Source organism: Prinia subflava, chromosome 3 (assembly GCF_021018805.1).
Source record: "Prinia subflava isolate CZ2003 ecotype Zambia chromosome 3, Cam_Psub_1.2, whole genome shotgun sequence".
Taxonomy (NCBI): domain Eukaryota; kingdom Metazoa; phylum Chordata; class Aves; order Passeriformes; family Cisticolidae; genus Prinia; species Prinia subflava.
The window spans coordinates 44,491,150-44,552,097 of NC_086249.1; the positions used below are offsets into that span (position 1 = coordinate 44,491,150).

The 60,948-nt window shown below is 44.0% G+C and overlaps 3 protein-coding genes across 15 annotated transcripts; 1 reads left to right on the plus strand and 2 right to left on the minus strand.

Moving 5' to 3' along the window:
* Nucleotides 1–760: 760 nt before the first annotated feature.
* ARL11 (ADP ribosylation factor like GTPase 11) lies at nucleotides 761–3,689 on the minus strand. The gene has a single exon (XM_063393526.1). It carries the CDS (start codon nucleotides 3,330–3,332, stop codon nucleotides 2,802–2,804), a length of 531 nt encoding a protein of 176 aa, XP_063249596.1. The 5' UTR covers nucleotides 3,333–3,689; the 3' UTR covers nucleotides 761–2,801.
* Nucleotides 3,690–11,924: 8,235 nt separating this feature from the next.
* RCBTB1 (RCC1 and BTB domain containing protein 1) lies at nucleotides 11,925–36,614 on the plus strand. 2 transcript variants are annotated; one of them, XM_063392067.1, is made up of 13 exons: nucleotides 11,925–12,083; nucleotides 18,190–18,360; nucleotides 19,213–19,363; nucleotides 19,818–19,984; nucleotides 22,579–22,737; nucleotides 23,853–23,960; nucleotides 24,895–25,037; nucleotides 28,132–28,322; nucleotides 31,296–31,422; nucleotides 31,865–32,016; nucleotides 32,660–32,790; nucleotides 35,669–35,821; nucleotides 35,907–36,614. In XM_063392067.1, exons 2-12 carry the CDS (start codon nucleotides 18,217–18,219, stop codon nucleotides 35,807–35,809), a joined length of 1,614 nt encoding a protein of 537 aa, XP_063248137.1. In that variant the 5' UTR covers nucleotides 11,925–12,083; nucleotides 18,190–18,216; the 3' UTR covers nucleotides 35,810–35,821; nucleotides 35,907–36,614. The 2 variants fall into 2 exon arrangements, with proteins under 2 accessions (XP_063248137.1, XP_063248136.1); XM_063392066.1 differs by having other exon boundaries at nucleotides 35,669–36,614.
* Nucleotides 36,615–37,436: 822 nt separating this feature from the next.
* Nucleotides 37,437–60,699, minus strand: PHF11 (PHD finger protein 11). 12 transcript variants are annotated; one of them, XM_063392077.1, is made up of 12 exons: nucleotides 60,588–60,606; nucleotides 60,044–60,179; nucleotides 58,638–58,806; nucleotides 54,530–54,665; nucleotides 52,781–52,888; nucleotides 51,910–52,043; nucleotides 48,991–49,037; nucleotides 45,736–45,794; nucleotides 45,273–45,339; nucleotides 43,330–43,455; nucleotides 42,032–42,103; nucleotides 37,446–38,285 (listed from the first exon to the last, which is right to left on the minus strand). In XM_063392077.1, exons 4-12 carry the CDS (start codon nucleotides 54,635–54,637, stop codon nucleotides 38,146–38,148), a joined length of 861 nt encoding a protein of 286 aa, XP_063248147.1. In that variant the 5' UTR covers nucleotides 54,638–54,665; nucleotides 58,638–58,806; nucleotides 60,044–60,179; nucleotides 60,588–60,606; the 3' UTR covers nucleotides 37,446–38,145. The 12 variants fall into 12 exon arrangements, with proteins under 12 accessions (XP_063248141.1, XP_063248140.1, XP_063248144.1 ...); XM_063392078.1 differs by lacking the exon at nucleotides 60,044–60,179 and having other exon boundaries at nucleotides 60,588–60,698; XM_063392079.1 differs by lacking the exon at nucleotides 60,588–60,606 and having other exon boundaries at nucleotides 58,655–58,806; nucleotides 60,044–60,451.
* Between the last annotated feature and the right edge of the window lie 249 nt (nucleotides 60,700–60,948).

Below are 60,948 nucleotides of genomic sequence, written 5' to 3' on the forward strand. Positions count from 1 at the left end.
AAGCTGTGTTATTTTAGAAATCAGAGCCGAGACTGTGACATCTATCACGTGTCCAGGAAGATGGAAACTAAGTTGGAGGGTGCTCTCCTGGCTGAAATCCATGAGGAGAGATGTTTCAGGGATTAATATCACTCCCTGTGGCAGGGGCTCTCCTGCAGAATTGCCAGGAAAGAGGTAACAAATTTCCCTCCCCCGAGCTGGCTGCTTCCTGCCGTGCTGCTCCCTTTGAACCAGGCAGGAGTTTTGACACTGAAACATTTAAGTGCTGTTGGGTTGAGTGTCCTGCAAGCCTTTGATTAGAGCAGTGCAGTGTTCATTAGACTGACTTGTTTTAGCAGCTGTCCAACACAGGAGAAGAGAAAAATCATTAGAAGAAATCTCTGTGTTGCTATTTCAAATGTTATGACCCATCATTGTTTTGACAGTCTCTGAACAATGGCATAAATGGGCTGAGTAATGGGACTGAGTGTCCAGAACAGCCTTATTCCAGAAAACAAGGATGGTAAATCACATGATGCCCCATGAGATGGGGTGTTTTGCCAAATTACTGCTTCAGGGGAAGTGAGAACAATTTCAGTAACTGGAATGTTGCTTCATCAGCTTCAGACACTCAGGATTCCCATTGCCCTTTCTTCTCCACCTCCCACCTTGCTGTTTTCAGTTTTAATGGGTGATGTCCACCAGAGGCTGGTGGTTATCTCTATTTGCTGCCAGAGGAGCCCATTTTTTATCTTTTTAAAGAGCTTAAAAACCACTCAGAGACAAATGGGAAGGCTTCAGTGTCTCTTTTAACTACCAGCAGTCAATCCTGTAGAGCCAAATGCAGGCATCAAGGGACACTTAGGAGTAAGACATCACCGCAACAGCCTTTCAGTCTCTGTTGTATTTACCTTAATGCACAATTCTCTGATTTGTGCCATGTGAGACACAAGACCAAAACACCAGCAAACTCACCAAGGACAATTTTTTTTGGCATGGCAATGCAGCACAGAGCCTTCTGTGTTGTGCCTCTAGAACTTGTGTCCAAAATGGCCAACAGGTCATTTGGAGCCTTGTGTGCTAGAGGCAAAAAATGACCACCTGCAACAAGCTGAAGGTAGATCAACCAGCTTATGTCACCTGCAAAGATCTGAGGACGTGATTTTGTCCTCCTCACCATGCACACAGGTCATATAATTGATTACATGATTCAGTGCTGTTTAAATATACTCATAACTGTGATTGCTTAGGCCACATCGACGCTGCAGCACTGTTTTATAGCACGTAGTAATTTTACATTAATGCAGCTAAGACAGTTGGGAAGGATTCTTTTATTGAGACTTTCCTACAAATGGCTGATTCTGTTTCTTCGTGACTGTTTGAGCTCTCTATTCCTGCTGCTGCCTTCTATGAAGTGTGGCTAATAACAGCACCAGTAACAGCTGGACAATTAATTCAACAACTGTAAAATGCTTTGATATGAACAGAAGAGGATTTTACCATGTATTTCTCCTTGGTGTTTCTAGGCTGAGTATGCTGTTCCTTGAAAGCAGCTGATTTCTGAATAGAAACAAAAATGAAAAATAGAAATAAAAATGTTGTATCCCATCTCTCCCCTTCCTCCATCCACTTAATAATGAAGTAGGGACTACTATGAAGTATTTTAATTTTAACTCTGGAAAACAGAATCTTGGATACAGGGAGCCCCAGGCACACATTTTATAGATCTTTCCAATGGTAGGTTGAGCAGGATTGGACAAAGACCATCACTGCCACATGGGACCTGATCCTCTTGTGAGCTGCCAGGGGTGTTTTCATTTGCCCTGGACACAGCTGAGTGTGGAGAGACCTTTGGTCACCAACCTGCCTGTGCCCATAAGTGCCCATGGTTACCAACAAATGCATGAATGCATGTGGAGTGGTCCCATGCAGTTTCAAAAATCTGAGAGACAGGGTTTTGTCTTGGCTGTTTGGGCCACCATGGGGATATCTAGAAGTTGACTGGCCATGGAGAAGTATTTCCAAGCATCTTTAAGTCAGGTCTGACTTCTTTATATTTAAACATAATCCAAGGAAAATGAGAGACCATTTTCATTAAATAATTCTGTGATAAAAATGATGAATGGAGAAAGAAAGAACCATCAGAAGAAATGCACAAACTAATATACACACATCTTCGAACTGCATTACACCATCAAAGCCTGGCTTGCTTCCATAGATTGAAGATTATTATACCCGTAGATGCCACACTAAAACCAAATAGCTGCTCGGCCATTTAAACTCCTGAGCTTACTCTGCTCCCTTTCAGCCATTCCTTTCAGTGCCTTTCTGCGTTCCCACCCAAGGAACATGTGATTCGTGCTGAGAGAAGCAGCATGGGGCACATGCAAGCTCCCCTCGTGGATAGATGCATCTGGACTGGCAGCTGCAGAATAGAAGAAATCTGAAGAAAACTTCTGTCCCTTGCACACATCTCTGTTACAATTCATAAGTGTTAAACAGCATCCTTGCTGACCCTCTGGACACACAAGTGCGGTGGATGAATGGAACGTGGTGACAGTGGGACAGGCTGCAGCCAGAGATGAGAATCCAGGAGATGGAACTGCTCCACGACGGGAGTCCTGCTCAGAGATGCTCCTGGCGGGTTGTGGTGGTGAGGAGCTGGGTGATCCCCAGCGTGTGCCAGCTGCAGCTCTGCTCCTTGCAGGGGCCGGAATCCTCCGTGACAGACCTGCTGGCAGCCGTGAGTGGGAAGGGCCCACGTGAGGCTCAGGTTTGCTCTGGAGCTTGCCTCCCGTCTGCCTGCTCCTGGGAGCCCTGCCCTAGCCCCGCAGCAGTATTCCCAGGATGGCCAGCACCTCCTGCAGGCCCTGCCCGCTGTGGGCGCTGCAGCCCCGCAGCATCCAGCGGTGTCCGGCCAGCGGCCCCGGCCGCAGCCCCTCCGCCAGCTCGGCGGGGGCCAGCGCTCCCGGCACGTCCTGCTTGTTGGCCAGCAGGAGCACAGGCACGCCAGCCATGCCGGGGTGGCCCAGCGCCTCCTCCAGCGCTGCCTTCGCTTCTGCCAGCCGCGCCGTGTCCGTGCTGTCAAGCACGAAGATGAGGGTGCTGATGTCCTCCAGGTAGTGAGGCCAGCTGGCCCGCAGGCTGTCCTGTCCGCCCACGTCCCACAGGGTGAAGGACACGCCGCAGGGCGTCTGCAGAGCCTCCACGTTGAACCCCACCGTGGGGCAGGTCTCCACAGCCTGGCCGCTCTTCAGTTTGTACAGAAGGGTGGATTTGCCAGCGAAGTCGAGCCCCAGCATGATAACTCGGGCATCGCTTTTCCGCCAGCCTTTGGAGATCAGCTTCCCCATCAGGATACTGCCCCGGCTGTGGCGGGGGCCGGGGGAATGTAGCCAAAAAAGCCAAGCAGGAGTATTTCCCTGATGATGTCAGTCATTAACAGAGGGCTCAGTCCTGCCTCTCCGAGAGAGCACCTTAGGATTGCTGGAGAAAGCCGCGGGCAGCCGGCTTTCGCTTCTCTCTGCAGCTCAGAGGAGGTGAGAGCGATTATTCACTCATGAGGTGTGCAGCGGAGCCAGCGAGCGATGTTCAGAGCAGCAGCCTCTACAGCCCAGCCCCGCTGCCTCTCGCTTCTTCTCATTCAGGACCCGAAGGGACTGGTGCAAAAGAGAGCTCACATTTTGCAGGAAGAGGTGGGGAGACTGTGGAGCAAGTTTCCTCCTCACCACATGCATAAGTAAATGAGCTTCTGTTCATTGGCTTGTCTAGGAGAAATCCACCCCCGGCAGGACAGGACAAGGAGGAACCCGGGTTTCAGACCAGGGTTACTCTGGGAATTTGCTGAATCACAGCTCAAGGGTGTGGATTTAAAGCCTCTTGGGCAAGAAGACAGCTATTTTTCTCCCAGTCTTACGTTAAAAAGTACAAAACAAATCACGGTATCATCAGCTTTTATTACCTTTTGTGCAAATGGTAACAACAGCAATTTTTAAAAATGCACACAAGCATGTTTTTTAAATGTCTCACTGAAATACAGTGAGTCAAAATGCTATTCCTAGGGCAAAAATCCATAAAATTCTTTACATCAAAGTATTTGCTACATTTTAAGGTTTTTTAAGTGAAGCAAAGTCAGTCCTCTGTGTCTGAGGGGGTACAAAAATCCTCTAAAAGAACAGAAAACTGTTTAACAAGACAGCATCCCTTCCACTTCACATGCCAGAGGCAAAAATGTGCTGCTGCAACAACTCCCAGAGTCGTTTGTGCAAGAGCTGCTGAGGACAGCCAGCAGAGTCCCAGCAAAGCCAGTGTTGATTTCCCTTCTCTATTGGGTGGGTTTTGCTCCTGAGAGGCTGCTCAGAGGTGTGCAGACCTCACCTCACAGCAGGGCAGAGCTGCTCTCTAGCCACCTTCATTTGAGAAAGAAATGGGATTCACCTCTGCTTCCCTGGGACCACAGGGGAATTTTTGAGGCATCTGTGGGAGATGCAGTTTCCTCAGCAATAATCTCCACATGACAGCTCCATGTCCACAGGCATCGCTGGGGATAAAGTTCAGCTCAGAGCATGGAAGGGACTGTCTGGTCAGCTGATCACTGAGAGTTGTATTTCTTCCTCTGGGGACAAAATACTTCAGTTTTCCATCTTTTACAGAAAGGAAGATGCAGGAGAATAAAAAGAACACAGTGAGTCCAGCCCACTTAGGCTGCATGGGATAGCAAGGGGTGCAAAACAGACCGACGACATTTTGCAAGATACCTCTGTGATAAATGTCTCTCCCATTGTTAACCCACATTGCTGGCTGGCACCAAGAGCCTCCACAAGGTTTATGCAGCTTGTGGATGTGTAAGACGGGTTTTAACAATCATGGAATACCAGGTTGGAAGGACCATGAGGATCATCTGGTCCAACCAACCTTTCAAGGCAAAAGGAGGGTCCAAAAGAGGCTCAGCACCCTCTCCAGCCAAATCTTAAGTGTCCCCACATGCTGGGGAACACACCACTTCCCAGGGGAGATCATTCCAATGGCAGATTGTTCTTACTGTAAAAAGTTGTCCTCTTGTGCACAGTCAGAATCTCCCCAGGAGTAAATTGTACCCATTACTGCTCATTTTTTCCATAAACTCCTTGTAAAAAGGGATTCTTTATCTTCTTTGTAACCATCCTTTAAATATTGGAAGACAGTGATAAGGACTTCCTCAAGCCTTTTTTTCTCAAGATTCAACAATAAAATTGTACAGCGTATATTCACGTGTCATCTGTTCTAAAACCAGTCTGCAAGTGCAAAATAGGCAGGAAACTCTCTAGATGTGGATAAAAAAAGAGAACTGTAACGTGCTGTGGATTCTGGCCCTTCAGGACACTGCTTGCACACCCTGAAGTGTGTGTTGCTGCCTGAGGGTTTTCTTTTCGTCCATGTTCTTCACTTTTTAAAATAAATCCTTGATCTGCTTGCTCACCATTTTGGAATAACCTTACCTCCGACATTTCATTGTCCTTTAAGATCAGTATAGTTCGCATTTTTAGACATAACCGTGGGTCAAGTGAATTGTGTCTTGATCTTGTCATGTTTCTCCTGCCTTTGCTGCTGCTCAGCTTCTCTGAAACTTGGCAAGCAGCAGTGACACACATTTGTTTAATCTGACCAGACATTCATAGTACCATTATTTCTTTCAAGTAAATTAAAATATAGGTACAGGAAGCAGGGGTGGAGACTCTACCCTTCAGTGAATAATTGAACATTTGAAATATGATGTGATAGACTCTTTGCATCATTCCCTCACATGCTACAGAAGAAGGCTGCTTCTAAAAAAAAAGAGAAAGGGAAAGGGAAAGGGAAAGGGAAAGGGAAAAGGAAAAGGAAAAGGAAAAGGAAAAGGAAAAGGAAAAGGAAAAGGAAAAGGAAAAGGAAAAGGAAAAGGAAAAGGAAAAGGAAAAGGAAAAGGAAAAGGAAAAGGAAAAGGAAAAGGAAAAGGAAAAGGAAAAGGAAGAAATAAAGCCAGAAGAAAGGATGTAAGTAAGCATAGTTTTACTGGTGATTCCCTTCAGATTCTCTGGGGCACGGAATACAGTAATTCATGGGCAAATAGAGGAAACACAATGTTCTTTTTCTTTTTTTACACGCTTATATATTGAACCCCAACCTATTTTCTTTCTTCTTGACAATTATTCCAAATACAGAGCCTGTGCCTACAGAGCCTGTTCTACCCACAGCTATGTTACAAAAGCATAGTATTTCCAATAAATAATACATAGGAGCAATTACAAGTCTGTTTAAGATAGAATGAAAGAAAAGAAAGTAAAAGCAGACAAGATGAGCTCTGAGTGCATCTATTGCTGGAACAGAAAGGCCAGGTACTAAATAATTCAGACATTCTGTTCAGAGACAAGGACAGTCCCTATTCAAGCTGTGTCTTCTGTGGACAGAATAAATGTTCTTGTCTTGTGTTTCATGTCCCCAAATTCTCAGGAGCAATGCTAGTTCCATTTATAGTTTCATAGAATTTCAATTTATTTGTTTGCTGTTTTTTAGGCATACATTTCTCTGCTTCCTAGATATTAATCCCCCAAAAAGCAATAATCAGTACTTGTAATATAGGAGAGAATCCCCCCTCCTTCCCATGCCCCAAATACTCCAATTACAGGGATTTTGTCCTGATCACTATATTAACTCACATTTGTTCCAACCTCTGCCACCTCTTTGGAAGGCAGCTCCAGGAAAACAACTCTTCACAGAACCAGGAATAACAGGTCCTTACTGTGAGCGTTCATCCAAATGGCATCTGCTTGGAACAACAAGTACATCTCAGACCAGCAAAGGCAGAGGGTGCCTCCCCATCCAGATGTGCTTTTGTCCCTGTGTTTGGCCTGTAAGAGCTCCTTGTGGACCTGCTAGGATCACTGGATTTGACCTAGCCAGGGGCCCAGGCTAAAACCACAACAAAGCCAAATGTGATGGTTCAGGCTTAGAGAAGTTTGGCCTTTTTCTTTCCTGCATCCTGCTCCATTGCTCTTGCTCTGCCCCCGATTTGTGGCGTGCCCGCAGGAAACTCACTGCTGCTCACAGGCCATGCCAGTTCCCCTGGCACATGCCCAGGAAGCTCCCTGTTCCAGCAGGGTCAGAGGGTAGCTGTGAGAGCTGGCAGCTGAAGGCAAGCTGCTTCCTCCCGAGACAATTCCCAGAGGCTTGAAACATGGCTTAGCACAGTCTGAAAGTTACACAAGACAGCCACAGGCTACGACATGCCCTAGAAAAGCCTCCCTGCAGTGATGTCTCTTGACAAGATATGATCTTAAAGTTGTACCAACACCCTAAAGTTCAGAGTGACACGACTCACACAACAAAAGACACAGCAGCACTTGTCCTTCAGGTGTCCATCAAGTACTCTGAGAGGTGTTGGTACCTCCAGGGTATTCCTGGTGGGGTTGGAAATAGGACATTGTTCTCAGGGTCCAGCTCATCCTGTGGTCCTTGTTTTCCCCTCATTTCCTGGGATAAACATTTGGTGAAGGAAAATGTTTTTTGGTAGCATAACTGGCAGCAGATAGACTATCAGCTTTGTGCTTTCCGAAGTTAAATCTTTCCAGTAGGGAATGACTCTAGTTGGAAAGCACAAAAGCTCACCTGCTGCACCCTCGCTGATGCCAGGTCACAGTTCCCAAGAGAGGAAGCTTGGTCCTTGGCTCTTCTCAGTCCCCACCTGTCTGGCCTGCTGGGACCCATCCCTGTGCTGGAGGACGGCAGCCACTAGGACACAAACATGCCCAGGGGTGAGGGATCCTGCTCAGCACAGATGCCTGATGGCCAGAGCTGCTGGTGCCCCTGCATGTGCCCCAAGCCTGCCTGCTCCCTGGCCAGGGACAGTGGGACAGGTCCTGGGCATCCGACCCTGCCACAACTCCCTGCATTGCACCACGACAACAAGGTGAATGTGGAGAAATAGGGCACACTCATACACTCATCTATGCCATATACTGCACACAAGCCATTTTCACCTTAGAAACTAATTAAATTACAGTTCTGACTACCGTGAGAGGCCTTAACCTCAATCCTTCACTATTATTAATATTTCTAGTTGAAGAGGGGAAAAAAAGCACCAAAAATATGTGTATGCTTACAAAAACATCAGTGTTAAGTGTGCCAAAAAAAGGCTCCTGTATCCTAGTATTTGCTTCTCCATCTGTTGAATGTAAAAGCCATGAAGCAAGGAGTGGCTTTTGGGCGGTTTTGGGGGGCTTTTAAAATATTCTTTTGGTTTCTATTGAGAGGAAGCCCTAAAGAGACTATCTAATGATGCTGAACCCTACTCCCTACCAGCACTAAATATAATATAGGTAATATCTTCTATGTTACTTCTATGGGAAGTGAAAATTATACTTTGGAGGTATGCTGATGAAATTCACCTCTCCAGATTAGTCTGTAGGAAATTCTGCTTTGCAATATTCAAATCCAGCTCCCTTTAAGGTGGCCTTCCCTTGTTCCACTTCCAGAGGAAGAAAAACATATTAAAAAGACAGTGCAAGCATGGACCTGAAAATGTACTTTGTGCAACTTGACAGGCTCCAGAGCAACAGTGGAGTCTCACTCTCAGTGCTCCTCAGATTCAGGAAGTTTGGATGCAAAGTTTTGTTTTATAATTTGTTTTTAATATTTGTCTTAGCTTGCTTGTTTAGGATATTTTATACTAATTAAAAAAAAATTACTGAAAAGATACTGGAAATTATCAACAAGAATAAAAGCTACAAATTGTTCTTTACATTTCTGTTTTGTAAAATGGAAGTGACGAAAACCCGTGAAATTTCAGGAGTTGCATTTTATCTGTCTGACCACAGAGTGTCAATATTTTCCTACACATTTCTCAGTGGAGAGACTGCCTCCAGCGGAATCAGCTCCTGCCAAACAGCAGATGTCAGAGTTCCTGCTCTGATTTAGGGGGAGGCCCTCGACACCCTCTTGCAGCTGGATCACTTTGAAACAGGCTTTGCTGAACAGCAGCTGTAGGTTTGTTTTGTGTGCCACAGGAAGCTGATGGTGAGCACTGCAGAGCAGAACTGGAGTGAGATGTCACTTCCACGCACGTCACATTTACCTCCAGACTGTTTTCACATCAGATTTAGCTGGCATCATATCCTAACACTCCACAGTTTGAGTGAAAACAGTTAGCCTACTGATGGGAAAAAAAACCTGCTTAATGAGGAGAAAAACAAGAAACACTTCGAAAAACTTTCTTCCTTTAATATCATTTAACAGGTCACTGAGATTTGTCATCACAACTCTTCACTGCTTGCGTTCACTTACAGAGCTGCAGATACAGAATAAGCTTTTAAATCCGCAATTAACAAAATCATAAATTCCTGTAAACTTGGGTTTATCTATGACTATGCACACCTTTGTGATCTCTGGGCCTGACAGCATATCATTAGGAATGAAATTACAGAATAAGGTTTCATTAGGTTTCGGGATATAATTTCATGCCAAGCTATTCTCCATTTCAAATTTCTAGTGTTCCCACTTTGGTCACTTGAGGAAAGCCCTTCCCAGCCACCTGCTACTGATATCAAGAGATGTAAACTGAGGCTATTGGTGTGAGAGAGAAGGATCAGCACCTGAGCTGACCCACCAAGGCCAGCAACACACATTATCTGTGTGGTGTCTTGGGCAACAATTCCTTTTGTTCTACAAAACTTGTCTCTGAATAGCATTGCTTTGCCTGGTTGGCCTATTTAATGATTTCATAACATTTCCAGTCGGTCATAACTTTTCCAAATCGGATATAAGGTTTCATAATCCTTTTCCTCAGAGAAAAAGAAATGTTAGAAGAAGGTTGCTTTTTGTTATTGCCGGCTTTTACAAAAAGCCATCCTGAGAGAAAAAGGACTGAAACTAGTTATTTGCAAGATAATAAAATTATTTCTGCTCCACACAGAGCACTTTTGTAGCTGTTTCAGCTGCTTGTAAAGATCAGACACAATATAAACTGCCTGCAACTACTCTTTAAGGACTTATTGCATAATAAAATTAATGTGAAAACTAACTAGTGATAACTAATAAGAAGAAAAATAACCCCATGTGAATGAAAAAAAGCCCCCGACTTGGAGCTTGTGTTCTGGTGCTTGTTATAACAACTGGGTTTCTGCATATGGTAACTAAGCAGGGCTGTCCTGCAGAACTTAAATCACATTTTTGTTTATGCAGCTCCACCTTTGCACCATTTCCCAGCAGTGCCAGGAAAGGCAGCTGCTCTTGACAGACAACTCCTTTACGAAGCCACAAACACAAGCTGAAAACAAGTGTTGTGTATGTTCCCTTTCTGGCTCTTTTGGGCCTCCCATGGAGGCGCTGATGACACTTTTCCATGTATCTTATTTATGCCTTTTCTTTCTGTTGCTCCAGAATTCCCACAATGTATTCAGCAGAACTTTCCTGATGCTGGCAGCACAGTAAGCAGCAACTTGGCAGGAAAATTCTCTTTTTACTCTGGACCAACCACTGTGCTTTCCTAGCCTCATATTCCAGAGAATTTCTTCAGCATCATTGATTCCCTCTCAGAGCAACCCATCCACACTTGATCCCTGGGTTACTGAAATAGATTTTTCTCTTTTCTTTTCTTCTTTGAATTTAGCTTTTTCTTAAATTGACCTTCAAAAAGAGATTGATATCTCCAATGGCCTTGACCTTACTGCTCTGTGTTTCAGATCCACCAGCTCCCCACTCCCTGCAACCCCCAGCTGCCTTCTAACTCACTGTCTGGAAAAAAAGTACATTTTGGGAAAGGAGGAAACCATTTCCTGGTAACAACTTTGTGTCAACAAAAGACTTCTCTTGGGAAGGCCCGTTTCCAATCTTCCCTTTCCTGGATCCTCCCTACTTGATCTGCAGGTGTTGAAATGGAACAGTAAAGGGACAAGACTGCCAATGCTGAGGTCCAGCAAGGGTTTACAGGCTGCCTAAATACTTTTGAATGAAGAGAAGTCGCTGAGTGACTGTGTCAGAAGACCCTTAGCCCTGTCTCTGGGATCCATCTGGACCCAAGCCTCACTGGCAGCAGCCTGCAGCAGAGCCAGCGGGATCCTGCCGCAGCCGGGCTCCGCTCCCCCGCCCCAGGGCAGGGAGCCTGGGCTCGGCCACCCCGCCCTGCCCTCGGCTCCGCGCCGCGGAGGATGCGGGGGCAGACGGTGCCATCAGCTCAGGAAGGGCGCTGAGCTGCTGGAGGGGGTCCAGAGAAAGGCAGCGGAGCTGGGGAAGGGTTTGGAGCGAAGTCTTACGAAGAGCGTCTGAGGGAGTTCAGGGTTGAGGGGATTGTTCCGCCTGGAGAAAAGGGGGCTCGGGGAATCCTCATGGCTCTCTGCAGCTCCCTGAAAGGAGGGTGGAGCCAGGTGGGGGGTCGGCCTCTTCTCCCAGGTAATTCAGTGGCAGGACGGCAGGACAAAGCCTCAAGCTGTGCCAGGGAATTTCTTCACAGAAAGAGTGACCGAGCACTGGAAGGGGCTGCCCAGGGAGGTGACGGAGTCACCGTCCCTGGAGGTGCGTCAGGAAAGGCTGGACGTGGCACTCGGTGCCATGGTCTGGCTGACACGGCGGTGTTCGGCCAAGGGGCTGGGCTCTGGTTGCTGCCGGGGTCACCCTCAGCCCGCTGTCCGCTCTCCCCGCTCTCCGCCCCGCCGGGGTCACCCCCAGCCCGCTGTCCCCGCTCTCCGCCCCGCCGGGGTCACCCCCAGCCCCCTGTCCCCGCTCTCCGCCCCGCCGGGGTAGGGGGGGAATAGCGGCGCAGGGCCCGTGTCACGCGCCCGGCACTCCCGCGGCGCCCAATAGGGAGCGAGGAGCCGCCCACGTGACGGGGCGCGCGCGAACGGTCAAGAGGGAGGGGGGGCTCCCCCCGCCGCTCCTGCCTCTCTCTGGCGAGTCACGTGATGCGGCGCCACTCTGCCCCCCCCGCTCCCCTCCCTCCCTGGTCACGTGCGCGGGCGCCGGCGGCGCGCGCGGCCCCGACGGCCGTGAGGGGCAGCGCGAGCGGCGGCGCCGGGCGGGAGGCGCGGGGGCCGCGCCGGGCGGAGCGGGCGCGGGGAGCCCGCCGGGAGCCCGCTGGGACCTGCCGCGGGCACCGGGTGAGCAGCGCCCGCCCCTCGCCGCGAAGCTGCGGCGGGCACCGCGGCTGCCGGGGGCTGCGAGGGTGCGGAGCGGGAGAGCGGGGACAGGAGAGAGGGAGGGAAAGGGTCCTCGTCGCCACAGCAGGGCTGGGGTGGGGACCCTCGCCCGCGCTCTGTCTCGCCGCTAGCCAGTTTTCCCCATAGCCCTCTGGAAGGCTCCTACTGCATGTACTTGACGCTGCGTGTTCTTACTGATTTTTTTCTCCTTTATTTTCCTGGTTCGTGGTGTTTCTGTTTATCCTTGCCCTTTGTCGCCGGCTTCCTGAAGCCTGACTGAGGTACCCGGCTGGTCGAGGGAAAAAAAAAAAAAAAAAAAGAAGAAGAAGAAATAAAAGGGGCAGGAAAAACTCCACGCTTTTTGTTTTTGTTTTTCTGCGCCCGGCTTTCTATGAACATTTACAGCGTTTGTTCGGCTTTTTATGGCGCTTCTTCTAAGCCGAATGGGTATTTGTTTTGTTTTTAAAGGAACTTGCAGAGTTCCAGTTTAGAAAGCTCTTGTAAATTAACTGTAAGGGAATATTTACCTGTTTCATAAGGAACTTGCAAGGTTCTGATTTAGGAAGTTCAAGTGACCCGTTTGTGTTGTCCTCTACTGACGGAAGGTAAAATGGGCTTTAATCGTTCCGACAAGGGGTGGGATTAAGAGAAAAGGGTACAAGGGATCATAAATGGAAATGTGTTTGGAGCACAGAGATTTTTAGGAAAAACTTTAGAAGCTATTTGGAAGATGCATTCATTCTTTAGTGCCTTAATATGAATGTTTCCTTTTAAATGCTTATCTCTCTGTACACCCGATTGAAAGACGAGCATTGCTTTAGAAGAGGTCTTGTCCTCAGTGAATGGATTTGATAAGTTGCACTGATGGCTCGACGTAGGGGAAAAAAAAAAAGAAAAAAGTGTGGTAATTACGGTTTTGTAATTGGAGGTGTGTTGTGGTGGGTGGATGACTGTCATCCTCATAAGGGTGAGTTTCCCGTGGCTAAACCAGTCGAGTTCAGTAGCGTTCACGTGTATGATGCTGCTTTTTGCTTGCTTATCTCTCTCAGCTGGCAGCTCAAAGCAAACAGCAGGTCTGGTTGTCAGCCCTTGGATCAGCAATTCTTTCCTCCCCGTATGGCTCATTAAAGGCACCTGAAAATAAATTGTGTAGAGGTTTGGAAGACATGAGTTTGGCCATAGAAATTTTGCTTTCTGCAAGGTCCGAGGAAAGTAAGTTAAGGCACATGTTTTCAGGGAGTGCAGTCTCTTCATTGGCAGGAGAGTGCCTCAGTAACGTCACTTGGTTTATACATCTACTTAATATCAATTGTGTTGTTAATATAATTAACAGTATATTGTTTCCATATTCCTTCTCAATGCTGAACTAGGAAATCAAAAAAAGCAAACGTAGACTGGGGGAAGATCGGTGTGGTGTGAAAGACTTGATTCTTTCTTGGTTAAGGTGTATTTCACATTAAAAAGGGATTAAGTGTGCCCGTCACTCTGTGTTGTTCTAAAGCCAGATATCCCAGCTTTTGTGTTCTCACTGCTGTTCATAATTCCCAAAGACAATTAGGAGAAACGAAGGCCTGAGCCTGCAGTTTTTCTTGCAGGAGTAGGGCTGTCCAGCTGGAATAAGCTGCAACATTAGAGCCTGAGAAAAGACTGAAACAAACAAACATGCAATTGTGTTCCAGCAGCCTTTGCAAATAAGGGGATAATCTTTGAGGAGCTAACTGTAGGTTTTCTTGTTGCGAGGACAATTGGTACTGTTGTCCCGGTAGGATGTTGTGTTAGGCTATTGTTCTATCCAGCGTGGATTTATTTAGCTGAACTATAAACTCTGTAGAGCGGTATCTAAAATCATTTTAACAAAGCATTTTGTAAACGCTGCCTTTTTTTTTTTTTTTTTTTTTTTGAGGCAGGGATTCATGTTTGTCTTTCATGTGCCACTGTGAATTGGCTTGCAGGCTTTTTATTTAGTAAGTAAATTACTGAGGAGATGAATGTGTAGGTAGCAGATTAGCACAGAATTTTTGAGGGGTCTATGGCTCCGAAAGTATGTGGCTTTTTAAAATTGTGAGCAGATGCAGATGTTTTCCCCCTCATGTTGGTGCCTACCCCGAGGTTAGTTTCTTTTTCATCACAATATGTGGCCACTTCAGTTTCCTTTCTTCTACAAGTCGTCTTTTCTTGCTTATTTTTAGTCTAAGTTGTATTCAAGGAGTGATTGCTGTTTCTGTTCCTGTTTGGATACTGAGGTGGTTGGATCGTTTTGGAGATGTCAGAGCCGTGAGATGTAAACTCCCTCTGCTGGTTGATTTTGCAGCAGAAATAGCGCTTTGTGTTGTATAATTGTTTATCTCTGCATCATGCAGCAGAAATGAACAGCTGAGAGGTGGCATGCAGTGTTTCCAAAAGCAGCTGGAGCAACCAGTTTGAGCTCAGGGGTTTTATACTCATAGGGTTTTTGTATTGCAATGAACTTAAGAGCTGTGTGTTGATATATGGCATATCTCCTCAGAGCCACTGCTGCCTTGTTGCACACAGAATCAGACCAATAGCCTGAGAGCTAATATACTGAGAGAGATATTAGCATGCAGGTTAAAACACCTCGACTGCTTGGGGCTCCATCTGGTAACTTTGCTCTTACAAACTTCTCAGCTGAGGTGCAGCCCTTGCACAGTGTGTGATGTAGCAGGGTCCTGTCAGGAAGAGTAAACAACCTTAGGTCTGTGACTGACACTGCAGGAAGGGTGAGTGAAAGACGCTGGGTTTCTCCGTGCTGTTGCTTGCAGTGCTGTGTCTGGAGTCTCCTGGATCTTCTGCCTTTCATGGCAAGGATTTGCCCAGAAGAGGCTCTGGACACACCTGTCCCCCCAGATTCAGGCAGACGTTGTGCAGGGATGAAGCGCGAGCGTGGTTGGCGTGAGGTCAGTCACGGTATCACAGAGCGTCTGCTCTTCTGCAAAGTGTGCAGCATGTCTTACAGGATGCTAGAGTCAATTTGGTTTCAGTTTTGATAACGCTAATTTACTGTTAATTTACTGACGCCTCCATTTATAGTCCTACATTTAAAAATTGATTCCTCAAATACTTTTTTCCTCATTGTAGACTTTTTTTTTCCTTCCTGTGACTGCCAGAACTTTTATGGGAAAACTTAGAAATTGGCTGGGGTTGTTAAGGAATCTGTCTTTAGAGAGCAAAAAGGGAGCATTTGTTTTCTGTGGAAAATGAAGAATAAGTAGTAAAGTCAGCTTTCTGTGCACAATTACAGTTAAGAAGCAGTAGTCAGTGTATAAGGCCCAGAACTTTCAGGTTTGTGTGTAATTTCTCTCTTAGATAAAAGAATAAAGGAAAATAGCTGCTGTTGTTGCTGCCACAGAAGTGTTGAAAGCCAATGATGATGGATACTCCAGCAAATAGCAGAATCTAAGGACAGTAGTTAATATTTCAAGAGGAGGGAAAAGTGTGTCCTTGAGGAGAAACAGTACATATTACATAAAAGGCAAGAGAGGCTTTTTTGTTGTTTGTTTTGTTTAAGGATTTTTGTGAACCCTCATTGATTGCTAAACCTGGATAGGCTTTAGGATTGAGATTTATTAAAGAAACAAACTTGCCAGTGGCAGATCAGTTGTCCTTGAGAACCTTTTGAGGAAAACCCCTGAAATAACTCTAGAATTGTAGTAACAGTTGAAATGGCTGCAAATATACAGAGTTGTTTTGGATAAAGCAGTGTTATCACCTGTTGACAATTGTAAGGATCTTCACCTATGCATGGGGTTAATTGCTCATATCTCCAATTTGGGAAGTCTCTTGAAAACTTTTGTCTATCAGTACTGGTTTGTCTGACAAGATGTCAGGTTGAGCTGTGAGGTGTGGGAAGTGCAGCAGAACTTGCACAAGTTTTGGAGGTGCTTGAAAAGGTTTTGTCAAAGAGCAGTGATTAACTGAGTCATACGGAGCAGAAAAGTCAAATGGATGAGAAACCTAGCACACAGATCAGGATGGGAGAGAAAAGGCAGCACCTATTACACTTCTTACTTACAGAGAAGAATAGGTTCTCTGAGTGCTGTAAAACTTGTCAGTTTTCTAGGATGTTCTCTATTCTCTAGGAAAATAACATGTTGTCTTCATGTCTTAACATCACAGGTTGTGTTGAAAATCCCTTCAGTGAAGAAAATAGTTTTCTGAATAGCCAGGCTGACACGTTTGTGCTTTGGCAGTTGTAAATTATATGAGGCAAGTTAAATAGGTGAAGTCAGAAGGGACACTTCCCTGGTCTGCTCAAAAGAACAAGTAATTGCTGCCTTGTTTTAATTGATTGATAGTGTCATGCTTTAAAAGATTTGCCAAGGTGAGGTAACAGATCTTAGCAGCTAACTAGCCTGTGCTCGTAACTGGACTGGAAAATAAGAAGGCTTCAATGCATCCAAACCTGTTTAGCTGTAGAGAATGTGCTACGCCTTGCCATCAAGTAGGCTTGAAAAAAAAAAGCTTTTCTACAAATCAATCTAGTATGAATCTGCTGTCTGGAAATTTTAGGTGTTTTCAAGACCTGCTTGAAATGTGGAATGCAGAGTTAAGTCAGGCTCTTAGTAAGAGAGGTGCCTGTAGAGCAGAGCTGGGTTTGTTGGACCAAGGTTATGAAATCTGATAAGGAAGCAACCCTGCCTGGGTTTTGTTTGTGTTAGAGTTTTTTTTGTGGACATAATTCCACAGTGACCTCAGTGTTTCTCAAATTTCATTCTTTTGTTTTTATTATTACTACTTTTAAAAAACTGCCTTCTTCCAAGAAACATCTCACTGAATAACAGTTGACTGCTGCTGTTCAAAGGCTTTCTGAAGCCAAGTTGTGATTGTCAGCATAATTTTGAGAACCAAGCATCAGAAGGAGAGCAGAGAGGCTGTCTTGTGTTCTCACTGTTATCCATGTCTGGTACTCGGGTATCATCAGGAGGTAGCCTGAATTGAAAGCAACACAGCTTTCAACAAAGAGTAGAGGGATTGGGTTGCACTGAAGCAAACAAATGAAAAGGAAAGAACTAAGTGTTGATGAGAGGATGACATCTGGGTTGAGACTGTAATTCTTACCCATGGAATTTACCCTGCCTTTTTGGTTTTTACTGTTTTATGAAGATTTGTCTTGTCACTGGCATTCTGTGCAATTCTTCACCTAATGCTCTCCACATTTCACAAAACTTGCTGATAGCCCTGGGCAAGGATCATAGGGGTTCTAAGTGGCAGAGTCCCTTCAGGGTGTGAGCGATGTTCCGTGCAGGGTTGAATGCCTCGGTAAGCTCTGGATGTTTGTGCTGTCAGCTTTGCTCCTGAGCTGTTGTTCTGAGGACACTGGGAAGAGGGAGCACTGGAGAAGGATGAGTTGTATACATTTGTGTTCATTGACAAGCATTTCTATACCCTTCATGTTTCCAGCTGTTAATGCGATCCACCTTGTTTCTAAGTAACAGATTATGGCAATTTTATTTAATTGCTGTTCTCTGATATGTTTCACTGCCTAATTGCACAAGCTCCTGCTTTCTTGCCCTCACAAATACTTTTTGACCATAACAGCTTTTGATTACACAAGAGATGGCAGATTTGGGTCGTGTTCACAACAGCTCCAGCCTTATTTTTATTTGTGTGTTTCACATATGTATCAGCTGCTTGCTTACATGGCGTTTGTGACTTGTAAGACTACAAAAAAAATTCACAAGTGAACATTTTATAAATTGGAATTGCTGAAATCTCCTTTGAAAATTCCCTCAGAATTTCACTCTGCCACCAGTGGATATTTGCTACATCACAAATTTTTAATAAGTTTTCTTGTTAAAGAGCAGATGTTCAGCTGTATTGGATATAGTTTACTTAAATACCCTGTTAAGAAAAGAATCTGTTTTTCCAGTGACTAGCTTTTTGTTCACCTAAATGCATGGAAGTACAATTACATATTTCATACGGAAGAGAATATTTACTTTCAGAGCTCCATGTCTTTTTTCTCCATGTAAAAGAATTTACGTTATTGTCTGTTAATGAAAACACAAAATACTCTTTTTGATAAGCTTTTTTGTTGTTGTTGTTACAGCAATGTCCTCTTGCTTGTAGAAGCGTGATGACACACAGCAGCATCATGGTGGATGTGGGCAAGTGGCCAATATTTACCTTACTGTCCCCCCAAGAAATCGCCTCCATTCGGAAGGCGTGTGTGTTCGGCACGTCGGCCAATGAGGCCATTTACATCACGCACAACGACGAGGTGAGCCTGCCGCCGGGCTGGCAGCTGCCCCACACTTAGCTGTCTTCAGAACATTTGCAGATCGATGGCTTCTCGAAAGCATGATGTGAAATTTGTGTTTTCCAAAATGTAGTGGATATAACTTCTGATTTATTTTTAAGTTTTGTATGGGGGCAGGATAAATGGACTATTGAGAAAAATTTCACGTGGCAAATGCCGGAATGGAGTACATGCACGTTACAAGACAGGCAGAATTTAAAAGAAGGTGTGATAGCTTGAAGTTAAGTGCAGACAGGTATGAAGCTAGAAAATGAGGTTATGGCTTGCTAAGTAAAAAATACCGTGGAAGACTATCTGTAGATTTTAATGATTCAGAAACACATTATGAGTTAGCATAATGCTGCTGAAAGAAAACAAGCCAGGTGTTCTGGGATGTATTAATGGGAAAGTTTCTCATAGGACTGGGTAGAGAAGGATTTTTTCCCCCCCAAGTCCTATCAATAGTGCTTGTAGGATGAGCCTCCCACAGTATAGCTCTTTACATGCTTATGCTTTATTTGCTATTTGCAAACCACTTTTAAAAGAAGGTGGTGTCTTCCACTTTTCACAGTTTCAGACTTTTTACGATGCAGTTCCTGAAAATAAAAAGCCTAACTTCCAGGACTGTGTGAATCTGAACAATTCAGACTCATCAGTTAACACCCGAAGTGCCCTTGTGCTGACTCTTGAGATTGTTAATTTCCATGCGGGAATTCTATGGCCCCTGGGGATCCAAGGTGAAACTCTGTCCCCAGTTAATGAGGATCTGAGTATTACACATCTTGGCATACCTGGGTATAAAACATTTGAAGTGAGTGTTCTTTTGTTTTTCAGGTATTTGTTTTTGGACTGAATTGCAGTAATTGTTTGGGGACTGGAGATAATCAGAGCACAATAGTACCAAAGAAATTAGAAGCCTTATGTGGAAAGAAGATCTCCAGTCTCAGTTATGGAAGTGGACCCCATGTTGTTCTTTGTACTGAAGGTAGAAAATTAACATTTAGTATCGAAACATAAGTTGGAGATTTTAAGTTCCACTTGCATTTAACAGGAATGGATTATGATGTAATTGTATTTACTTGTTAACTGGCTAATGTACACTAAGAGGTTCTTGTTGGTCTTAAGTGGAAGTAAATGGATTTTGTAATTGGTAAAGTTTCCATTTCCATTATGTTGAGGTTGTAGCATTTTGCTCTGTCACTTACGACGTACTTTGTCGTACCTGTGCACTTCCATGTATTTCCACAATCTAGAGGATATGCTGCGGTATATGAATATGTAACAAGGCGTATCATTTTCTAGCATGTAGATGATTCTTATAATAGTTTCACTTTTTGTTAACATCCTTTCAATTTCATGTTGGTATTTTCTAATTTCCTAAAATTCTGTCTTAACCTGCCTGGAATTTTTAGTGTTTTTTGTCACAAATATTTTTGCAGATGGTGAAGTGTATGCTTGGGGACATAATGGTTACAGCCAACTTGGAAATGGCACAACCAATCAGGGCATTACTCCTGTTCAAGTTTGCACAAATCTGTTAATAAAGAAAGTGGTGGAAGTAGCTTGTGGCTCTCATCATTCCATGGCGCTCTCATTGGATGGAGATGTAAGTTGAAACCTGTTCAAATCTCTTAATCTCCTTGTTGAAGTGAATAATGGAGGTGACCTTGCAGTTTGAACTTCTCTCTGTTTCTGCAGTGCAATTACAAACATAACCCTTTCTCCTGCTGCCTCAAACTAGGATGTCCTTTTCTTCAGAGCAGACTTGAAAGCAACTAAAAAAAAAATCCCAAACCCCAAATTACTAACCCCCCTGCCAAAAAAAAAAAAAGGCAACCCCAAAACCAAGGGAAATACGACTTGGTAAACTTTCGTGTCTCTCACAGGGGTGAGACTAGAAAGATGTTGCCACTTAGAGGTGAAATGGTTTGTGAGGTGCAAAAATGTAATTTATTTGCTTGCAGTTCTGTTAGTTAGGGCGTGTGTTGAATTTGTATTTACTGGGTTAGAATTAAGTCTTTTTCTTGTAGAAATGTCTTGCATTTCCACACTGGTACTGTAAAAGAAGGTTGCTCTGCGCAGCTCTGGATCCCTTGGTGTGTAGCTGGTGAGAGAGCGCTTGGTTTATATCCAAGTCTGCTCCATGCTGTTTGTTTATGTGGCTTCAGGCTATGTGTTGTGGGAAACGCATACAATTAGTTTCCAGTTATGCAGATTTGACCAATGTATGCATGGTGGAAAATCTTGTTTCAGCTGTGCACTAGCGAAAGAAAAGCTCTAATTTTAAAACCTTTTAACAATAAAAAGGGAAACTACAGCTCTTCTCATCCTGGTGATCTGAGCATGTCTGTGTTGTGGTCCAGTATGGGATAATAGTGCAACAGTAAGCCCAGGTGTTTAAGGGTAGGAAAGAGAGATTGGGTTAAGTGGTCTGTATTTTATCTGAAGGAAGAATCTACACTTAGGAAAGATTTTGTGCTGTCGTGTTTGACTTGGTTAAACTATGAAACTTGGTGAGTGTGCAGGAAGGAGAGGGCATTCAGGCATTACTTACACTAGAGGTGCCAGCTGCTGTGTGGTAGCTGCCTGTGAGGCCCATGCTGTCTCTTGTCATAAACGTGACAGGCTTGAAATCTCAGTGGAAGCAGGGAAACTTCTTCATGTTGGCCATGGGGGTTGGTATCTGCAGCTGGCTCACCAGTGTGGCTCGTTAATGTACTTTAAATCCATCCCTGGTGTACCCTGCAGTAACTTTGCAGGTCTGTTTGTACTCCGAGCTTTTACCAGACCTGAGTGCACTGAGAGCAGCAAAATGTGTTAAGCAGCTTTACAAAAAGATTTGGCTGCCAGCCCCCTTGTGTCCTGATATACCTGAAGCCTCAGGGAGACATTGAAGTTGGAAGTATTTGTGGAAATACCTGGCATAATTGGTTGATGTGGTTCAGTGCAGTTTTAATGCAGTGCAAATTTAACCAGAAGTATTTTAATGATAGAATTAAATGAATGCAGATTTTCATGCTTCTCTGGCATGTCCTTTGGCATTTTGATCTACCTTCTGAGATTCTCTACCTAAATATTTGCTGTTATTGAAATTAAAGTATTTTATGAAGCATCTTGAAATATTCAGTAGGAGTCAAAGGTCCAGCAGTTAGAAGTAACAAAAAGCAAAGGACTGATTCTTTCTTTTATTCCTATTTTTCACTGTAAATGAGTTGTGTTGGTGGGGAGTCTTCTGTTCTTGTCTTTGGCGAGTTGGGGTTTTTTTTGGTGCTGATGGAGGTGTTAGTTTTAATGACTTTGAATGACTCTTGGTTTGGTGCTGCAGTAAACAGGCAGCTTCTGGCACCAGAGGATGTGTAGGCTTCTCATGAGGGTACCTGTCAGTGTGCTTGTACTGCCAAGCATGTCTGTGGGAGGTGTTTCCAAGAGGGCAAACTTTTAAACTGGGTGAAGCATCAGAAACAGTGTTATGCCAAGCTGTGAGCATGTATACATGTAATAAAAACTGGAGGCACTGGAAACACAGTGTTATATTTGTTTTTAAGCAAACTACCTCCTTGTCTTCCTGACTTTCAGATAAAAGGAACTCATATTTTTGTTTTAGTACTAGTTTACCACCAGAAACTTTAAACTGACAGTAATTGTGGGTTTTGATGTTAATGCTGCTGTGAGAGAATTTAGCTACAGTGAAACATGGGCTGAAAAAACCCTGTTCTTTCACAGCTCTTGAAAGATGTAGAAGATGTATGATGAGCATCCAGCAATAACCTGGTTTAGAGTTCTATGAAGAAAACTGCATAGCTCTAAACTGAGGAGTTAAAGCATGTCTGGGAAACAAATGATGTTCTGGCTTGCACTCCTTTTTCCAATATCATGAAATTATAGACACAGTCACTGTGCTCTTTGTCTTACAGTCTGACTTGTATTTAATATGGAAATATGTTCCTTTTGTTTTCTGTTTTAGTCAGATGCTCTCATTCTGTTGCAATAAGCTGAAAAAAGTGCTATATTCCATTTGCAAGATGAGTCCTAATGCTGGTTATAATTTTCATCTGTTGAAAATGAACTTTAAGCATTTTAGCTTGTTAAGTAGGATAGTTTACCCAATCTGGTGCTGACTATAGGAAGATTATCTATTGCTATCATTACTGTTGTTAAGATTTAAACTCTGTGGTTTTGTTTGTTTGTTTTTCTGGACAGCTGTATGCTTGGGGCTACAATAACTGTGGTCAGGTTGGATCTGGATCTACAGCCAACCAGCCAACTCCTCGCAGAGTTTCCAACTGCCTGCAGGGTAAAATTGTAGTTGGCATTGCTTGTGGCCAGACCTCCTCCATGGCTGTAGTAAACAATGGTGAGGTGAGTGCTGCTGCTGCATCCCCTCATTCTCTGTTACCTGACTCTGCCAGGCTGGTGTCTGAATATGGAGAAATGCTGACAGGGAGTGCTCAGGTTAGGGCTGTACTGACACAGTTATCCTGGCAACTCCTGTGGGACCAGCTGCAGGAAAACACTGCAAGGAGCTGGAGATGCAGTCTTTCAGTATTCCTTCTTATGGCAAAGACTGTATTGGAATACAATTCTTACTGAGCCTGCAACTGCAAGAATTTGAACAGTTGTATTAGCTATGTCTGTCTTCATGTTGCAATAGATTATTTAACATAAATTGCATCAAATTCTTTTAATTCATTAAATCAGTCTCAGTTTATTTCTTTAAAGCATTCACAACTAAACAGTTAATTTTTCTGCAAGGACACATTGGCCGATCCTGTTTTTTAAACACATTGCTTAATTACCAGCAACAAACCCCAAACATTCTTTTGAACATTGACTTCCCATTGTGCAGCTGTTTGTCTGACGTATCTTTATGGTGCTAAGTTTATGGTGCTGTCTTGCTTTTAGGTATGAACTGTAACCTCAATTTTACTTCATTTTCCCAAACAGGGGGTAGTATCTCCTTGTGAATGGAAGGACTGTAAAGTCCCTGGGGCTGAGATGGGCTTTCATTGTATTTACATATATGTCATGGTGTGTCCGCTGTTACAAAACTAAAGGAAGAATTTGAGATAAACTGGGGACTTCCATTTAAACTCATCAGTTCATCAGAATAACTAATTTAATGTTCTCCCTAAAAAGAAGAAAGGAAAAGTAATAAGGAAAGAGGATGGCATAAAGGTCAAAGCGTTGACACTATGGGAGAAATTTTGGTGTGGTGTAAGTTTATTGCAAAATTCCTAGTACTTCAAAGACGTGTTTTTTAGCTTCTTTAAAAGGTAAATGCAGGGTGGAGAAGTTGAGTGCAGTAAGGCATTGCAGTTTATTTAATATCTTTCAGCCTTCTCTGTATTGCTCTTCAAATAGCACACAGTTTTTTAGTAATGAGTACTTTTCTTGGCTTGTGCTTGGCACTAAGTGTTGAATGCTGTGTTCTCCTGGTGAAGAGTGGCTTAACTTTGTTCTCCCCGTGCTCCCAGGTCTATGGCTGGGGTTACAATGGCAATGGCCAGCTCGGCCTGGGGAACAACGGGAACCAGCTGACACCATGCAGAGTGGCAGCGCTGCACAGCGTCTGTGTGCTCCAGGTACGCCCAGCGTGGAGGGGAAAGGGCCTTCCTGCTGCTAGCTTCTGCTGGAACTCTCTCTTTGCAATATTATACCTGCTTCTACATTTCACTGGTTCCCAGGCTGAATTTTGTTTTAGCTGCAATGAATTATATTTTGCTGATACAAGGTGCAAGTAAGCTGTGAAATACTTGCTTTGGTAAATGCTTGGAAAGATTTAAAGTTGGCTACTATAACTGTTAGTAAATTATAAAGTGGATACAAATTGCATTTTTGTTACAAATATGAATGAAATGTGCTAGTCGAAGACAAGAAATGAAGACGAATCAGATGTTCATATTTAATCTAAGTATTCTAATGCTAATGCTCTAATTAGTTCTTTAGAAGCAAGGGGAGAGACATGAGGGTGGGTTGGATTGTTTGGTGATTGGGTTTAGTTTGGTTTGTTTGGATCTTGGTTGGGTCTTTTTTTCTAGCTAGAGAATCAAACTAAAACTTGGGATTTCCTGGGTATTGGGGAAGGTTCTGTAGAGTTGAATGTGGTACATTGGGTTGAAGGGTTGTTGGCTGTTGAACTGCAGCTCTCCTCATTACAGAGTACTCATGCTGTACATATTCAGAATAATCCAGCTCTGAAATACTTTCCGAGTACTGCAAGATGTGATGAAGTTCAGTGTTCCTCATCTGAAAAGAAAGCAGGTAGCATCTAGGGAGACTTTTCTGGTGTGCAGTAAATTCCTTGGGAGCAGCCTGTTCAGTTACTGAAGCTGGACTCGCAGTACCTGCAGCCAGCATACTTTGTGTTAGCTGCAGGTACTGGCAAGTACCACATTGAGGTGCTGAGTGAAGAGCGCCTGAGGTACTTAGGGTGAGCTGGGCGAGGGTAATGTGTGCGATATTTTGTTTCTCATCTGTGTTTGGTTCCAGAGTAACGCTTTATACATTTACTTACAGATTGCCTGTGGCTATGCACACACTCTAGCACTAACAGATGAGGGCTTGCTCTATGCCTGGGGAGCTAACACTTACGGGCAGCTGGGGACTGGCAATAAAAGTAACCAGCTCAGCCCTGTGCAGATCATGATGGAAAAAGAAAGGTAATATTGCTGAAGCTGTTTCTGGATTGATAAAGTTTGAGCATGTGTTATGCAGTCTCTAGCACTGGAAGCATGCATGTGTAGGGCTTGGTGGATTGTTTTTCTGTTGCTGATGTTAAAAACATGGGAAAGGATGGTAACTTACTGTTTACAACAAGCACTGAGTGCTTTTTGCTGTCTGTAGTGGTTATTGAACACAAACACACTTTGCCTTTACCTGGTACTGAAAGATAATGAATGAGTAAGTGTTATGCTATTCTGTATATGGTTCCTTTGCTTAAAACTGGAGCTATGAAATCAATAAGCCAAGCCAGGAATTGAGGCCTACGTTAGAAAAAAAAAAAAAGAAAAAGTGGGGAGAAAGGAAACACCACCTTTGCAAGAAGTGACATGTGAGGAAAAACAGTTTTTGAAAGGTTGAAAATGGTCCACCATGAAAACAGAGCTCAGTTTGCAAGGTTGCTTGAGCTAAGGATAGTTAGTATCCAATTTTATTACTTATCACTGTGGAGGCCCAACCAGGAACACCGACTGGGGACACAGATCTGGGTGCATCAGAGCAGCAGGGCAGAAGACCTGCCCTTAGTTTATTTTTCCATTTTATATCTGTGTCAAGGTGACTATGGATTAGAGAAGGGTATCGCCACCTCTCCTGTCACATTGGTCTAGGAGGCTGTCATTCAGCCTCCCCTTCTCTTGGAGAAAGTATTCATAACATTGCTAATATTTACAAAACATGGTCCTGTGTTTACAATTCACCAGCGTGAGAAACTGCACGTTTCTCCTTTAATATGAACGCTCAGCAAACTAGGAAAATTCATGGCAACAATTACTCCTACCAGTTTGTAGTTTTTTAGTTTCCTGGACTCATAAATGAATGAAATTAACTCTTGTCAATCCCCTTTCATCACCCTTTCATCATCCTCATAGTTGGGGGTAGCTCTTCTGCTGCTCACCTACAAATGTGGACTTCAGTCCCATTCTTTGAGCCCTTGTGTATACCTACAGGTTAATGTGCCTTGTCTTGGTCTGTAGATCTTCTATAGATCTATTAATTTGCAATCTCCTCTTAACTAGGAAACACTTCTGCTTGGTTTTTCTCCAGCAGCTGAGAAGTCATTCCTATTTTTTGTTGTTTCTCCCACTTAACACTAAATTAAAAGCTTCACAGTACTGAGAATGTTTAAGAGCTTAAAAAATGGGGGATGGGGAAAGAAGAAAGGAACTATCACAATAAAAACCACTGAAGTGAGGCTGGTGGTGTCTGTGAAGGGCCTGACACTAGCAAAAGAAAATGAAATATTCTTTAAAAAGCGATGGGAAAAAAGTGTACATTTGCAGATAGATGAACTTTGTTTTGTTAGTCATTTATTTAGTGAATGAACTAAGGGGAACTATTGCATATAGAACTGTATGTGAACTCAACTATAGGGTTACAGTAAAACTGGCATTTATTCAATGGATGAAGGAGGGGGAAAATACCATAGAACTTCTGCTTGGGATCTAAGAGAGAGATAAGTCACTTGAACTTATTCATCTTGCTTGACTTGGCTCCCTTGGAAACAGTGCTGAAAGTGGGTGAGCTGTCATTTCCCATGAAACACATTACTGCTGCTCCTGATCTTTTAGTTTATGTAATTCTTTTGTCATTTATATTTGATGCTGGCAGCAGTTACTTAGGAGGTTTCATTTCCTTACAGCTTGTAAGGAATGTTTAGACTTAAATTTTGTGTTAGCTTGGAGGAGCAGCTGTGAAGGTCAGCTACCTGAATTTTGGTGTTAAATGCATGCTTAACATGTTACCCTGTAAATGTACTGTAAATATGTGTACAAGTACCACACGTGTGTTATAGTACATGTTCTGCTGTACTGCTGAAAGGTAGTACAGTCTGTAAAAAGATGAACGTGTTCTGCTAAGAAAAGAAGTTTTGGAGAAGGAAGTAGTTCAGCTTGATAGCTGTGATAAAAAGTAAGTTGTCCCTAAAATAAATCCTCTATAATGTATCTTGTAGAGATGTTGCATAGACGCTCGTAAGTTGTTAGTAGTATAAAACAACTCTTCAGTTTTCTGCCAGAAATTGATACATATACTGAAAGTGATGTAGATTCTTTGAGTTTCATCTTGAAATAATTTTTGCACTTAAAATATGACCGTTGTGCTAAAACTATTTTTTCCCTAAAAATCTAACTCTTCATGGATATTGTTCTGTAAAGGAACACACATTTTTGTGTGTGTATTCTTAGATTGCTTGGAAAGATGTTTGTCCTGGTTGATGTGTTTCTGGCATAACAGCATGAAATCCTCTGTGTTTTTTACCACAGAGAAAAAACAGGAAGGCATAGCTTTTATTTTGAACATGGGAACCTCCCTGTTTTGCTTATCACATGCACAGAAACTCTGGCAATGTCTTTGTGGTGTTTTAATTGTAATTGTGTTTCTTCTCGGTTCTTGCAATGTTTCAGATAAGAATCTAGGGATTGCCTGAGCAACAGGAGAACAGGGGTAGATAAGGGAGCATCAGCAGCTTTAGTATTTTAAAAAACTGTGGGAGGTGGGTGAAACGACTATGTAGACTTTATTAAAAACAACCGTAGCTCTTAAAGGATTCATTCCCCTCAAATGAAGCACTGTGTTTCATGGTGAATTTCAGTATCGAGGAATAGCGAAATAGGAAGTCTGAAGTACAGGCAGTGGGTCAGATCTCTGTCAACTACAAAAATCAAATTAAAAGGAGGTAGAAGAAATTTCTTCTTGGGAATAGGTTTGATGTGTGTTGGTTTTAAGGGGGAAACCCAAAACTTGTTTCTTCATCCCCTTTTTCCATGGTTATGAAAAAACAGGAGGAAAGTTGATGAGAATGACGTAGTTAAAGCAATATCTGATTACAATAAAATCTACAAGCCATCTGAATTTTCATTGTGGGATTTTTTAGCACCTGTTCAAGCAGTATCACAGTCTGCAGGTCAAAAGCCCAAGTACCAGACTGTGCTGCACAGTTTGATTGGCTGTTATTTTGGCGAGGCCTTTGGAAAGAACCCTTATGGAAAGGGTTCCGTGCGTGCGGGTGCCTCAGCGAGTTTCTTGTGCCCGCAGGGTTGTGGAGATCGCCGCCTGCCACTCAGCGCACACGTCGGCGGCCAAGACGCAGAGCGGGCAGGTGTACATGTGGGGCCAGTGCCGGGGACAGTCCGTCACCTTCCCCCACCTCACCCACTTCGCCTGCACCGACGACGTGTTCGCCTGCTTCGCCACCCCGGCCGTCATGTGGCGCCTGCTCTCCGTGGGTGAGCTCTGGCTCCTGCCATCCCCGTGTCCCTTAGTCATTAGCACAGCACACTGCTTCCCTGGGAGGCTCCTCTGTCAAGGAGGGACACTTGGCAACTCAGCAGCTAGTTGTTTTTTCCTTCTGAAGAAAACGGTCTGTTTCAGCAGCTGGGGATCTAGGGTAGGGTTAACAACATTGTTTGCCAGTGTACATCCAAAGCAAACCCTGTTTTACCATTGCCTGATGAGTATTGTGTATTCCCTACGTTTGTGTTGCTTGAACTCTAGCTCAGGTCCAGGAAGGAATCCTGAGTCGTTTAACAAAACTTTGGGGGTTTTTTCCTCTTAAAACTATTCCTGCTTGGTGGACTACTCCTGAGGCTTGTTTTTTTGATACCTAAGAACTTTGGATTTTAAGTCTGTAGCTTTCCCCTCATTAGTATTTGCCCTTCTAGGAATGAATGTCTCCCCTATGTTTTCTTGTTTTGACAGTCTGAATTCCAAGTTTTTGTTTAATGAGATGGTTTGTCTCAAGTCTATTTAGTTTGACTTTCCTCAAAGATGGGCAGACTTGTAAATAATAGTCTCTGTGAAACAACTCTGATATAATTGCATTTTCTGTTGGAACTCTCTTCTTATGCTGCCGTGGATTACTCCATGGAATGCAGTCTCTGTGTCCAACAAAAAAGCTCAAACCTTTTTTCTTTATTTTCCTTGATCCACATGCTGCTAATCCTTTTGGACCCCAAATAGGATATAAAGGGCTTAGCTTGCACTTCCTGGAAAACATGAAGGTGTTTTTATGTTCAAAAAAAATGTTTCATCTCACATCTGCTGTGTCAGCTCTCAAGATCTCTTAGGACATCTAATCTATTTTTGTATTGACAACAGACCCTAATTTTGTTAGTCTCTGTATGGAATTGTTTTTGGGGAGCGGTGGATTACTCCCTAAGTAACCTCTCTCCAGTAAAGTCCCTCAGACTTCCCTGTTGCATTTGGCTTGTCCTAACCCAGCTTCTGTGTGTTAACTTCTCATTTAGCATGTTACCACATTTGTAGAAGTCCAGGTAACAGCATCTCACCTGTAGGGGACACCTAAGCAGAGTTACTAAAGAGACAGAAGATGAACTTTGAGCAGTCTGCTCCTGAGTAAATCTTAAGTCTGCTTTTATCCCATTTGTCACTTTCTCCATTCTTTAAGCCTCTGCAATATGTGCTGGTCTTGCTTTCTCTTGCCTCCACCACTTGTGGAGGTCTTGTGGTTGTGCAGTGTGCCTTTTGCTAATACTGAGAGCTGTTTAAATGACATCTCCCCTGGTTTCAAGTTCCTGGTTTTTATGAGGTATTCCCAGACTGAGTATAGCCAGGTGCCTGACCTCTATTACCTGCACTTTAATTCCTCTTAGTCTTTGGGGATTCTTCCCCACATATTCTGGCAGTCTTACTGAATATTTAAATCAAAAGGATCAATTCTGTGGGCATTTTTAAATCTCCATTCTCCATATGCATATTTTCCTTTCCCACTTGTTTTAATCACATAGGAATAAACCCTTCTTTTTTCTTATGGTTTGTTTGTTTGGATTTTTTTGTGTTGTTTTGTTTTTGTAGGGAGAGCTAATTCTGTGTAAAGGTTATTGTTCTACTTACAGTTGTGATGTCTCTGCCAAAAAAGGAATCGGCCAGTCAGGACTGGCTGTGGTGAAGTATAGATCTGCAGCCTTTTTGCAGGACTGAAAGTGTTTGGAATGAAAGTTGATCTGCATAGCTTAAGCTAAGCTCATGACCTAGCAAAAAAAGATCACGTGAGCAAATGGAGAGAGATGGGAGCATGGCTTAGTTAGGCCAGAGGAGATGCAGTTTCTGTGGGTAATTCCTGTAAGTCAGGAGTGCAAGGTCTTCAGTGGCACAGGCATGACTTGCCAGTTCTGAGTTGTTTGTTCCAGCAGTATTTCTTTTTAAATACAAAATAATTTAGTGTCCCAAAGGATGAAGAGTGGTGTGCAGATTGTATCTGGGTGGACACTATGCAGTCCTGTGGGACACAGGAGACAGACTGCATCCCATTTAGTAGAAATCCATTTGTTTTTCTTTTCCATGCTTCACTTTAGAAGCCACATGCTTTGAAACACACTTTTAAGATGCATCAAACTAATGGGTTTAATTAAGTTTTCTAAAACTTCAGAGGCCTTGCTTTACCAAAAGCCTTAGACTTGTGCTGCAACTCCTGTATGATTTCTAGAGACACAGAGTGGGACCCTTCTGCAGGACCAGTGCTGTAAGCCTCAGTAGAGAGAACTGTGGTATCTCTGCTTTAATCCACCTCCAAAGTTGCTGAGGTTCTGTGTGCTTGGTTGTACCTTCAGCAGCACTGCTGCTGGATTTTGTGTTGATAGAGCTGACTCATAAAGTGAGTAATTGGTGTCAGTGGTAGTTCATGTTACTGAGCCCTGGCAAAGACCTCGTCAGCCTGCAGGCTGTGTCCGATGTGCCAGCACAGAAAGGTGACCACGTGGTGACCTGTTTCTTTTTAGGCCCAGCCCACAGGTGTCAGTGTGGCCATGTCCCCAGTGAGTTCAGGGCTGTTGCAGACTCCCATTAGCTGCACTGTGCGGGTCAGGGGGCAGGGCTGAGCTGAGCCAGCACAGGCAATGAGCTGCCTGGAGGCCGGGAATCTCATGGGCAGTGCCCACATGGAGATGGAGCTCTCCAGGTACTTCCCTTGGGGCTGTGCTGCCCCTGTGCAGTGGGATGGAATGGGAACTGCTGACCACTGCTGCCTGTAGCTGTTGTGGAGCAGCCCTTCCCAATGGGAAATGCTGTTGGATTAATTAATCCTTCCCATTTTGCTGCTTAAGCCAATGGATCCCTGACACGAATCTGTTTTCCTTGATACACTTAGTTGAGTTGCTAGCTTTAGTTAGTGATGTGTGTGTTCCATTTAAGATGCTTTTAAAGTCTTGTTTTGTTTGTTTGTTTTGAAATTGTTTCTGTAGAGCATGAAGACTTTTTAACAGTAGCAGAGTCTCTGAAGAAAGAGTTTGACAGCCCAGAAACCTCAGACCTGAAGTTCCGTGTGGATGGAAAGTACATCCATGTCCACAAAGCTGTTCTGAAAATCAGGTACTGGTCATGTTTCACAGCTCTTATTTGTACAGAACAAACTCTTAGGATATCATCAAAGGGGCAAAAAAAAGTAAGAGGGAAGGAGGGACCCCTAAACCTGTAGTAGGTGGCATCCATATATCCATAATAGCTTTAAATGAAGTAATTGTAAAAGAGGTAGTCTACATTTATTTTTCAATGAGCCTGTTTTTCCTGGGATAATAAATTCTGTTAAGTTGGTCTGATTGCAATGTTTTTTTAGCATGTGCAAAATAAGGGTTTTATTTAAATGCATAACGAAGTCTACAGTGTTAGGAACCAAATGAGGACCTCTGATCCTGATGGGGCACGGTAAAATATCTGTGAGTATTGCAGAGTGCCCCAAGTACGCGTTTCAGGGAGACTGTAATGTAGCATTTGTGTGTGTATAAATGTTCCAGATGATGTCTCTGTCTTGTAGGTGTGAACACTTCAGGACCATGTTCCAGTCATACTGGACGGAGGATATGAAGGAGGTGATCGAAATAGACCAGTTTTCCTACCCTGTGTATCGTGCCTTCCTCGAGTACCTGTACACGGACAGTGTTGACCTCCCGCCTGAGGATGCAATAGGTACTGCAGATAGGGCACTTGTGTCAGAGAGCAGCATCCAGAAATACTGGGGCAGGGCATGCAGAATAAATCACTAAATACAATAAAGGCTTCTATTCTAGCCTTTAATGAGTTTTACTGGTGGTTAACTAAGTTGTCTTTAAAATACTGTTGTAGCAAACGTAACTATAGCAAAAATGGTGCGTATTTAGAAATAAACTATGAGCAGTTTGGTCGAGGCTGGGAGAGAAACTACTTCTCTGGGTGAGAACAGTTGCATATTTGACTAAATTGAGTCAATTGCTGTTTGGCATACTATCAAATAATCTCAATAGATTTAATGGGAAGGAAACTTGGACAGCAGAGCAATTACAGCAGGCTGTAATTCAAGCCCATATCTTGATAATAGTTTTTTACTCATGTTGTGGTGCCTGCCACTAGGTATGCAAGTCAGTAGGACAGCTTTCATATTTACAGAGATTGCCAGGAGTGCAGCATGAGGTAATCAAAAGCCTTTCTTTGCCTGTAATCTGCATTTTCTGAGTAGTAACCTACTTAGAAAAAGCACATCATAGAGATACAGAGCTTTGCAGGAGCAGAAACTGATGTTGAAAGAGCAGAGATCATTTTACAATTGACTGATATGATGGTGTTTTAATTGCAGGGCTTTTGGATTTGGCTACTTCATACTGTGAAAACAGACTGAAAAAACTGTGTCAGCACATTATCAAGAGAGGAATTACTGTGGAAAATGCATTTTCATTGCTCTCTGCTGCTGTCAGATATGATGCAGAGGTAAACTTCTAAAGTTCAATCTCTTAATGGGTGGCTGCTTCCTGACTTAAACTGCGGGGAAAAGCAGCTGGTTACATTTTCATATAAGCTCTCACATTCATTTAATACTATTTGCCATTTTCAGAATTTGAGAATGTTGGACTTACATCTCATGGCAAATAGAGTTTTTGTATCTCATTTTTTAATTTCTGTTTTTCCCCATAAAGCAGTACTGGGAAGGTGAACTAGTATGCAGATATTTCTGAGGATGTAAACACTAACTCTGAAATGAGGGGAGGGTTTAAATAGAAAGAAAAGGAAGTAACATAATCAAAAGCAGGCTTTTAAGCCTTAAGTTACTTATTTGTGAGGCTGTGTGTTGTGTGTGATGACATGGTGGTAGGTTGAGGATTGAGTGCGTTTGGGATCTTTCTTTTTTGGTTGGTGGGGTGGGGTTTTTTTTGCTTTTTTTGTTTTGTTAGGTACAAATACTCTTCCAGTTTTCAGAGTATGCTAAAGAAGTGTCAGGATAAGAATTACTTCATGGGCCTTATAAACATTGAAGACAGAGCAACAGTGTGTGAAAAGGGGAGTGAAACCTCCTCACTGTGGAATGTCTGACTTCACTACTAGATCCCTGACATGCTGCCTTAGGAACTAACCGGGAAGTATTCCTGGGCTTGCTTTGGCTCTTTGTGTTCAGTAGTATCAGCAGTTTTTTGGTACTCAGTAAATCAACTTACTGCTTGTGCTTAACTTCCACAGCTGCTGTGCAGGTTGCCCTTATTTCAGAGCCTTGCAGTGCTCTTGCAGTGCAGTTGCTTGTTTGATAGCTCTTACCCAAAGGCTGTGTTAGTGTCTGTAGTGGCTTCTGATCTACTGTGAATAATGATGTCTTTGATAGAAGTTCATCAAAAATACGAAAATTCCCATATTTTAGCCTCCAGAGATGGTTTGCAGGATGGGTCTTCAGTGTGTGATTGATTCTGCTTGCAAGGGCTGTAAGAAATCCAGTTACTCTGCCTCACCTGTACCTCCCTAGCTAAGTAAAGGTAGGGCCATAGGCTTCAGTGCTGCTTCCAGGAGAGAGTGGGTGATGCTGAGGGGTTGGGCTTTAACAAAAAGTTGGGTTTACATGCTGTGATGCAGGCAGGGGCTTGGAATTGGCTGGTCTAATTCATTCAGGGCGGTGTGTGCCTGGAAGACAACAATTAAAAGAAGCTGCTTCACTAATTTAAAATACCTCCATGACATGAAACTCCTGCAGTTTCTTTTGGTGACTGACTGAATTGGCTAAAATTAGGTCAGGGCTGGCTTCTCATTGTAGCTTTTAAAATAATCCTTAGCTGTACCTTGTGCCTTTACTCACCTAAGTCTATATTAAGAACAGTTTGCTGGGAGCTCATCTGTCTGCAAATGAAACTCAGCCTTTCTTTTTATACAGAACCTTAGTTTTTCCAGAGTTACTTACTAATACCACAATAATTCTGTTTATTGTATGCTTCTGTTGCATTGACTCGGAATATGGATTTTTTAATAAAGCAGTGCAAAATATTGTAACGTGTATGATGTAATTTTCTTTAAAATGATAATTAATTGTTATTAAAAAAATCAATATTCAGTTCTAATAAGCTTGTCTTTTTTTGTTGCACAGATGCCACACAAGTCAAGAGCTGCAGCTTCAGAATGCCTGGTTTTAGGCCAGGATATATTTTTATGTTATTGTTGTGTCAAGAACTGTCGCTGGCACACACAGTTGCCCTAGTTTCAGTATTGACCTTAAGAGAAAACAAGAATATTATTCAGTCTTCCATACCTCCTGGGGCTTAGGGAGCTCTGCAAGTTTGTTATGCCTTCCCACAGTGCCCAGTCTGCTGAGCAGCCAAAGGAGGGTGTGTTCTTACATACAGAGAGTCCTACAAACATCCAACACAGAAATGAGAACGCTGTGGGGAGTTGCCCTTTATCAGGGCTGCAGCATCCTCCTTAGAGCAGCTTAGATCTGCACCACAGAGTAGATTTCATCCTCAAAGGAGGAGTTGGAAATAATCTGAGTGGGACTAGTTCTGTGGGGAACCTTACACTGACAAGGACTGTGCCTTGTGTTCTTTAAGGCGTTTCTTTGTCTGACATCACCTGGGTGCAATGATGGTTGTGAGGCTTTTCTAATTATTACATGGGGGCACTTCCAACTCAGATATCCAGAGCCCACTTTCTGCAAGAATGCTGTGCTGCACTGTGCCCCAGTGCTGCCTTTGAATCACTCTGGGGAGACCTGTGAAGCACTTTGTAGCATGAGTCCGTTTCTAAAGCACAGAAAGACCTTCTGCCTAATCTTTGCTGTACAAACTGTCCAGTCAGGATACACGTGCACTGAGCCTAGGGACACGGAACTTCAGGGCTCTAGCTAATCCCTTCAATGAGCAGGAAGGAAGCCAAGCAACCTTACAAATACATTTGTTTATATTATGAACCAAAAGAGCTGAATTTTTCTTTATCCACAGTCCTGGTTATAATCATTACCCCACGATCTCCTATTTATATTGGAGTTTCAGAGTTGTCAGAGAATGCAGATGAAACTCTTCAAGTGTGAGAACTTAAAATATACATTTCTCAGAACAGCTGGTTTTTGTGACTGCTACTACTATATAGAGAGAAACAAATTTTAGTTACCTCCCCTTGTAACTGCATTTACACAGTGACATACATGGGTAGAATAATTATTTTCTGTTGCATTTACATAGTGACTGTTGGGGGGCAAAACACTGAGAGCCACTGGGTGTGTTTGTCTAATTTGCTGCAAAAATAAAACATAAACAGGCATTTCTGCTTCAGTGAAACTTTCTGTGATTGAAAGCAAAGATGTTAACATTTTCTTTTTTTTTTTCTTCCTCTTTAGGACTTAGAGGAATTCTGCTTTAAGTTTTGTGTCAATCATTTGACGGAAGTGACACAAACTACAGCATTTTGGGAAATGGATGGTCCCCTGCTAAAGGAATTCATTGCTAAAGCCAGTAAATGTGGAGCCTTTAAGAACTGAAAAAATGAGGCCGTAAGTCAAGGTGTTTGTAGGGTTCTTTTGCCAGCTACAACCTAACTGTGGGTCCAGGCAAGTTATGTGGTCTCTTCCATCACAGGACCTGAAAGGACACAGTGAAAACAGATGTTTTCAGTGCTCAACAGTGAACTGTTATAAAAGTGTCAAGCAAAATACTCAGTTGCATTTAGAAAAGCCGGATGGTGGAACCAGCTCAAGATTTCAGGCAGAGGGGAAGTGCTGCAGTGTGCAAAGGATTCCAGCCAGTGCTCCGGACTTGCCTTTCCAGCCTAGGAAATCTCTGTTCTAGCACCGCCTGCTCACGTTTCCAATTTACTGTTGGGGGTTGGAAAATAGTCTGACCCGAGCCACTGAATGATGTCACTTAAATCATTAACTCCCTGGGATTATAGAGAAGCAAATGCCACAGTTATATCTTCTGCATTTGCATGGCTGTGAATGAATTGGCCATTTGCTGTGTGTCATTAGCCAAGAGTATCCAGTGCTTCAAGTGTGCAAAAATAATGTATCCTCAAAGCCTACACAAGTGACTCTGAAGAAAAGAGTTACTAGGAAAACTAATTTGAAGTAAATCTCTATATTTGGGTATATTTTAATATAAGTTGTAATGTGTACTTTGTGTAATCTGTTCAAACAATATTTATAATGCTTAATGGAAATCTACTCTTCAGTGACTTCAGATTATGTTGGTTCCCTTGGAGGGGGAAGGCAAAGCTGGGTGGGGTTTTGCTTTTAATTATTGTCTAAATTTAAACTACATGTAATAAAATTCACTTTTTTGTACCTCTTCACTAGCAAACTTTGGATTTTGAAGAACACTGCAAGCTTTTTGTGTTACATATGGCATCTAAGTTGCTTAATTTAAAAAACCTCATCAAAACAACAAAGAAAAATCCAAACAAACAACAAATAAAGCCAAAATCCAACTCACCCTAATGAATCTTGCTGATTTCACTGTGCCTGACAAAATACTTGTGACCTTGATTTCAGAGATGAGCAGATTTGTTTGTAGGCACTAATTTTAGACCGCAGTGATTCACTCTATGGATATGATTTCTTATACAAAGTCATCCATAAATGGCTGTAACCCTTCAGAAGGTGAGTACAGACATCCTTATCATTCTTACTGTGTTTAACAACAGAACTCCTTGTTAATGCATTTTTTGTTGAGGTGGGTTTTTTTAGGCTGAGTGGCACTCAAGTCCTGGGCTTGGACAGTAAACTGGTGATGTTTCTAGGCCCTGAAGGGCAGCAGACTTGCACTGTGGAAGCAATTAAAATTACTGTTATTTTGTTGAATCAAGCACACCTTATAGTTCAAGAGCTTGTTTTGAATGCTGTGCCTCTGTGCTTATCAACAAGCTCAAGTGAGGAATTCCAAGTGGTTATGGAGAGAGTACAGCTGTTGTAACAGGATGTCACACGTGTCACGCCAAGTGCTGCCAGTGCTCTGCTTGTCCCTCAGCCAAGGGCTGGGTAAAGCATGGCCTGACAGCATTCCCCCTTCTTGGCCATGTCCTGTGCAGCAGCAGGGACAGGGAGCACAACTCCACACACAGCTCCTTTTAAAAATGTTTTATTTCATTTACTTAGCCTGTTGTGGCTAAATAATGCTTTGCTGTATTCAAACAATATTTTAAAGACAAAACAGATGAAAGCTGAACCCTTTCTTAACGGAGAAGGGCAGATCCAGTCACTGTTTTGCTCTGAGTATGACACCCAACCCTTTCTGGTCTGCCTGCAAACACTGCTTTACCACTGCCCTTACAGCAGAAACAGCTACACCTGGACCAGTCAAGAAAGAATAATTTGGCTTTTTAAATTAAACTCCTGTTTATAACCAGAAGGCTTCTTTGTGTGCAAGTTCTGCTCATTTATCTTTTTTGGGAAAGCCAAAGCAGCACTACGACCCTTCAAACATCACTGACACAGACAGTGAGGCAGCGGCTGCCCAGCCTGGAGAAGGCTCCCACAGTTAGCACGTGTTCTGTGGCAGCTGAACACTCCCTTGGCTCTGAGAAGAAAGTCTTCTCTGAAGGGTTCTGTTGTGTTTTCAAAAAGCTAAATTCAGTTTATAACATTCATTTCTATTCCATTGTGGAATATAAATGGAAATTTATAATGGAACCAGGGAAAACATGAAGATAAAGATTTGGAAACTTGAATAATTTGAAACTTATTTCAACAGTGAGGTATAAAAATGAGTATATCATCCCATTCAGCCCCCTTCTTGGGGCTGGGGAATTGGGCACTGCTCAGACTGCTCTGTGGTTTTTATCATTAGAAAATCCTAACTATTGCACTATCACAGACAGGGGTTATTCGGACACGGTACTGGATGTACTGGCCATGTTGTCTGGAGTAGAAAGGATGACTTCTTTTAAGTCCTGCAGTAGCTCAATCTTGTGATCCAGTCTTTTTCTGTTTTCCAGAAGTTTCTGGATTTTTTCTTCTGTTCCTATGATGAAAAAGAGGTAAAAAACTTTTGTTATTAAGGGATAAAAGGATTTTGTTGTTATACGTAGGTATTACATATATAAAATACGTTACATGTTCATTAACTCTGCAGAGCTCCCGATGCTTGGTTTAACCTACAATAAAATCTTTGCCATTCTGCAGCAGTGTCTGTGCCCCCCACCCTGCACACCTGTGTCTTCACAGAGAGCTGAACTCTGTGTCTGCTGAGAGCCTGCCTGGTATGTCAGGGAAAGCACAGAGCAGGAGTCACACACTCTGCCATTCCTATGCCAAAATCTATAACAGAGCTAGTTTTGAGATTAAATTTAAAACACATCATACATAAAAATTACTAATTTAGCTACTGACCCCCTCTGTTAACCGGCATATGAGCTTTAACGGTTCTGTTTTCAGGGCCTGTTTGTGTGGCAATACTTCCAGCAATTGACAATTTTAAATCTTTAAAGGTACACTCCTAAAGCCTAATGGATTTTAGCCAACAACAAAATTAAACCTAAAAACAGATGGTTTGGACAACTACATTCAACAACTCTATTCTCAAAACCACAATTCAATAGCATTTACTCTTCTGCTTCTGGCAAAATCATTATTGCCAGTATCCTGATGGGATTAACCAAGTTGTTTACCTTATTTGCACAGCCCTGCTTGACTGCATTTCTGCTTCCCTCTGCTGCTTCCATTTCCCTAATGTTAAAGATTATTGAAGTCAGTGAGAGCTCGGTAAGGGATCTTGCCACTATTCAGAAGCATTACCACGACCTTACAGTGTTAATTGCAAGTTTTAAATGGAGCACCTGCTCTGTTCAGTTAACAGGACACACAAAGGTGTAGGTGACCTCTGAGCAACGAGGCTGCTCTGTGAACAACCAACTTTCTCAGCGTGTGAGAATGTTGGGAGTTCAGATTCTAGTAAGGAGAAGATATTTTGTACAAACTGAATGTATTTTTCCTCTTTTGGGTGAGAAGATGGTGAAGGATGTCTCCAAAGTTGCAATGAGTAGAGTGGAGAAATTCTCTCCGGATGTTTATCCTATGCCATTCAGAGTAAGAGAGCCTTAAATGATTTGAAGAAAAAAAAAAATAAAGCACTTTGGCCTTTTGCCTCTCTGCTGCTTCTTCCTCTGTAGTGAGAAAGCACAAAAAGCAGAGCACCTGCTGCCTGTGGGTGGATGTGGAATATGATGGACATGGACACGTTTTCAAATGTGTTACCCAAAGTTGGATGTGGGTGTTGAAAACAGCAGCCAGAGCAATGCTGGTGCCTGCTACCCACGGGGAATTCTGTTCGCATTCTCTGAAGAGGGACCTGGCGCCCCAGCCTAGCTCTGACTGAAGAAAAGGAGATGCTCCTTCACTGCACTCAGGTGATACATACTGGAGGAAGTTGGACATGTACAAGTGGAACCAGGGGAAAAAACCCTCTTAGTGTCTGGATATAAATTAGTTATCAGAAATTACCAAAGCAGCTCAGCTGGTTAGAGCATGGTGCTAATAATGCCACGGTTATGGGCTCAATCCCCATACAGGCCACTTACTTAAGAGCTGGACTCAGTGATCCCTGCGGGTCCCTTCCAACTCAGAACACACTGTGATCCTGTTGATTCAGCATTTGGGAGAGCTACAGATGGAACACACAGAGCTCAGTTTCTCTCCTGCCAAAAGGATGTGGCAGAAATCGAGGTAGCCCATAGAAAGATGTCAGTGATGGGAATGACTGGCCTATAGCAGTGCTTCCACAGGAAGGCAGGTAACAGATTAGGAACCTTCCACCTCATAGAGGAAATGACCTGAAGGGAAAGAAAATGTATTCAGGAATGGCCTGACTGGACCTGGAATGACTGTCCCAAGTCCTATGGGGCTCTCAGTGAAGGAACTGCACGAGTTTAAAAATAAATATCATGGCCTTTGTCTCCACAACCTTTATCTGAACTGCAGAATTCGCTGCTACGAACCCCCTGAACACAAATGCTGTCAAAGAGCTCAGAAGCTCCTGGCCAGACTGGTGACCAGCAATAGAGGAGAGGGAAGCTGATGGAGGCATCCTGCCCAAGCAGGACGCACAACAGAACTGAAAGCAAAACTAAAAGGAGACTTTTTTCCTTGGAGGAGAGGAAAAAAAACTTCCAACCGAGAAATCTGAAACTGCTGCTGAGGCATCAGCATATCCTGTGTGGAAGGTTTTACATGCAGTTGAGTTTGCAGTAAAGCTGCACACTGCAGAAGGAGTGTGGATCCCTGTGTATAAAAAGGATTTTAAAAAGCTCTTCCAACAGTTACAGTTCAGAGTAGCTTTGCTGTGCTGGCACGTACGGCTTTAGAAGAGGTTTTGCATGATGATTTCAGAGGTGACAAAAGGGTTGAAGTTAAAGCATGGCAGATGACCCAAAACCATCACCTTGACACACAGTATTTACACCAGTCCTACTTTATGTAGTCCTTGACTTAGTACGTCACCACAGGAACTTGCTAGCTAGAGCTCATAAGAGATTATGACAACAGTAACAATGACCAAAACAAGAAGAAAAAAAAAATCAGCTGGTGATTTGCTTCCTTCTCTACAGTTTCAGTTGTAATTAAGATGGTTTTCATTCCTGCCTCACTGCTTCATTTTAAGAGCTCAGCTTGGATCAGTTGTGGATCCAACCTCATTACTGACCTTGAAATTAAAAGGTCTCAGAAAAGAAGATTGTGTGGTACAGGAAGAATTGAGCTGCTTGTGGGGATTTGGAGAGGGGACAACTAGTACCCATGAAAATCACATGGTTGTGTGCAGGGAGGTGCCAATATGGAGAGATTTTACTGTAAACTGAGAAGAGGATGAAATAATTGATGCTGCAGTGAAAGAAACAAGTGTGATCCAAGGTTGTGTCACATGAGGAATTCCGGGCAGAGATGTTTTAATGTCCTCAGATGAGGCACTGGTGGAATCTTGTGTCAGTCAACTGCAACACCAGACACTCCAGCTGCTGAAAAAGGAATTTAAATGCAAGAACAGAAGACTTTAGGGAGGAGCCTGGCTTTTTCAGTCAAGTGAAGGGGAAACAGCAAACATCATCTTCACATACCAAACCTCAACATTAGCTAATTAAAACCTTTTTCACCAGAATAAAGCAAAAGTTAGAACAACTGTTGGACTGGGAATGGGAAGCATGAGACTTGCCTGTCTGAAAAACAGCTTCAGCCTTGTTGCTTCAAACAGCTGAGAGTCCAAGCCCCAGAGTTTCCTTCCACACCAGTGCTCCCAAGCAACTGTTCCTGCCTTTGTTTGCTTTTCACTCTGAGCATTCTCATCTTGTTTTTCAAAGCACAGTTGCCCCCCAGTCCAGGTGAGTTCTGCTGGCCTTTGGCTTCTGTGTTTCAGTGGAAAGCATTACTCTGACCAGCACTTGGCAGCCAGCAGCAGAGCTGTAACACTGGCAAGCTGCTGAAGGGAGGCTGTGGAAAAGGAATCCAAATAAGCTGCAGGAGCGGGGAGCTCCCCTGGAGCAGAGAAAAGCTGTGGAACTGTGAATCACTCCCTCCTTCAGGTCAGCCAGCCAAATCTGATATACTGCATTTCTAAAGATTCAGCTAGCCATGGCTTTTATTCAACTGTTTATAAAACACTGAGAAAAAAGTTCCTTGGAATTTTCATTTTAAATGATTGTTCTATCAAAATTCTCATTAGAATAACTTCAGTGCCAAACCCCAGCCCAACTGCTCCTCTGACAGCTTTTCTGCACATACCTGAATAAATATTTGTCAGTATATTTTCAAACAGTCCACAGTCAAACAGTGCCATCACTGTCTCTTCATACTCTAGGGAAAGAGATAATGTGATGTAATACCACTGAGAAAAGGTTTACAGAGCCCTACATTAGAAGTACCACAAAACAGTAATTACTTATTTTCCATCATACTGACTGCTTGAGGTTTTAAGATGTCTTCCTTCTCATATAATCTGTATTAAGAAAGAAGCATCAAGTTGTCAATTCTTTCTTTTTAGTTTCATACAGAAAATTATTCCCTTTTTGGGCCTGCACCACATGAACAGTGCATTTAAAGAAGAACAATATACTTAATACTTATATTTCACTTCAGTGTGCCAGAACTGTGTGATGGCAGAGCTGACTGTGCCAACTCCTCCTGACAGATCATGTGTGGGACTGAGCTATCCCTGTCTGCTGTTAAGAAACATCCAAGAATTACAACTCAATTTCATACGTGCAGCTTCTGCTGAAGCAAAATACAAAACACTCGCTGAGCTCAACTGACCACTGACACACAAGCTGCTCAAGAAGGGAGACTTCCCAGCTGGGACCTTTCACTTGCCGTGCATGTGCTTCAGTTTCTTTGCATAAATGGCACTCTTAATGCGAAGGGATTACTCCTAACTTTGCCAAACTGAGAGGACAACTGGAGAGAAAGGGTTGAACTTTTTTTTAACTGTGTTGTGGACAAAGCAACATCAGATTGGAATTCTTCAAAAGTACTTCACTCAAGGTGATAAAGCCATAAACCTCCAAACAGACACTTAAGGCTGACAGTACAGTTCTGACAAATCATCCAAAGCTTTAAAATGTACATACTTGGGGATTTTCACTCAAAAGAGAGTACTGATATTAACAGACAGCTGTGTGAAGCTGCAAGAGCAAAACACACTTACGACCTAAATAAAACCTGGTTCTCTTCAGGACCTTTCTGTTCTCCAGTTCCTGGGAGAAGAGGCTGGACTGAACCTTCCTATGCTTATGCCAACATGTAAAAGGTGGCTTCAGAAATTCCAGTCAGAAAGTCTCACTAGAGATGCTGAGTTGACAACTCTTACATAATTTTGAGAAAGAAGTTCCTTGGAACTTTCACTGTAAATGGTCATTCAAAAGGGAAGGTCATTCTCAACCTCCTGCACAGCTGCAGAAATAAGGACTGAGTTATTCAGCACCACAGTATCCTCAGGAAGGTGGCCAGGGCCAAGTGCCCGGGATTCAGCTCTGCACCTCTGCTGTGATAGCAAAGTCCCTGTCATGGGTCCCCCTGAAACATACCTGTCTCTGAAGTGTTGTCATCCATCAGTTTTTCCTGAGCCAGGTGAAGTGTGTCCAGCATTTCTTCAAATATGTCATCCAGAAGCCCAGCTTGTTTGCACTTCCTAACCAAGTCTATTCGAACTGCTAAAACACAAGAGCATTCTTATACAGAAGTGATCTGTAAAGGGGGCTTTGCTCCCTCTCTTCAGAAACTAAAACTTTGGCCAAAGTCCTTCCACCAGTAACAAATACTTTTGCAGATCTCTGGCTCCTCCAGCCACCCACACGGCCCTTTTCAGTGGGAACAAAAAAGTAACCAGGCAAACATAAGCACTGTGCTGGGAGTAAAGTTCCCTAAGCTCTAGCTTTGGCTTTGTTCATCACGAGCAAACAGCTCCACAACTCCAAATATGCCACTCCTAAAGCTCATGATACCCCCTAGTGATTTGTCTTGCTTGTGTTTCCACCAATCCTTAGGACCACATCATGGACCGAGCAAACTAAAGCACAGAAAACAGTGCAATAAATGAATCAGTATTAGATTTGGTAAAAATTGAGGCTGCTTTTACTCCAAGTGATCCAGGCAACGAAACGTTTTTATTACAGCCCATTTTATATGCCTACTTTGTCCGATCTGGATTGATAGAGAAATAACCGTTTTTTCTTTATCTCAGAGCAGCAGGTCAGTGACAAGTTTTAGTAAGATCAATGCAATGGGCTGTTCAAAAGCAAAGAGCCATTGGATGGCTCACAAAAGCCCGCCAGTTTCCATTAAAAACAATGTTACATTTTACTGGAGACATTTGTGAGGAAAGAAATGCCATCTCACTTACAGGAGATCCTCTACAAGTATTTCAGGATTTTTTATAGGTTTCCTGTTCTTTACAGTGGTAGTGAAATTCAGAAAAAAACCACTAGGCAGCCACTTGCAATACCATGCCCATACATTAAGCATATTCACAGTGAGGTGAACAATCACCATTAGCACATTGCAAATTTCAAAGTGCCGGCAGAATCCCAACAAGCAACTGCAGCAGGAGCTCCAGAGTAACATGAAAACTGCAGCAGTGAAGGACAGGTCCTGTGATCCAGCTCACTGTTGTAACCCCATTTGTATGCAGTAAAACTCTGTATTGTGTAAAGTACCCTGTGTGAATCTGAGTGACACCCAGGCTTCCAAAGGGAAGATGTGCTGCCCCCTCCCCTGTTAACGCCTTCCAGGGCTCCCATTTTGGATTTAACTGTATTGATACAGAGCAGGGGCATCACACAGAGGCACCCCTGCCTGCAGGGGATGAGCTGAATGCAGCAGCCAGCCAGGGCGGCGGCACTCCCATCTGAACCACCAGCTGGTATCACACAGCAAGTCTCACTCAGCCAAACCACAGGCATTTGTTTGCTGCACAATTACTAAAACACTCTGCAAATCAGACCCCTGCTACCACGCCAGAGCGCTGAGAGCCACTCATCTCGGGAGAATCATAAAGATACATTTGCAGCACAGCATTTGCTACCAGGCATCTCCAAGCTCGGCACTTCAACATAACAGATCACAGTACCTCCTAGTTGCTCCATAGAAGTGTTACCAAATGTCCAAAATATCAGAATAAGCCTCCTTAACACTGAAGTTGTGTTAAGAGGGTATCCTTTCCTCAGGCCCAAGGTACTGCCAGGGATACTCCTAACCTTACGTGGACACCTCGACTCCACGTTAGGTGTGTTGCTTATATACACTCCCTACATACATATTACAATATATCCATTATCACAAGTCCTACCCCAGGTTCCCACAGACTCAGTCCTCTGTTCCATCTACCACTGCATTCTTGAGCCACATAACTTCTTGTCTTTCTACTGTCCTTGCCAGAGGAGCAGTGTTTGCATGCCTTGTCTCTCCGCTAAAAGTTTCACAGGCACAGTAAAAACTGAAGTAACCCTTCTGGTACCAAAGTGAGTCTCACCTTTATGCCTGTTGTTTTTTCTTTTTAGTATTTGTAAGTGGTCTTCTTCTGCTGTCTCTTCTGTACTCTGTAAGAAAATCAATACAATGTATTTTTACATCATGCTGACATTTACTGCTGTTCTCACTATCATATTCTGTCTTAGCAGAAAGGTAAAAAGCAGTCCACATTTCTGGGAATACAATCACCATCTCTGCATGGATAACAAAATTCCTCTCCAGACATTCTGTTTTGAAAATGGAAACAAAAGCTGCTTCAAAGCAAGAACACTTTAAGAAAATCCAAACACCTGGGACACCACCTTCCTTAACCATTGCATTTCCAAACAGCAGAGAAGCTAACACATGCCCACTGGGAACTCCCAAGGCTCTTTCTGAACATTGCCAGAGTACTTTGATAAGTCAGTCCTTTGCTGTGGCAGGTGTGGGTCCCCTGTTTAAGTACTACTGAAATTCAGGATTACCATTTCTTCTGTGGCGGTGGGAGATGTCAATGTACGTTTTCTTTTCTTATTAGCTGCATCTAGGAATCAATAAACAACAAAGTAACAAAAGTGTCAACCTCAGACTGACCATCACACTTCATGCAAATTCCTTCTTTTCCCAAAAAGCTACAGAAGGGAGGCAGTTTGTGTGGCAAGGCAGAAGTGTATTTCAGCATCCCCAAACACCTGAATTTCAGCAGAATTCACACTGTTTCCATTTAAGAAAATTGCAAGCATGAACCAATCATTAGGAAAAAGTGCAAATCGTTATAGCATTAGGATATCACTCAACCTTTTCAACTCAGGAGATTTTCATTGTGGCAGCATGAACTTATTCCTCCTGGCAGCACCACAGCAGCACTACCTCTAGGTGGTAAAAAACCTGTTTGGTTTCTTTTCCAAACAATTCTTATGTATGTTAATACACCCTCAAAACTACAACTACATAAAGAATTATTTAGGTATCTCAAAGTCATACAAATGGCATTAGGTTTTTCATCAACATAAGAACCCTCCCAAAAAACCTCCAGAAGCCACTTGACTTGTTAGTTTAGTATTATTCATGCTACACAGTGTTTGTAGTGATGTGGTACAAGATCTCTGAAAAATTATCTCTGCTTTCACTATGTCCTCCCCACAGCACGCAGCAGACTCTTGCCAACATCATCACTGGCAGCTTTTGGAAACAGCTACAGTATCCCAAGCAGAGAAGGATAACTCTGGCAAGGAAGACATGGCAGGAGCAGAGACAGGCAGAGAGGAGTGCAACCACCTATCAAATCCTGAATGTTTAAAGTACAGTGAGGTTATACTTCCCCTTCCCTGTTTAATTCCAGAACCTCTGGACACCACTTAGTAAGGCCTTTCCCGTTAGAAATCATCCTGTCAAGAGGAATGAGGTGCCACTTTTGTACATGCAGGCTGTGGAAACAAGTTTGGGCTTTGGGCACTGGTAGTGTATATTTGCATTTGTCATGGCCTGAAAGGAAATTGGTCTCTCACTTCATCCAAAACAAACCTGTAAGGCCTAATCTGGGGCAGTGTGGGAGATACTGCTGTAGGTACCAAGTGTTCCTTGCTGTCCACGGTATTTTTGACACATGATGGGATTTTCTGAGCTCTCCCTGATAGCTGCTGTAAAGATGCCTCACACAAGAGGAACACAGTCTGAAGAGCAGCCCAACTCCTCCTGCTGAGCACAGTGCTGGCTTGTCTCCTGCATTTGTCAGCCTTTGCTCTGTCCGCATCCAACTTTTCCAGTACAACAGAGGTTGGAGCCTGTTTCCTAGTCCAAGCTGCTCTCCCATCCCTGCTGCACAGAGGTGCAAGGAGATCTCCTGGCCTATAAAGCACCTTATCCCCTTCCAATCACACAGCAGAGCCCTGGCATTTCAACACAAGAACACTGTATGGACCAAGAATAAGGGGATCTTCCTTGACCCCATTTTCTCCATACTATGAAGCAAGAGACACTGGGCCTGGGGAACCAAGTGTCTTCTACTCAACCCTCCCATTTGCTCCCCACTTCCCAGGGTACAGCTGCTCTCAGGAGGTGAGAGAAGCTCACATTCAGGAGGCAGGGTAGACACTGCCAGCAGAATCCATTTACCCCTCATAAACAGAAGGTCTCTAAATTAAGTGCCTCTGGAAGAACTCTAGGAGAAACCTCTCTTCTCAGGGAACATTGTATGTGCAGCATTTGAAGACACAAAAACCATCCAGTATCTGAAGGGGGCTCCAAGAAAGCCAGAAAATGACTTGGTACCAATGACAGGACAAAGGGAGACGGCTTCAGACTGAAAGAGAGAAGGCTTGGGTTAGATGTAAAGAAATTCTTTCCTGTGAGGGCGGTGACCCTCTAGAACAGTTTGTCCAGAGAAGTTATGGATGCCCTGTCTCTGGAAATGTTAAAGGCCAGGTTGGATGGGGCTTTGAGAACCCAGTCTAGTGGAAGGTGTGCCTGCTCAAGGCAAGGAGGCTGGAACTAGATAATCTTCAACGTTCCTTCCAGCCCAAATCATTCTGTGATTCAACCTTGTAAGACTCAAGCCCTCCTTATGAACAAGGTGGTCTACAGGGCTGGGCCCAATGCCTGAATATTTTCAGGACCTGGAAACAAAGCAATCCTGGGCCTGTCCAGAACTTGCACAGGAGACCACTTGGGACTCTGGGTAGCCCCAACAGACAATGACAACAATTAGACCACAGAACTCAAAGTAATTTTGAAAAGGGAAGAAAGGTCAGTATTCAGAACCATGGATGAATAAAAAGCAAAGCTACTAAGTAAACTAAGAAGATGCATTTGATTAATGAACCACAGCAATATCAAATATTAAACAGACGGTAAGTCTGGCTAAAAGCCCCAGTCCTCGTGATTAAAGCTTAAATAATAACACCTAACCCATCCATTAAATGTCATCAAGGTAGAGCAAGACTCTGTCTTGCAAGAAAATTAGCCAAAATTTGCTAGACTTCAGTGAGAGCACACCACTGTGAGCACAAGTGCTCACAGTTCAACTGAGTTCAAATTCAAAGTGAAGGCCAGGCTAGGACCCACTTGACTGTGAGCAGAGTTGTGTGCACTAGGCTAACAAGGTCCACCTTTGCTTGGGATTCCCAAATACCTCTGAATCAGGACGGGCCAGGACTGCCAAACGAAGCTGCATTTCTGTAGCACAGGAAGCAATCTTTAAACAGGGGTTGTACAACCTTTTTGTTACACTTAAAAAGCTCTTTGGGATCCTTCAGAAAGAAAGGCCTATTTTAAAAACTACTGCAGTGAACGCAGAAGATGCAAATGTGAATGTCTGCATAACCACAGATAAAATCCCAAGGTGACCTCTCCTGTAACAGCCCTCTCCTTGCTAATCTAGTGCAAACTTGTGTGCAGCTCTCCTGTCTCACATGGATTTTACAAGCTGCTTGGGCATACTTGAAGACTTAAAGAAGAGTAAGAATGATTCCATGAAGGACTGGGTCCATTGTGGTTTAAGTCAGTTTTCAGGGAGATTTGGGGAAGATTAAATTTTAACTTTTCCCACTTCAAAATATCTTCTTGATTTTTGTGCATACATGTGGATCTCAATCAAACCACTCCCGCAAGATTAGAAATCCTCCCATTGATTAGAAATCAATGTGAAGGTGGTAATATTTATCTTGCTTATATGAATTACTGACTGTAGGATCCAAACTTTTAAAACGAATTAAATCAATGAAGGCATTAAAGAAACTCACCGTAGTGATTGGTCCTATTCCCTGGGTCATGTTTTGGGCAGAACACTCTAAAATTTAAGTTCAATTTCAAGAAAAAGAGAAGAAGTATTAATAAATATGCAGAGTTATCTTGACCAATTTTAACAGCTATTTTCCCCTGTTCTCACTGAACATAAACTGAAAGACAGTTTTAAAAAATCATGATTTTTGTTCAGCATTACCCATCTCAGACACCACCTGCTTTAAAGCCCCGTGCATGCACAACCTTGTCACTGTACTTGCATTGCCTCAGTGGACTCTCAGCACTGCAGCTCTGGATGATCAGTTCCAGCAGCCCACCCTGCCTGGGCCTGCCCCTGACACATTTCAGTGTGAGGCAATCACTGTGCAGAGACGCTGAGATGAGATTAAGGCTCGCAGGGTGAAACACCACAGTCCTGACACTGTTCAATCACTGCCCCCTGGAGCCTCCTCAGACACCTCTGCTCAGTGCCACCTTCCACCCCTCAGCGCTGCAGGGCACCACCACGCACAGCACCGGGCACGCACTCGCCTGGAGATCTCTGTGCCCTCGCTCCCGCTGCCCTGTGCTCACGGAATGGCCCCCAAATCCTGAGTGAGGGGGCAACTCTGTGGCACATCCAGTAGCTTAAAGTTGCTCAGTCCATTTGTTACTTAAAGACTTCAGTAATATGTGAAATGGGAATATTTTCAGTGGTTCTAGGGGGGCAATGTGAATTCCTTGGAAGAGGCAAAATGCAACAAATTTATCTGAAAACATACCTTCTCTTTTGGATACAATAATGTGCAGGGAATGTGAACCAGCTTTTACAATATGCCTTTCTTACAGAAGGATCCCAAGTAACTTTTTAAGTAAAAATGCCTTGTCAGGAGCATGGCTTAGTTTATCTGTTCCTTACAAATCTATTTGCCAAGACTGCTGTAATTTTTAAAGGGAACTGCATTTACTAGGCCATTTTCTAATTACTGTCATTCTTTTAACTAAAGCAGGAGCACTGCCCTTAGAAATGCAGACTGTTGCCTTGATGAGGAACTCCTTTTGCATGAAATGCATCTTGAAGCACAAAAAATCAAATTTAGGAGTGCCTAACAATGCAATCAGAAAGCTATATACTTGAGACCTCTTTATTTCTATTGAATTTCTAAAACTGCTATTTCAAAAATGTTTTTTTATTCTTCTCCTCCCTTTAGTTCTAGTCTTTCAGTTAAAACCAACCCATCCTAAGAACAAGAACATCTTATAATGTACAGACAATACATTTAACTCCTCAGCCCATTTTATTTGGAAGCACTTCCCTACCATCATTTTTGCAAGACAGCAGCACAAATTGCACTTATTTCTCCTCTCTACTCTTACTGGCCACTTCCACAGCACCACCATGCTTTCTCTTTTAATTCTGCTCAATTTGTTTTGATGATCACTACTCATCATCACAACGTTGGCAACTCAGAATTTAAAACCACCAGCTCTGCCTCTCTCAAAGGAATTCTCTCCTTTCACCATGAAAATGTGCAGGGGCTATCAATCCACTGTTTTTCAAGTCTACTCTCCAATAATTTCAGCTAGCTACAATTTTTGTGCTTTGTTTATGCAACTGCTACTGTGCAAAAGTCTTTAGGTTCAAATCCTTGAAAGCTGTCCTAGTATCTTTCTCTAATCCAGTCCTTTCCCAGCTCTTCAAAACAGGGTGCCATAGCCTAGTTTCCTGGGCTATCAGTGTCACACAGTGACTTAAAACAAGGCATTTTAAGGGTCCCTCTTCCAAACCTCCAAGGTCACCAGCTCCAAAATGCCACCAAACCAAACTGTATATGCAAGCACTTCTTTATCAGTTTGTATCTAGACTGCTGTCAGTACCACTTGTTTTTCAACATCTCGAGTTGAGTCTTCTTGAGCCTGAGTTATCCTTTCTAAAGCTGTAGGATGGGAGACATTTATTCTGTGATTATGGAAGGTTTCCATCCTCCCATTCTTCCATGAGCTTTGCCGATTCACAAAGATTTTAAAAGCCTCAGTGGAACATCCCATCCTCCCTGCACAGCTGGGCTTACAGCCTTGCACAGATGCATTAATTTTAGACAGAGAGCACCGTGAACCAGCCAGGAGGCCAAGTGTCTTGACACAAAAGGACCCACCTTCCACTGCTACCAGGGACTGCACTAGTCCACTCCTTTCTGAAGCAAGTAGTGATTAGAGGATCCCCAAATTGATCTAAGTCTAACCTGTGATCTCTCTGGCCTTGCACAGAAACGAGCATCAGGGCTTTTATGCACCTCAGACTCTACTATAACTTCAGTATTTCAAAAGGGCCCTGAAGCCCCAATCTTTCAAGCCCTTCATCTGCATCCTCCAAACAATTTGTTCCATCAGTCAATGGCAATGCAGGCAGCCCAAGGGCAGTGGACACCAGGACCAGCATGATCAGGACAGAAAATTTACTTGGAATCCAGTCAATTGTGTTAATGCTAGCAACATACTTGAAACACAAGGCCTTTGGTGTGAATCCAAGTTCTTTGCTAGCATAGGGAGGGAAAACTACTCAAATTTGCCTGATGTGAGCAGATCTAAAAGTGCTATAACCTGCTCTGTGCTCAGACCACGTTTACTGGAGCTTCTGAACCAATAAAAAATTGAGAATCTGAGTGACATTAATAAAAGTCTTGGTTCTTGAGGATTAGCTAGAGAGTCAGTAAGGACTGGCTCTCTCAGTTTTGGCCTCGTTCCCTTTCAGTGATGTTACAGGCTCAAGCACTAAACAGATTCCCTCCCACTGCGATGAAGCTTTCCTGTGAAATGAAAACATTGCTCCCACAGTAAATAGAGGACCAAGCATGACTTCAGGAGAGGAGAACTTCCTTCCTTCCTTCCCCAAAGCCCTTCAAGCCCCACCCAATGCCGTCCGTGCTGCTGCTGGGTACCGGTAGACGCCGTTGGCCTGGTCGCTCTCCACGGCCGCGTCGTCGCACAGCGCGCAGAAGAAGTGGTAGCTGCGGCGGCACGCGCGCTCCTCGCAGCCCACCGTGGCGCCCTTCTTGCGGCAGAAGCTGCACACCTGAAACGGGATGGGGGTCACCAGGTAAACGTCACAGGCAGCTACTCCAAGTCCTGCCAGACAGGCCAGATGCCATTCTCTGTGGGAAAATCCAGTGTTTCACTGCAAGTCACCTCTGTGTAACTCCTCAGGCAAGGTCACTCCTGCAAGCTCCTACCATGGCCATTATTTCAGCCACCTTTTTGCTATCTTACCTCTATTTCATACTGATAAATTTGTCAGATGAGGCAAAGAGCCACACGAGGGCACTGAGCAACCTTCCCAAGTTATTTCAGCATTAACTAGTGTTAATGTTTGTATTTATATTTTCTCAGCTAACTTCATAATGACAACAGTTCCACCCAGGATGTAGGGGAGGAGGGCTGCTGAAGACAAAGGCAATTTTAAAAAATCCTCACTTCAATAATCTTATTCCTGTTAAACTCAGAAGGTGTTCCCCTTTACAATTGTGGATTGCATTCTTTTGTTTCAGGCATCGCCTTAGTTCTTTACCAAAGTCTCAGGAAACTTTGACTAAGGACATTAAGGCCAGAAAAAGCTCCACCTGCACTTTAATACAGAATGAACTAAATTTCACTAAACCAAATGTTAAATCAATGACTCTAACACCAAACCTGTCATTTCCCTCATCTTACTAGATCTGAAGGACCAGCTATGTTAATCCATCTTTTTAAAGCACAGACAACCTTCAATACAACGAGACAGGACTAACTGCAGATTCAGAAACATTTCCTTACCAGTCGCTTTCCTCTCCTGAGCTCTTTTAACACTGATGACACATCAAACCTTATTCCCAGATTTTCTGGGTTGTGATCTTCAGATTCCACAAATCCTGAGGAAAATAACTAAAGACAAAAGAGACAATTTTAAAAAATAAGAATGCCTCAGTACAGAAAAGAGACAAGGAATACATCTTTTCTTCTTGCACTTGCCCTGCCTAAGAAGGCTGATTTTTCTCTATGTTTTCAAGAGGTTTCACCTACACTGAACAAGGAGCTGTGCTTAAACATTTCTGCAGTCAAAAGAAGTTTCTCCTTCCGCATAGGAGATTTTACATAACCTGAAGGCAAACTAAGAAAAGATAATAAGGTGAGAAAGTTAACTTATTAAAAACATGAACAAAGAAAATCTGAAATTCCAGGGTGCCCAGACTAAGGATGAGAAGATCTTTAAGCAACAGACCTCCACACCTTGGACATCTTATTTTGTGCTCAGTTGTCCAGACCTACAGCTGGATGCAACATTTCTCTGTTAATAAGATTTCCATACAGCCCAATACTGACAACAGCTGACTGCAGGAAAAAACCAGACACATTGTACACATCCTGGGAGAAACCCACTAAAAATGCACACATTTTAATGGCCACTTTAATTCCCACAGAACTGCTGAGCCATGATAATGAGTGAGGAAGGGGAAGCTCTTGGCAATTTTTTCCTAAGCGTTATATGTAGCTAATTCCAAACAAAAGGGAGCTACCCTTTCATCAACTAGGAGGCACAGTCTGTCTGCTCAGAATGTGATAGCTGACCGCCAAAAAACCCAAACAGTGCAAACAAGCCTAAGGCAGAGAAATGAGTAACGCTGCTGGGAGGAGAAAACAAGGAGAAAGAAAAAAAGAAAGAACACAGAGAGAAGTTTCAACACTGGAGAAACATTAAACCCAAATTAAAACTGTTTCAAACAAAACAAACAATGCCATTGTGAAACATTCTGATAAAAAAAAACCAATCAAAAAAGGTAACAGAAAAATAAAGATGTAGATATAACAATTGTGAGAATAAGAAGGCTGGGACTGTGACAGCCAGAAAGCTGCTCTAGCAGCAATCTCCTGTGCTAAATGGCCCCCAGCTATACTCTCCCTTTGCTGAAGGGAGAATACAGCAGCTGTAATTGATTCTGCATACCAAGAAGCAGCTCCACCAACACTCCAGAATAAAGGAAAGGCAAAAAGAGTAGAAGGATTGCAACACACTTAGAGCTTCCCAGATATTTTTATATAATTAACTTTGGATATTTTTATTCCTTATTTTAAATAAGGCACAAAATGGAAAGTTTTTTAACTATCAAGTGATATGGAAATTTTCCCGCCAAGGTTTAAGTACACAACTTTCTGTGGTCTGAGAATCCTCATCCAAGAGGATGAGTCTCAAGAGTGTCTCAAGAAGACCTGTTCCTGCTGCCAGACCGTATGTGGTCTTTGTGGTGTTTTCATGTGTGTCTGGGACCACTGATCAGCAACAGCCACACATGAAAACACCACAGATCAACAGCTCCAGCTGTGCAGACACATCTTCTCCCACTCCAAAATCCTGGCCAAGCCCTGTTGCTTTTCACAGCTTTTCAATCTAATATAAACTTGCTGGTTTGAGTAACCAAGCCTTTCAATCCGGACATCATTGCAAAATCAACAACAGATAAGCAGTGGAAGCTTCTCCCATATTGCTTCTCCACCTCTCTTGGGTGCTGACCAGCTGAAGGCACTCACCAGACAATCCTGATGAGCTGCAATGTCCCTCTCTGTGGCGATATACATCACAGAGCCAGCCTCCCCTTCCGAACAAAACGCACACGTTCTTCTCACCATCTTCGCCATTATCCACAAAGCACCTAGAGCAGGAAAACTGGGACAAAACACAAAGCAATTGACAACTTCCACAGCCAAGCAGGACAGGGGAAAGCAGAGCCTGCCAACACCTGCCCTCTAACTGCTCCTTCACCTGCACCCTGACCCTTGGTGCTCTGCTCCTCCAGTAACAAATACCAGCAGAACAGGCAAAGCTGCTCTTGGCACAGCAGTGGGATGGAAACCAGATCCCAGGAGCTCCAGCAAGTAAGAGCAAGAGTGGTTTAGTCATAAGGGGAAATACAAGAGTTTTCAAGCTTGCTTGGCAGCATCTGCTCCAAAACCAGACCCAAGCACAGCCCGGCAAGTCATGCCCTAAGGCAAGAAACTCATTTTATCTGGAGAAGGGCAATCACTCATAGTGTTTTCTTAACCTACTGCTGCCACATGTGGGTCCAGCAAGTCAACAAAGGACTGGAAAACAGCTGCCACAAGCTTCACCAGTGCCTTCCAGGAGTTCACACAAGACAAGGAAGAAACAGAAATTTCTTACTGTAAGAAGGATGTAGCAAAGTACTGTGGAAAGGTCTGCAAGAAAATTGGGGCACAAGAAAAAAATCATAAATGAGAGATTCAAACATTCTCTCTCAACAAGGTGAAATGCTAACAGGAGTGACAGAATTTCTCTGAGCCCTGGGAATTGCCCCAGGGACACCTGTTATATTTTCCTGACCATATCCACTCAAGTCTTAATTGCTCTTCTTCACACAGTCTTTCTCCAGCAGCTGCAAAATTCTGAGGCCAGCTAAGTGACTGCTTGTGACTGCTTTACAAAAGCAGTCTAAGAGTTTCTGGACAAGCCTTTACACACATCCCCCACCAGCAGGTTAGTGCATCACCCCTCAACATTTGTAGCAGAAATTTTACTTTGTCTGTGTTTTTTTGTGCAAGTCCACCACAGAAATCTTCAACAACTTCCCACTCCTACAAGGCGTGACACTCCAAACTATCCTCTGCTGGAAACGTCACCTCTGACACCACAAACTCCTGGATGACAAGGGCGAGGAAAAATCTGTGTTTACATTCAAGAAATGGGAAGATCTGAAGTTAAATTATTCTAGTGAGAGGCAGTAAGGCCCAAGTATAAAATAGGCAGGAAATCTCATAGTCCAACAAATCCTGCAACCCTTTCCTGGGTTTCAACAAACTGTTTTTGTTAGCTCCCACCTCCCTTGCATAAGACAGACTGGGTAGCCCCAGGTGAAAACACCACCAGAGCAGAAGAGGATTTTATATGTTTTCTCCACTCTGGCTCACACTACTGACAATTTACTTATAATCACAAGTCACTTTGCCTTTGCACACAGCTTGGAGGTTTTTTTTTCCCTCTGTCCTTCTATGTCTTTTAAGCAAAGCAGGGTAGAAACTTATTCCCACTACCCATCTACATACTGACCATCATATCAGTTTCAGAACCCGAGCAATAAATAAATAAAATAGAAACAAACAGAAACACAAAGACATATTAGAACTAGCATAGAAAAGAAAGAAATTCAAAACAAGAATGAGCTGGAGTTTGAATGGCCTAGAAAAGGAAAAGCTCTCTGCAGCAATCAATACCTGGAATCAATGCAGACACACAGGCCCTGCTCAGGCCCAGTCAGAAGATCCAGCTCTAGGAATTTTTTAAGGAATGGGCTTAAGGTGCAGTCTACAGTCCCTGGTGTTCCTCCAGCACCGGTGTAGGAATCCTGAGGCAGTGGAAGCTCAGCTCCTGGTCATTCCCCTGTGCAGAAGCAGCCAGCCTGCCCAGTTTAGCCCCATATCCTGTCCCCCTGTGGTGGGTTTGCCCTGGCTGGATGCCAGGCACTCCCCCAAGCCACGCTATCACTCCCCTCCACAACTGGACAGGAGAAAATGTAACCAAGGGTTCATGGGTTAAGAACAGGGAGAGATCCCTCACCAATACTATCCCAGGGAAAGCAGACTCAGCGTGGGGATAATTAACTGAATTTATTACCAACAAAATCAGAGGAGGATAATGAGAAGTAAAATAAATTTTAAAACCACCTTGCCCTCATCCATCCCTACTTTCCAAACTCTACCTCCTTCCCCCACAAGAGGCACAGGGAGATGGGGAAGGAGGGTTATGGTCAGTCCATCGCTTGCTCCTGCCACACTCAAGGAGTCCTTGCCCTGCTCCAGTGTGGGGTCCCTCCCACTGGAGACAGCCCTCCACAAACATCTCTGTGAGTCCATCCCATGAAAGTTCTCCATGAACTGCTCCAACACAGGTCACTCTCCCCTGGGGTGAAGTCCTTCAGGCACAGCCTGTTCCAGTGTGGGTCCCTCCAGGGTCACAAGTCCAACAAGGAAACCTGCTCCAGTGCTGGCTCCCTCTCCATGGGTCTGCAGGTCCCTGCCAGGACCCTGCTCCAGCATGGGCCTCCCACGGGGTCAGAGCCCCCTCTCATGCATCCACCTCCTCCACAGGCTGAGATGGATCTCTGCATCCCCATGGACACCCACAGGCCACAGGGGCACAGCTGCCTCCCCATGGGCTGCACCAGGGGCTGCAGGGGAATCCCAGCTCTGGTGCCTGGAGCATCTCCTGCCCCTCCCCCACTGACCTTGGTGTCTGCAGGGTTGCTCCTCTCACATATTCCCACTTCACTACTCTCTGCCCACAATTATATCTGCACAATAACTTTTTTCTTTCCTTCTTAAATGTGTTACCACAGAGGCATTACTATCATTCCTGCTGGGCTCAGCCTTGGCCAGCAGAGGGTCAGTCCTGGAGCTGGGTGGCATTGGCTCTGCCAGACACAGGGGAAGCTTCTGGCAGCTTCTCACTGAAGCCACCCCTGCAGCCCTCCTGCTGCCCAAACCTGGCCATGCAAACCCAACACACCCCACAGGAGCCTGTGCACTTCCCGAGCTTTCGGCTACACAGCACCACCAGGAAGAGGAGACGGAGCTAAACAGGACAAAGGAGCTGGCTGGCTGCTCCTACGCAAGAAGGGAGAGGCTAAGGGCAGGTTTCCAGTTTCACAGTTTAATCACATTTCATCTGAACAATGCCTTGCTTTTGCAGGGCTCAAGCATGCCACTCAGGGATTCCCACTGACACCCTTGGATCTGTCCGAAAAGGCAAGAAATCCCTGCTCCACTCTTTCAGGAGCACTCATTACTCTGCTACCATTTCTCCTGCTGTCTCTTTGTAAAGTCGAGGAATCTAAACCTATTTAGCTCTTCTTTATACAGAAGCTGGACTGCAGTTTTATTCACCTCTGTCACTTCTCTATTCCTCCAGCTACACACTAAGAGGAGCAAACCACCTCCAAAAGGATGGGCTACCATTTACACTACAAAGTCACAACATAACTCTGTTTTGTTCTTCTTTCCTTAGTAATTCTCACTATTCCAGTCACATTTTAGGCTGCATCTGAGCACAGAGCTGACACTTCCAGAGAACTACTGCTGGAAGCACAAAGCAGTGGAAAAATCACAAAGCTCAACAAAGAAATGGTGCCCACGGTGGTCAGAGCAGACAAAGCTGGGTGGAGGGCTGGTGGTTTGAGCTGCCACAGGCCTGGGCAGGAACGTGAGGCAGCGTGGGAGCCGTGTGGCCTTGCTCTTTCCCTTGCTTACCAGGAAATGTTTGCACCTCCGGGGCACTTCGTGCAATGTGAACACAAACAATGGAAGGTACAAAAGTACCCTGACTTGTACCCAACCGGAGGGTGGGAATTCAACACGGAAATCACAGGGACAGATCCAGGGGTTTGTCCTCCTGATCCCCCAGGACATCTTTCAGTGTGTGTCACACACTCGTCACAGAATCAGTTAGGTTGGGAAAGACCTCTGAGATCAGCAAGTCCCAACAATGACCCAACACTGCCCGGTAAACTAGACCAGCATTACAGAGTGTTACAGTTCCCCAGATTCTTTCTAAGTGGCATCAGATTAAGGTAGGGAAGGCATCAGCATTATGGTTGTTTCTGTGCCACATCCATCATCTTCCACTTACCACTGCTGGATTTTCACCTGCTGTTTTGCAGTCAATCCCTTGCTGTCCCACAGTCCTTCTGCAACCCTTTGCTTCCACTGTCACCGCCACAGGGAACCCAGGGGACCTAATTCAGCTGTGAGATTTAGGGGCCCTTCTGCTGCCTCCGCTCATGACAGAACAAATGACGCTGCAAAACAGAAGGCAGAGCAGCAGCTGAGAACACTCACAAGTGGCTGCTTCTGCTGTACCTGGGCCATTTCCTAGAAGCAGGGCTGTTGGTTTTGGTTTTTTATTTTTTCACAACAGTGACTGAAGCAAAGAAAACGGGAAAGGAAACAGAAAGTAAAAAGGGAGAACAGTGCTGGCAAGAGCGCAGGGCTTGCGCCACTTTCGGCAATCCTGCTGAAACATCACCAGTTTGTCTAAGTACCTGCTCTCCAGACCCAGTTCTGAAAACATCCTTGTATGTAAATATCCAACTTTTACACAGGAGGCACAGAATCCCTTAGTATATCCACAGGGGAATGCTATAAATAACTAGGTAGTTGTTGGCTTTCGCTGGCTTTTGTAAATTATTGTTAATCACAATGATTTTGATATAATACAGTTTGCAATCGCTTTTAACTGCTTTTGATATAGTATAATTTGTCAGGTTTTTGTGGCCAATGCTATTAAAGTGAATGCTATGCGTTGTGCATTATAACATTAACTTTTGCAGAAGTAGCTGTAGTTGTGAAATAATAACTAATGCTTTTATTTTTGTAATAAATTTACTTTTATATTGTAATAACAACAATGAAAACAACTCAGACGTATTTGTGAAATAGCTGGCGTTGATTTAAAGTACTTGTGGAAACAGCTAAAACCGTCTGCATGGTCAGATAAGATTTAAGGGACGGATGTGATGAGGACTCTGCCTCCGACCCTTCAACTATCCCTGACTGCCGCCGGCTGGAGCCACGGAACAGGGCCCTCGTCAGGAAGTGACACACGCGACCCCAAAACGCCATCCACCATTGCCCACCTACTCTGAAAAGGCGGGTCAGGGGTCGAACCAAGCTAAAGGATTCCCGGAACATGTACACGAGGTCAAAGAAATGTCTGAAAGGGTGTGATCTTTATGAATATGTATTTGACCAATGCGATACAAAAAGTACCTAAGAGTTGCTATGGTTAGCCAATGTGCCTCCGGCTACAGCCACAAACCCAGCGCTGTTACTGTCCCTTTTATCCCTTATTAATCTTCTAAAAATGTTAAAGACTGAGGTTCGTTTCCTAAAGGGAGTAAGGAAAAGAACCCACGTCCCCTGACTTCCAGCATGCTATTGAAACCCACTGCCCAGCTCCTGCTCTGCTCCCCTCGTCCTTCCAGCGCAGCGCACGGTTTGATCTATGTAAGTAGGAAGAAAGGAAAAATCACACACCTGTTATCGCACACTCACTGTGTCCCTCGTTTGTGCTTTGTGGGGAAAGAAGCACGGCTGGAGATGTCATGGCTAAACACGACCGACATTCACTTCCTCATTCTCCCCACGCCATTAAGAAAAAACCACATCCGGACTTCGCAAGGAACAAGAACCAACAAACAAGGCTGTCTTTCTGATCACCTTTCACTTGTGAGCATCTCGTTCCAAACCCCCAGCCATGGGGAGGGCACCTTTCGCTAGACCGGGCTGCTCAGAGCTCAATCCAAGTCGGCCTTGGACATCGCCAGAGAGCAGATATCCACAGCTTGTCTGGGGAATCCGTGCCGGTGCCCGGGTTTTTACTTTACTCTCACAGTAAAGAATTTCTTCCCAATACCTCTTCGCCCCACCCGGAGCCGCCTCACGGCGCCCCCGCCCCCTCCGCTCAGCCCGAGCCCCGGCAGGCTCCACTCACTGACACTGCGGGGGGAGCAGGGGTGCGTGACCGGCGCTGAAGAGGCTCCGCGCTCCCCCCGCCCCGCGTGCTCGCGGTGGCACTTACCAGCCCGCGCGAGCCACCACTCCCGCTTCCCCCGCCCTCAACTGTCCCGCGCGGAAGTGAGCGTGCCCGGCCGGGGCACGGAGCATGCGCGGTGGTGCCCACCGATGCTCCGCCCCGCATCCCGTGCTGCGCTGATTGGCTGCGGCCCTCACGTGGCTGCCGGGCAGGCGCGCATGACGTCATACGGAAGGCGCGGCCGGGTCGCCCTCACGTTCGGGCGTGCCGGGGTCACGGTCTCGGTCCCGGACCCGGTGCCCCGGTTCGATAGCCGTGCCAGGCACTGCCGCGCATCGCCGTCGGGCAGCCGTGTCCCGAGGGCTTTCACCATGGGAAAGGCGATATCCACGCAGCCCCGTGTTCA

Excerpts from the sequence above, each read along its gene's own strand:
- ARL11 (XM_063393526.1), bottom strand. The coding sequence starts at position 3,332 with ATGGGGAAGCTGATCTCCAAAGGCTGGCGGAAAAGCGATGCCCGAGTT.
- RCBTB1 (XM_063392066.1), top strand. The coding sequence starts at position 18,217 with ATGACACACAGCAGCATCATGGTGGATGTGGGCAAGTGGCCAATATTT. Across the intron at positions 23,961-24,894 it reads ACAGCGTCTGTGTGCTCCAG|ATTGCCTGTGGCTATGCACA; the intron begins GTACGCCCAGCG and ends ATTTACTTACAG. Across the intron at positions 32,791-35,668 it reads CTGTCAGATATGATGCAGAG|GACTTAGAGGAATTCTGCTT; the intron begins GTAAACTTCTAA and ends CTTCCTCTTTAG.
- PHF11 (XM_063392068.1), bottom strand. The coding sequence starts at position 60,673 with ATGCTCCGTGCCCCGGCCGGGCACGCTCACTTCCGCGCGGGACAGTTG. Across the intron at positions 52,889-54,529 it reads CAGCTCATCAGGATTGTCTG|TTATTTTCCTCAGGATTTGT; the intron begins GTGAGTGCCTTC and ends TTTTGTCTTTAG. Across the intron at positions 45,340-45,735 it reads CCACCGCCACAGAAGAAATG|AGTACAGAAGAGACAGCAGA; the intron begins GTAATCCTGAAT and ends ATTTTCTTACAG.